Source organism: Oncorhynchus nerka, linkage group LG1 (genome assembly GCF_034236695.1).
Source record: "Oncorhynchus nerka isolate Pitt River linkage group LG1, Oner_Uvic_2.0, whole genome shotgun sequence".
Lineage (NCBI taxonomy): Eukaryota > Metazoa > Chordata > Actinopteri > Salmoniformes > Salmonidae > Oncorhynchus > Oncorhynchus nerka.
This window is the reverse complement of record NC_088396.1, coordinates 22,807,817-22,879,905: the sequence shown is the minus strand read 5'-3', so window position 1 is coordinate 22,879,905 and position 72,089 is coordinate 22,807,817. Positions and strand designations below refer to the sequence as shown.

The window sequence follows — 72,089 nt, the reverse complement described above, 5'->3', positions numbered from 1 at the left end:
CTCATCTAGCAGACCACATCTAGAAGACCTCATCTAGAAGACCACATCTAGCAGACCACATCTAGAAGACCTCATCTAGCAGACCACATCTAGAAGACCTCATCTAGCAGACCACATCTAGCAGACCACATCTAGAAGACCTCATCTAGAAGACCTCATCTAGAAGACCACATCTAGCAGACCACATCTAGAAGACCACATCTAGCAGACCACATCTAGAAGACCACATCTAGCAGACCACATCTAGCAGACCACATCTAGACCTCATCTAGAAGACCACATCTAGCAGACCACATCTAGAAGACCTCATCTAGCAGACCACATCTAGAAGACCTCATCTAGAAGACCACATCTAGCAGACCTCATCTAGACCAGACCACATCTAGAAGACCTCATCTAGCAGACCACATCTAGCAGACCACATCTAGAAGACCTCATCTAGCAGACCACATCTAGCAGACCACATCTAGAAGACCTCATCTAGCAGACCACATCTAGAAGACCTCATCTAGCAGACCACATCTAGAAGACCACATCTAGAAAACCACATCTAGCAGACCACATCTAGAAGACCTCATCTAGCAGACCACATCTAGAAGACCTCATCTAGAAGACCACATCTAGCAGACCACATCTAGAAGACCTCATCTAGCAGACCACATCTAGCAGACCACATCTAGAAGACCTCATCTAGAAGACCACATCTAGAAGACCTCATCTAGAAGACCACATCTAGCAGACCACATCTAGCAGACCGCATCTAGAAGACCACATCTAGCAGACCACATCTAGCAGACCGCATGTAGATGACCGCATCTAGAAGACCACATCTAGCAGACCACATCTAGAAGACCTCATCTAGAAGACCTCATCTAGCAGACCACATCTAGCAGACCACATCTAGAAGACCTCATCTAGAAGACCACATCTAGAAGACAACATCTAGCAGACCACATCTAGAAGACCTCATCTAGCAGACCACATCTAGCAGACCACATCTAGAAGACCACATCTAGCAGACCACATCTAGAAGACCTCATCTAGCAGACAACATCTAGCAGACCACATCTAGAAGACCTCATCTAGCAGACCACATCTAGCAGACCTCATCTAGACGACCTCATCTAGACGACCACATCTAGAAAACCACATCTAGCAGACCACATCTAGAAGACCTCATCTAGCAGACCTCATCTAGCAGACCACATCTAGAAGACCACATCTAGCAGACCACATCTAGAAGACCTCATCTAGAAGACCACATCTAGACCACATCTAGAAGACCACATCTAGAAGACCTCATCTAGCAGACCACATCTAGAAGACCTCATCTAGAAGACCACATCTAGAAGACCTCATCTAGAAGACCACATCTAGCAGACCACATCTAGAAGACCACATCATCTAGAAGACCTCATCTAGCAGACCACATCTAGCAGACCACATCTAGAAGACCTCATCTAGAAGACCACATCTAGAAGACCTCATCTAGAAGACCACATCTAGCAGACCAAATCTAGAAGACCACATCTAGCAGACCACATCTAGAAGACCTCATCTAGCAGACCCAATCTAGCAGACCACATCTAGAAGACCTCATCTAGCAGACCACATCTAGCAGACCACATCTAGAAGACCTCATCTAGCAGACCACATCTAGCAGACCACATCTAGAAGACCTCATCTAGAAGACCTCATCTAGAGACCACATCTAGCAGACCACATCTAGAAGACCACATCTAGCAGACCACATCTAGAAGACCACATCTAGCAGACCACATCTAGCAGACCACATCTAGAAGACCTCATCTAGCAGACCACATCTAGAAGACCTCATCTAGCAGACCACATCTAGCAGACCACATCTAGAAGACCTCATCTAGAAGACCACATCATCTCTAGAAGACCACATCTAGCAGACCACATCTAGAAGACCTCATCTAGACCACATCTAGCAGACCACATCTAGAAGACCTCATCTCTAGAAGACCACATCTAGCAGACCACATCTAGAAGACCTCATCTAGAAGACCACATCTAGCAGACCACATCTAGAAGACCACATCTAGCAGACCACATCTAGAAGACCTCATCTAGCAGACCACATCTAGCAGACCACATCTAGAAGACCTCATCTAGCAGACCACATCTAGCAGACCACATCTAGAAGACCTCATCTAGCAGACCACATCTAGAAGACCTCATCTAGAAAACCACATCTAGAGACCACATCTAGAAGACCTCATCTAGAAGACCACATCTAGAAGACCACATCTAGAAGACCACATCTAGCAGACCACATCTAGAAGACCTCATCTAGCAGACCACATCTAGAAGACCTCATCTAGCAGACCACATCTAGAAGACCACATCTAGAAGACCACATCTAGCAGACCACATCTAGACCTCATCTAGAAGACCACATCTAGAGACCTCATCTAGCAGACCACATCTAGAGACCTCATCTAGAAGACCTCATCTAGCAGACCACATCTAGCAGACCACATCTAGAAGACCACATCTAGCAGACCCAATCTAGCAGACCACATCTAGAAGACCTCATCTAGCAGACCACATCTAGCAGACCACATCTAGAAGACCTCATCTAGCAGACCACATCTAGCAGACCACATCTAGAAGACCTCATCTAGAAGACCTCATCTAGCAGACCACATCTAGCAGACCACATCTAGAAGACCTCATCTAGCAGACCACATCTAGCAGGCCACATCTAGAAGACCTCATCTAGCAGACCACATCTAGAAGACCTCATCTAGCAGACCACATCTACTAGACCACATCTAGAAGACCTCATCTAGAAGACCACATCTAGAAGACCTCATCTAGCAGACCACATCTAGAAGACCTCAGACCAGACCACATCTAGAAGACCTCATCTAGCAGACCACATCTAGAAGACCACATCTAGAAGACCTCATCTAGCAGACCACATCTAGAAGACCTCATCTAGCAGACCACATCTAGCAGACCACATCTAGCAGACTAGCAGACCGCATAGAAGACCTCTAGCAGACCACATCTAGAAGACCACATCTAGAAGACCTCATCTAGAAGACATCTAGCAGACCACATCTAGAAGACCTCATCTAGAAGACCACATCTAGCAGACCCACATCTAGAAGACCACATCTAGCAGACCACATCTAGAAGACCTCATCTCTAGCAGACCACATCTAGCAGACCACATCTAGAAGACCTCATCTAGAAGACCACATCTATCTAGAAGACCACATCTAGCAGACCACATCTAGAAGACCACATCTAGCAGACCACATCTAGCAGACCACATCTAGAAGACCTCATCTAGCAGACCACATCTAGAAGACCACATCTAGAAGACCACATCTAGCAGACCACATCTAGAAGACCTCATCTAGCAGACCACATCTAGAAGACCACATCTAGAAGACCACATCTAGCAGACCACATCTAGAAGACCTCATCTAGAGACCACATCTAGACCTCAGACCACATCTAGCAGACCACATCTAGAAGACCTCATCTAGAAGACCACATCTAGAAGACCACATCATCTAGAAGACCACATCTAGCAGACCACATCTAGCAGACCACATCTAGAAGACCTCATCTAGCAGACCACATCTAGCAGACCACATCTAGAACCACATCTAGACCTCATCTAGAAGACCACATCTAGCAGACCACATCTAGAAGACCACATCTAGCAGACCACATCTATCATCTAGCAGACCACATCTAGAAGACCTCATCTAGCAGACCACATCTAGCAGACCACATCTAGAAGACCTCATCTAGAAGACCACATCTAGAAGACCACATCTAGCAGACCTCATCTAGCAGACCACATCTAGAAGACCTCATCTAAAAGACCACATCTAGCAGACCACATCTAGAAGACCTCATCTAGCAGACCACATCTAGCAGACCACATCTAGAAGACATCTCATCTAGAAGACCACATCTAGAAGACCTCATCTAGAAGACCACATCTAGCAGACCACATCTAGAAGACCTCATCTAGAAGACCACATCTAGCAGACCACATCTAGACCACATCTAGCAGACCACATCTAGCAGACCTCTAGCAGACCACATCTAGAAGACCACATCTAGAAGACCACATCTAGCAGACCACATCTAGAAGACCTCATCTAGAAGACCACATCTAGCAGACCACATCTAGAAGACCTCATCTAGAAGACCTCATCTAGCAGACCACATCTAGCAGACCACATCTAGAAGACCTCATCTAGCAGACCACATCTAGCAGACCACATCTAGCAGGCCACATCTAGAAGACCTCATCTAGCAGACCACATCTAGAAGACCTCATCTAGCAGACCACATCTAGAAGACCTCTAGAAAACCTCATCTATCTAGCAGACCACATCTAGAAGACCTCATCTAGCAGACCACATCTAGAAGACCTCATCTAGAAGACCACATCTAGCAGACCACATCTAGAAGACCTCATCTAGCAGACCACATCTAGAAGACCTCATCTAGAAGACCACATCTAGAAGACCTCATCTAGAAGACCACATCTAGCAGACCACATCTAGAAGACCACATCTAGCAGACCACATCTAGAAGACCTCATCTAGCAGACCACATCTAGCAGACCACATCTAGAAGACCTCATCTAGAAGACCACATCTAGCAGACCACATCTAGAAGACCTCATCTAGCAGACCACATCTAGCAGACCACATCTAGAAGGCCTCATCTAGAAGAACACATCTAGAAGACCACATCTAGCAGACCACATCTAGAAGACCTAGCATCTAGAAGACCACATCTAGAGACCACATCTAGAAGACCACATCTAGCAGACCACATCTAGAAGACCACATCTAGCAGACCACATCTAGCAGACCACATCTAGAAGACCACATCTAGCAGACCACATCTAGAAGACCTCATCTAGCAGACCACATCTAGCAGACCACATCTAGAAGACCTCATCTAGAAGACCACATCTAGAAGACCTCATCTAGAAGACCACATCTAGCAGACCACATCTAGAAGACCTCATCTAGAAGACCTCATCTAGCAGACCACATCTAGCAGACCACATCTAGAAGGCCTCATCTAGAAGACCACATCTAGAAGACCTCATCTAGAAGACCACATCTAGCAGACCAAATCTAGAAGACCACATCTAGCAGACCACATCTAGAAGACCACATCTAGCAGACCTAATCTAGCAGACCACATCTAGAAGACCTCATCTAGCAGACCACATCTAGCAGACCACATCTAGAAGACCTCATCTAGCAGACCACATCTAGCAGACCACATCTAGAAGACCACATCTAGCAGACCTCATCTAGAAGACCTCATCTAGAAGACCTCATCTAGCAGACCACATCTAGCAGACCACATCTAGAAGACCTCATCTAGCAGACCACATCTAGCAGGCCACATCTAGAAGGTCTCATCTAGCAGACCACATCTAGAAGACCACATCTAGAAAACCACATCTAGCAGACCACATCTAGAAGACCTCATCTAGCAGACCACATCTAGAAGACCTCATCTAGAAGACCACATCTAGCAGACCACATCTAGAAGACCTCATCTAGCAGACCACATCTAGCAGACCACATCTAGAAGACCTCATCTAGAAGACCACATCTAGAAGACCTCATCTAGAAGACCACATCTAGCAGACCACATCTAGAAGACCACATCTAGCAGACCACATCTAGAAGACCTCATCTAGCAGACCACATCTAGCAGACCACATCTAGAAGACCTCATCTAGAAGACCTCATCTAGAAGACCACATCTAGCAGACCAAATCTAGAAGACCACATCTAGCAGACCACATCTAGAAGACCACATCTAGCAGACCTAATCTAGCAGACCACATCTAGAAGACCTCATCTAGCAGACCACATCTAGCAGACCACATCTAGAAGACCTCATCTAGCAGACCACATCTAGCAGACCACATCTAGAAGACCACATCTAGCAGACCTCATCTAGAAGACCTCATCTAGAAGACCTCATCTAGCAGACCACATCTAGCAGACCACATCTAGAAGACCTCATCTAGCAGACCACATCTAGCAGGCCACATCTAGAAGACCTCATCTAGCAGACCACATCTAGAAGACCTCATCTAGCAGACCACATCTAGAAGACCACATCTAGAAAACCACATCTAGCAGACCACATCTAGAAGACCTCATCTAGCAGACCACATCTAGAAGACCTCATCTAGAAGACCACATCTAGCAGACCACATCTAGAAGACCTCATCTAGCAGACCACATCTAGCAGACCACATCTAGAAGACCTCATCTAGAAGACCACATCTAGAAGACCTCATCTAGAAGACCACATCTAGCAGACCACATCTAGAAGACCTCATCTAGAAGACCACATCTAGCAGACCACATCTAGCAGACCACATCTAGAAGACCTCATCTAGAAGACCACATCTAGCAGACCACATCTAGAAGACCACATCTAGCAGACCACATCTAGCAGACCACATCTAGCAGACCCCTAGTTTGGTAAAAGCTGTTCTCACAAATTAATTCTATTCACTTATTGTCTCTATTCTCCTCTCTCTTATATTCTTTTCTCTTGCTACTCCTCTCCCTTTCTTCTATTATGTGCTTTTTTAAATATTTCCCTTTACCTCTTTCTCAGGTTCACGATCCAGATCTTTACTCCATGTGTCTCTTTTGTCCTCTCTCTCTCTCTGTTCTTCTTTTGCTCTCTGTCTCCCCTCTCTAGCCTACTACTTACGGTACACAGCAAATTGGCCAGTATTACCTAGTGGTGTAAATAACCCCAGTGTTGGTGTTAATAACCAGTGTAGAGTGTAAGAGTGTGATTGTGTCAGTTTTACTCTGTGGAGAGTAAAACAATCCCATCAAAACCACACCCATAATTATTTCCCAGCATGCTCTACTGCAGCTAGATTGCTTAGGATTGTTTTTAATGCACACTATATACACAAAGGTATGCGAACATCCCTTCAAATTAGTGGATTTGGCTATTTCAGCCACACCCGTTGCTGACAGGTGTATAAAATCGAGCACACAGCCATGCAATCTCCATAGACAAAACATTGTCAGTAGAATGGCCTTACTGAAAAGCTCAGTGACTTTCAATGTGGCACCATCATAGGATGCCACTTTTCTGAAAAGTCAGTTCAGAACATTTCTGACCGGGTAGAACTGCCCTGGTCAACTGTAAGTGCTGTTATTGTGAAGTGGAAACATCTAGGAGCAACAACAGTTCAACAGGACTGCTGAAGTGTGTATTGGGTAGAAATAGTCTGTCCTCAGTTGCAACACTTACTACCGAGATCCAAACTGCCTCTGGAAGCAACATGATCACAATAACTGTTCGTTGGGAGCTTCATGAAATGGGTTTTAGTGGCCTAGTAGCCGCACACAATCATAAGATCCCCATGCGCAATGCCAAGAATCGGCTGGAGTGTTGTAAAGCTTGCCGCCATTGAATTCTAGAGCAGTGGAAACGTGTTCTCTGGAGTGATGAATCATGCTCCACCATCTGGCAGTCCAACGGACTAATCTGGGTTTGGACTAGGCCCCTTAGTTCCAGTGAAGGGAAATCTTAATGCTACAGCATACAGTGACATTCTAGACGATTCTGTGTTGCCAACTTTGTGGCAACAGTGAGGAAGGCCCTTTCCTGTTTCGGCATGACAATGCCCCTGTGCACAGAGCCTCAACTCACCTTTGGGATGAATTGGAGCACTGACTGCGAGCAAGGCCTAATTTCCCAATATCAGTGCCTAACTTCATTAATGCTTGTGGCTGAATGGAAGCAAGTCCCTGCAGCAATGTTCCAACATCTAGTGGAAAGTCTTCCCAGAAGAGTGGAAGCTGTTATAGCAGCAAGGGGGGGCAACTCAATATTAATGCCCAGGATTTTGGAATGAGATGTTCGACAAGGTGTCCACATAGTTTTGGTAATGTAGTGAATGTGTTTTTGCATGTATATTGGTTGATTTATTAACCTTACGCTACACAAAGATAAAAAAAATACATTTTTCTAAACTAATCCAATCAGATTTATTGCACCTGTTACTGAAATGGTTGTTCCAGTTTAAATGGTTTAGGTAGATGCCATTATTAATATTCCTATCACTGACAGTCATTCTGAATGCAGGTTGCAGGTGAATGATGTTAAATCGAATTCAATTAGTGTAGATGAAGGGGAGGAGACAGGTTAACAAATTATTTTTAAGCCTTGAGACAATTGAGTCATGGATTGTGTATGTGTGCTATTCAGAGGGCTAATTGGCAAGACAAAATATGTAAGTGTCTTTGAAAGTAGTAGATGCCAGGTGCACTGGTTTTATTGTGTCAAAACCCTGCTGGGTTTTTCACACTCAACAATGTCCTGTGTGTATCAAGAATGGTCCACCACCCAAAGGACATCCAGCCAACTTGACACAACTGTGGGAAGCATTGGAGTCAACATGGGCCAGCATCCCTGTGGAACTCTGTCGTCACCTTGTAGAGTCCATGTCCCGGTTCTGAGGGCAAGAGGAGGAGCAACTCAATATTAGTATGTAATGTATTGTCATAAACAGTTTAATTTTAATGATAACATTCACCTACAGTAGAAATTCATATGGTGAAGTCCACAGGACTGAAAATCAACTAAATTCAACCACCATGTCTCTGTCACTAACAAATACAGTCACGGGTGGTAACTACAATTTAAAAAGGCACACTGGGAAATTATATTGGAGGTTAGTCTGTATAAATGTTTACAAAAGAGTATGTAGCAATCAAGACTTGTAAATATTATTGTGGTGTTCTTATACCGACACTGAGTAACCTTGTCAATAGATATGGACCTCTTGGTGTGATGGTTAAAATTCCTATAATATATATATATATATATATATATATATATATATATATATATATATATATATATATAGGTGATATTGCATAACACCATTGGTGCAAACTATTAGGAAAACCTGCTCATGCCATGATATAAACTGACCAGGTGAATCCAGATGAAAGCTATGATCCCTTATTGATGTCACATAAATCCACTTCAGTCAGTATAGATGAAGGAGAAGAGACAGGTTAACTTAAAATATGTAGAGGCGAAAGAAACTCACAGCTATTTAGGCGAGGCGCTGGCTAGTGGAGTGGAACTCTTAAAATAATAAAGGTGAGCCACACACTCTAGGAGCTCAGACGCAAAAGTATTTATGTCTACCGTTTTGACAGACAAGCTGTCTTCATCAGGGTATAATGACAAACACTGTGAGGTGACTCATTTATACAGTGTAAAAAGACACACACAGGTGTCTGTAATCATGGCCGGGTGTGGCCTGATATCATTGGTTAATTCTCATATATTAAAATAGCATACAAGAAAACATAAATTGATAGTGTACGATCATAGATACAATTTGGCTACATAAGCCTACAAACATTTACAATAGCAAAATCACAAAAATCACATAAATATGGACATAAATATTTTTGCATCTGAGCTCCCAGAGTGTGCGGCTCTCCTTTATTTGTTCAACTTAAAATATGTGCAATTCAAAGGGTGAGTGGACAAGAGAACATTTAAGTGCCTTTGAACGGGATATGGTGCTAGGTCCATGTCCCAATTAATTGAGGCAGTTCTGAGGGAACAACGGGGTTGTCACACCCTGACCTTAGAGAGACGTTTTATTTCTCTATTTGGTTAGGTCAGGGTGTGATGTGGGGTGGGCATTCTATGTTTTGTTTTCTATGTTTCTTTGTTTCTATGTTTTGGCCGGGTATGGTTCTCAATCAGGGACAGCTGTCTATTGTTGTCTCTGATTGGGAATCATACTTAGGTAGCCCTTTTTTCCCCCCTCCTTTCAGTGTGGGTAGTGACTTTGTTTAGTGAAACTATAGCCCTGTAAGCTTCATGGTTGTTTCTTTGTTTGTTGCTTTGTTGGTGACATTTTAAATAAAAGATAAATGTACGCTCACCACGCTGCACTTTGCTGCACTTCGGTCCACTTCTTTCGACGGCCGTGACAGGGGTGCTATTCAATATTTGGAAGGTTTTTCCTAATGATTTGTACACTCAGTTTACACTTTGTGTTAAAAATACTATATGAGGTGTTATTGCATGTAACACTGAAAGTGTTCATTCCCTAAGACTGACAAAGTGTAACAGCATCAGCGCTAAGCACAGTGCTAACTTAAAAGTGTGAACCCGTATAGACACTGGCCCGGTGTTATGTAATACTGTCAGTCTTGGTTTTAACACTGAAGAATTTGCTGTGTATGTAGATTCTATGTACAAATGTGACGTATCCTCCTGTTATGTATAGCCCTCACATAGATACAGACACCCACTAATGTACGCACACGGCATGGGAGAATATATATTTTTATGTAAAGCCAATGTCAGTCTGCTCCAAAGGGGGGTGGAGTTACGTTGTGTGTACGTGTATCAGGGTGTGTGTCTGTCTGCATCTGTGCGCGTGCGTGCGTGTGTGTGTGTTTGAGGTGCTCTGTGAAATGTGAAATGGCTGTTCTGAGGTAATCTATGTCTGTGCGTGTGTGTGTTTGAGGTGCTCTGTGAAATATGAAATGGCTGTTCTGAGGTAATCTATGTCTGTGCATGTGTCATCCTTTATTGGTCTCACGGTGACTTCCGTATGAATATTCTGCCTGTGGGCTCCGAGTGGACAGGGTCATGTTTGCATAAGGACGTAAATTAGGACACTAATAACAACGTTGCCGTACCAGGAACAGACAGCAGGGGGGGTTGGCTGATAGAGGAGGAGGGAAAGAGAGGGAGAGGCAGTAATGGAAGAAAAGATAGATAGGGGGAAAAAATACAGAATAGACAGAATAGAGTATTTCCCCCTAATTGTAATATGTAATATGAAGGATAGTATTGTGGGTAAACACTTAAAGTCAACCAATGAAATCCATTAGGACCTGCTATAAACATGTATGTTGTTCATTGTTTGTTTGTTTTTTTGTATTTTCAATGTTGGACATAAAACACTGTAAAATCAGCAGGAAATCAGCTCCAAGTGATTTTAATGTTGGAAATGTGTTCCCAAATATTCCCACGTATAATAGAGGCACATGCGATCGTATATAAATGTAAGTTATGTTTGAAATGATTATGTTTTAATTAAACATTATATCTGTTTGGGCTTCTTGCGGTCAATTTGCAGTCTACTAATTATTTGTTATGTTCCGGACCCCCGACCATCTGCTCAAGAAAAAATCGGTCCGTGGTTGAATCTAGTTGATGATCCCTGATGTAAAATGTTACCTTATTGTGTGTATATGACTTCACACAATTAGATATTAGGAATATTTTTGGAACTAAAAATAACGTTATTAACCAGTTCTCAAGATTTTAAAATAATGGTTCTGTCCAGAAAACAAGAGATAACTTTAGTTCCCAGTTCTGTTTCTGTTCCCCTGAAAATGAGGTTATTTTTCTTTGGTTCTCTTCCCTAAACGGTTTACAACGCCTGAACACAGCTGCTTTTCAGTAAGTGTTAAAGTAGATGTGTGTAGAATGTCCAAATCATTAGTATAGGGTATGGGGTGATATGTGGAGATGCATTAGCCCATTATGGTCTGCTGTCTGCCTGTCCCCCTCTCTGCTCCCTCTCTCAGCCCCGTCTTGCTGGCCTGCTGTCTCTCAAGGTCTCTCTCCTGGACTCTGGCTGAGCCAAGGTCACTCGCCCGACACAGGCAGGCAGCGCACAGACCTTGAGCTGCTAACTGACCGGGGAATGTGTGCTCTCCTGTTCTCTCTCTCTCCCTGAGTGTGTGTGTGTGTGTGTGTGTGTGTGTGTGTGTGTGTGTGTGTGTGTGTGTGTGTGTGTGTGTGTGTGTGTGTGTGTGTGTGTGTGTGTGTGTGTGTGTGTGTGTGTGTGTGTGTGTGTGTGTGTGTGTGTGTCCGCATTTCAATCAGACGGATACAGAGCAGCTTTGAGCGTTCCAGTGTGTTAGCTAGGGCTTCGATGCTAGGTCGCCCAGTGTATGTAATCACAAACAACCAACCTTCTCAAGGCCATCCCAACAATGAGGATAAGCATTGTGGCTTCTGAACAGATGTAAATTAATATCTAATTAGAAGGGCTGCCCTTGAAGTATATACAAATCAAATCAAATTGTATTTGTCACATACACATGGTTAGCAGATGTTAATGCGAGTGTAGCGAAATGCTTGTGCTTCTAGTTCCGACAATGCAGTAATAACCAACGAGTAATCTAACCTAACAATTCTAAAACTACTGTCTTATACACAGTGTAAGGGGATAAAGAATATGTACTTAAAGACATATGAATGAGTGATGGTACAGAACGGCATAGGCAAGATGCAATAGATGGTATAGAGTACAGTATATACTTATGAGATGAGTAATGTAGGGTATGTAAACATTTTAAAGTGGCTAGTGATACATGTATTACATCAAGATTGCAAGATGCAGTAGATGGCATAGAGTACAGTATATACATATGAGATGAGTAATGTAGGGTATGTAAACATTATATTAAGTGGCATTGTTTAAAGTAGCTAGTGATACATTTTTTACATACATTTTCCATTATTAAAGTGGCTGGAGTTGAGTCAGTATGTTGGCAGCAGCCACTCACTGTTAGTGGTGGCTGTTTGATAACAGTCTGATGGCCTTGAGATAGAACCTGTTTTTCAGTCTCTCGGTCCCCGCTTTGATGCACCTGTACTGACCTCGCCTTCTGGATGATAGTGGGGTGAACAGGCAGTGGCTCGGGTGGTTGTTGTCCTTGATGATCTTTATGGCCTTCCTGTGACATCGGGTGGTGTAGGTGTCCTGGAGGGCAGGTAGTTTTCCCCCGGTGATGCGTTGTGCAGACCTCACTACCCTCTGGAGAGCCTTACGGTTGTGGGCGGAGCAGTTTCCGTACCAGGCGGTGATACAGCCCGACAGGATGCTCTCGATTGTGCATCTGTAAAAGTTTGTGAGTGCTTTTGGTGACAAGCCAAATTTCTTCAGCCTCCTGAGGTTGAAGAGGCGCTGCTGCACCTTCTTCACCACGCTGTCTGTGTGGGTGGACCAATTCAGTTTGTCCGTGATGTGTACGCCGAGGAACTTAAAACTTACTACACTCTCCACTACTGTCCCGTCGATGTAGATAGGGGGGGTGCTCTCTCTGCTGTTTCCTGAAGTCCACGATCATCTCCTTTGTTTTGTTGACGTTGAGTGTGAGGTTATTTTCCTGACACCACACTCCAAGGGCCCTCACCTCCTCCCTGTAGACCGTCTCGTCGTTTTTGGTAATCAAGCCTACCACTGTAGTGTCATCCGCAAACTTGATGATTGAGTTGGAGGCGTGCATGGCCACGCAGTCGTTGGTGAACAGGGAGTACAGGAGAGGGCTCAGAACGCACCCTTGTGGGGCCCCAGTGTTGTACATTAACCTGAGTCCAGTCACCTTTTCTGATGTTGCTCTAACACTGTGTGTGTGTGTGTGTGTGTGTGTTGTTGTTTATGGTTTTGCCTCCATCATAACCCCTGTCCTAAAGGAATACTGGGTTAAAAAACAAAGATAGAACCAATGATACTTATAGGGTACTCCAGATGTGCTTATGGAACACTTAACAATTACCTGTAATTTGGCAGTAAGTTACTGGCTACTGAAAATAAAGTGTCTTTTTATAGTTTAATTAATTAATTAAGGTTGAAAAGGACTTGTTTACCTTACTTTCACTGCATTTTGAAATGAAGGTGGGGCACTCCCTGTTAATGCAATCTTTGGTTTCGCTTCATTACACAACTCTGCATGGTGGGGATTTTCTGGGGTTGTGTCTCTCTCTCACTATCCTTTTCTTTGGACGGACCAGGAGGCAGCAACGGTAAAAGTGGTTTGACTGTGTCTGGCGCTGTCTCTTTAGTACAGAGGACAAAGCTGGCATATCCTTGAGGCAAGTAGAGCACTGCTGACCCTGTGCAGCCAGACTTATTTGCCATTCCTTTTACCTCATCCCTCTCAAGGATACATGTTTTCTATTCTTCATCAATCCATGGGAATATAACCGTTTTTACAGTAATTTTCTTAATGGGTGCGTGCTTATTAGTAACCGGAATAAGCAATTTCATAAATACTTTGTAACGATATGCGTTGAGAGTCAGGAAGCTGGTTCAGGTAGTGGGTGTTTTAATAAAATAAACAGGACATAATACAAAACAAGAAATACTAACAGCACACAGACATGAACCACTAACAGCACACAGACATGAACCACTAACAGCACACAGACATGAACCACTAACAGCACACAGACCTGAACCACTAACAGCACACAGACCTGAACCACTAACAGCACACAGACCTGAACCACTAACAGCACACAGACCTGAACCACTAACAGCGCACAGACATGAACCACTAGCAGCACACAGACATGAACCACTAACAGCACACAGACATGAACCACTAACAGCACACAGACATGAACCACTAACAACACACAGACATGAACCACTAACAACACACAGACATGAACCACTAACAGCACACAGACATGAACCACTAACAGCACACAGACATGAACCACTAACAGCACACAGACATGAACCACTAACAGCACACACACATGAACCACTAACAGCACACAGACATGAACCACTAACAGCACACAGACATGAACCACTAACAGCACACAGACATGAACCACTAACAGCACACAGACATGAACCACTAACAGCACACAGACATGAACCACTAACAGCACACAGACATGAACCACTAACAGCACACAGACATGAACCACTAACAGCACACAGACATGAACCACTAACAGCACACAGACATGAACCACTAACAACACACAGACATGAACCACTAACAGCACACAGACATGAACCACTAACAGCACACAGACATGAACCCACTAACAGCACACAGACATGAACCACTAACAACACACAGACATGAACCACTAACAACACACAGGCATGAACCACTAACAGCACACAGGCATGAACCACTAACAACACACAGACATGAACCACTAACAGCACACAGACATGAACCACTAACAGCACACAGACATGAACCACTAACAGCACACAGACATGAACCACTAACAGCACACAGACATGAACCACTAACTGCACACAGACATGAAACCGAAACAATAACACCTGCGAAAAGAACCAAAGGAAGTGACATATACAGGGAAGGTAATCAGGGAAGTGATGGAGTCCAGGTGAGTCTGACGACGCGCAGGTGTGCGTAACGATGGTGACAGGTGTGCGCCATAACGAGCAGCCTGGTGACCTAGAGGCCGGAGAGGAAGCACATGCGACATACTTTAAGTGCAGCGTCAGGATGGTCCTCATTACACACATCAGACCAACAAATATTTTTTCACATGTTCAACATAGGAATCATTGCAAAATCTCTTGTATGATCGCTTATACTCTATTTTAGGTCCAGTCTTTGGAACTTTGGTTTTCATAGATATGGTTATTATATTATGATCACTATATCTGATGGGTGTCGGTACTTCTTTAGAGCAGATTTCTACAGGATTGGTGAACATGTTGTCAATAAAAGTGGTGATTTCATTTATTTTATACCCTGGTAGGTTGACTGATAACCTGGACCAGGTTGCAGGCTCTGGTTACAGTTTGAAGCTTTTTCTGTGGACAGCTTGAGTGGCTTAAATTTGATGAAAGACAGTCAATATTTAGGTCACCAATAAAATATACCTCTCTGTTGATATCACATATATTATCAAGAATTTCACACATAATATCCAGATACTGACCGTTAGAACTTGGTGGTCTATAGCAACTTCCCACAAGAATAGGCTTTACGTGAGGCAGGTGAACCTGTAGCCATATTACTGTACTTCAACAGTGTTTTACACAAGATCCTCTCAGAGATTTACAAGAATATGACTCAAAATATAAACAGCAATACATCCTCCATTGGCATTCCTGTCTCTTCTGTAGATGTTCTAACCATATATTGCAACTACAGTATCATCAAAGGAATTGTCTAAGTGAGTTTCAGAGATTGCCAGTATATGAATGCTTTCTGTTGCTAGAAAGTTGTTTGTTCCCTCCAGCCTCCAGTCTCCAGCCTCCAGCCTTGCTGCCGCATTGCTCCTACTTTCATTTGATCTGCCTACTGTAGTTTGCTTTGATTATTTATTGATTTAATGCTCTATTGTTTATTGAACATTTTGAATGATACATCTTTCTCAATTGCAATGTGAGTTTGTATTGACTTAAGTACAACCAAATAAAATGACCTTTGTAAGAGCTTGTGACAATCAAGAGCTGTACTGCTTAAGAGTCTGTTGACGCAACCATGCATCAGTCTAAGTAACATCATAAAAAAATGCCCATCAAAATCCATCAGTTAAAGCTCGATATCTGTCTTTTTTCATGGCGTGTGTCTATGCCAGCCTTCCGCATCTGCGGTGGAAGGCGGAAGGTGGTCGAGCTACAGAATTTTAGAGATTGAGGTTACTGTGCATTTTCCAGTAACTTAATGGCAGTTGGTCATTGGGAAGTTCATAATCATGTCATTTTCAATAACTAACTGTCAGCTTGCTGCAAGTAGTTAATGTAAAATTCACAGTAACTTACTGTGGCTGATCTCTGTCATGCTCACTGACTTGAGGCTGTGGCACTAAAGTCAAATTGCTGCCAATCCAGAGATTGAGGCCAGATGAGGCTGGGTCTGCTCACAACAAAGAATGCTTAATCGTTATCACCCAATGTTGTAAGCTTTCCTGTAATAAGAAAATATAATTAAAGGTACAGTAAGCTACTGGCAGCTAGTTGCCAGTGAGTTAATAGCACGTAAAAAACAGCTAGTGGCTATTAAGTTACTGTGAGTTTTACAATAACCTACTGACAGCTAGTTGCCAGTGAGTTAATAGCACGTAAAAAACAGCTAGTGGCTATTAAGTTACTGTGAATTTTACAATAACCTACTGACAGCTAGTTGCCAGTGAGTTAATAGCACGTAAAAAACAGCTAGTGGCTATTAAGTTACTGTGAATTTTACAATAACCTACTGACAGCTAGTTGCCAGTGAGTTAATAGCACGTAAAAAACAGCTAGTGGCTATTAAGTTACTGTGAACAGCTAGTGGCTATTAAGTTACTGTGAATTTTACAATAACCTACTGACAGCTAGTTGCCAGTGAGTTAATAGCACGTAAAAACAGCTAGTGGCTATTAAGTTACTGTGAATTTTACAATAACCTACTGACAGCTAGTTGCCAGTGAGTTAATAGCACGTAAAAAACAGCTAGTGGCTATTAAGTTACTGTGAATTTTACAATAACCTACTGACAGCTAGTTGCCAGTGAGTTAATAGCACGTAAAAAACAGCTAGTGGCTATTAAGTTACTGTGAATTTTACAATAACCTACTGACAGCTGGTTCCTAATTCAATAACGCAATATTCACCACAACTTCAAGGCAAATAACTTACATTAAGTTACAGATTGCAAAACTAACCATGTTAAAAGACATGCTCAGCCTCTAACAACATAACCATCAGCCACATAATCATCAACCACTTAAACTGGTACAACACTTCAACTGATGTTTGGCACAAATACTCATAAATTGGACCATGCCACAAAATATGCTAATGATCCCCACTGGTACATTGCCCCCACCTACATTTCAAAGCGCAGTGATAATTGTAGCTTATGTTCAAAATATTGGATAGAAAAAGTGCAGAACTGTATTCTTGCCATTAAATCTGTGGCCAATCTCTGTCATGCCCACAGACCTGGTAGCGTAGCAGGAAGTTCAGGTCATTAGCAACCAAGATGTTGTGAGTTCAAATCTCATGTGAGAGTATAGTCTCAAGTAACCAGCATTCAGCAGCATACTGTCCTTTTACAGCAATAACACATTCATTCAGTTATAAAAATTCAGTTACTTGTTGTTGTTTACCTTACTTTCACTGCAACCAGTAGCCTGTAGTGTACCATACAATTACAGGAACTCATTTAACACTGTAGCGTTTCATGGCATAAAAGGAAAACATAGTAAAAAGGGAAAGAACAGGATGGTTCTACACAACCATCACAGCAGTAAAGGACCCTTCCTGATATGCCCCCCAATATTTTTTTACACAAAGAACCCCTCAAGAAGCACTTTGTTCTAGAGTGTATGCTGGTCCAGCATGGTCTAGCTCCGTCAAACTCAGCTCCACTGCGATTTTCATTGTTCCCTCTCATCACAACCTGATTTAGACCTGGGACACCTGGTGTGTGTAATTCATTATCAGGTAGAACAGAAAACTAGCAGGCTCCGGACCTCTTAAGGAAAGAGTTGAATACAACTGGTCTAGCTGGTCAAGCTGGTCTGCAAAACCATGCTCATCCTTATCATATTTCCCAGTATGCTCTAGTACAGTTAGATTTAAAAAATGTAAAATCAAATCAAATCAAATTGTATTAGTCACATGCGTCACAGTGAAATGCTTACTTACGAACCCCTAACCGACAGTGCAGTTTCAAAATGTATGGATAAAAATAAGAGATAAAAGTAATTAAAGAGGAGCAGTAGAAAATAACAATATATACAGGGGGGTGCCAGTATAGAGTCAATGTGCGGGGGCACAGGTTAGTTGAGGTAGTATGTACATGTAGATAGAGTTAATTAAAGTGACTATGCACAGATGACAACAGAGAGTGGCAGTGGTGTGGAGAGGAGAGGGGAGGGGGGGGGCAATGTGAATAGTCTGGGTAGCCATTTGACTAAATGTTCAGGAGTCTTATGACTTGGGGGTAGAAGCTGTTTAGAAGACTCTTGGACCTAGACTTGGTGCTCCGGTACCGCTTGCCGTGTGGTAGCAGAGAGAACAGTCTATGATTATGGTGTCTGGGAGTCTGACAATTTTCAGGGGTTTCCTCTGACACAGCCTGTTATAGAGGTCCTGGATGGCAGGAAGCTTGGCCCCAGTGATGTACTGGGCCGTTAGCACCGTCTGTAGTGCCTTGCGGTCGGAGGCCGAGCAGTTGCCATACCAGGCAATGATGCAACCAGTCAGGATGCTCTCGATGGTGCAGCTGTAAAACCTTTTGAGGATCTGAGGACCCATGACAAATCTTTTCAGTCTCCTGAGGGGAAATAGGTTTTGTCGTGTCCGCTTCACGACTGTCATGGTGTGCTTGGACCATGTTAGTTTGTTGGTGATGTGGACACCAAGGAACTTGAAGCTCTCAACCTGCTCCACTGCAGCCCCGTCGATGAAAATGGGGGCATGCTCGGTCCTCCTATTCTGTAGTCCACATTCATCTTGTTTGTCTTGATCACGTTGAGGGAGAGGTTGTTGTCCTGGCACCACACGGCCAGGTCTCTGACCTCCTCCCTATAGGCTGTCTCATTGTTGTTGGTGATCAGGCCCAACACTGTTGTGTCAATGGGCCCGTTAGGAAGTCCAGCATCCAGTTGCAGAGGGAGGTGTTTAGTCCCAGGGTCCTTAGCTTAGTGATGAGATTTGAGGGCACTATGGTGCTGAACGCTGAGCTGTAGTCAATGAATAGCATTCTCACATAGGTGTTCCTTTTGTCCAGGTGTGAAAGGGCAGTGTGGAGGTCAATAGAGATTACATCATCCGTGGATCTGTTGGGGCAGTATGCAAATTGGAGTGGTACTAGGGTTTCTGGGATGTTGATGTGAGCCATGACCAGCCTTTCAAAGCACTTCATGGCTCCAGACGTGAGTGCTACGGGTCAGTAGTCATTTAGGTAGGTTACCTTAGTGTTCTTGGACACAGGCACTATGGTGGTCTGCTTAAAACATGTTGGTATTAAAGACTCGGACAGAGAGAGGTTGAAAATGTCAGTGAAGACACTTGCTAGTTGGTCAGCGCAGTCTGCTTCAATATCTGTGTTTTTGAATATACATTGATTGATTCAGGTAGTCTCATTTCTAGCACTGGCAGTCATTCTGATTGCATATTGTAGGTGAATAAAAGTTCCAATTGTTGGATATCCCCAACCATGTTGGATTCCAATAAGATTTCAAAATCCTTTTGCAAGCCAGCACAATGTGACTTGATGCTGGTTTTGCTAGTGACCAGCATATGCCAGGCTGGTGACCAATGTCCAAAACACAGCGAAGGCTGGACACCAGCAAAAACACAACAAAGGATGGTCATCAGCGAAAACACAGTGAAGGCTGGTCACTGGTGAAAGCACAACGGCGGCTGGTTACCAGCAAAAACACAACGGCGGCTGGTCCCCAGCCTATACTGGTCTATTTCAGCAGGGACACAATAAGGTTTTCTCTCATTATACAGACTACACACACATCAACCTGACAATTAACCAGACAACATTTTATGAAGGTTTCGTTCTAGAGGAAAAAAGTGACAGCGGAGAAAGGCACAAAGCCTGCGCCAGTGACAAGAATCACAGCGGCCTTGTGTGTGATGAAATCCTGCGTCCTTGCCTCTCTCGACCTCTGTGTTAAAAGCTCTTTGTGTCCCGGAAATTACTTTATGAACCCCTGAAAGACACTCCAGAGCTCCTATTCAGCCCCGACTGATAGCTTCACTGCGCCACTGTTTCGTCAGAGCAGAAGTTTATTTCTCTTTTTGAATTGTCCTCACCTTGTCCTTCATTTTCCTTTTCAGTCCCGCTCTCCTTTTGTGGTTTCTTCTCGTTCACTGGGACATCAGACTGTCTGCTTTCTGTGAGCCAAACACAAAGTAAAGATCAAGGTTTCCTCTATGGAGGTTATTCATCAAACTTAGCATCCTGACATTTGCTTTGGTTTAGTTCATAAAACAAATGAATAAAGATTTGATGGATGCCTGATACTCTGTATGTCACTCAAGCAGAAAACCGCAAAGGTTGCTAAATCCCAATGAGTCAAATTTGACATGAGATGTATTTTTCTGGTAAAAGTCTAGTTTAAGAGCTATCAGTTAAGCATATTACAACCAGGTAAATCTGTTTTATTTACGACATAATATTTTGGTTGTTACCTGGTCAGGTAAAGACATTGCTAAAATATGTAGATTTCTTTGTGTGTTTTTGATCTCTCTGGCAATACAAGCCTACAAGTTTGAAATGCAATGGAGTGGTAGGGTTTTATGTACAAGCCCACTAGGTCTTGTAGTGTTAAAGCCTTGCATTCAGCCATCTCTACTATCCCAAACCTCAGTTGGAAAAAAACAGGCCTGTTTTTCATTCTGTCTTTCAAGGTCTCTGGAAATCAGTTTGTTTGAATATGCTCACACTGTGGGGACTGGAAGTGCGGCGTGTGTGTGTGCGTACTTTCGTGTGCGTGAGTGTGTGCGAATCATATTTACGTGTGTGTTTTTGTTTATGTCTGACCGGACTAGGTTGTTTATACTCATACCTAGGCTGATGGAGCCAGATAAAAGCAGAAATACTAAACATGTGTCTCCACGGCCTTGAGACTTCACACAGGCCTTGACTGCAGAGCTCCGCTTTGTAAACACAGTTCCCTCCAGTTGCTGTGTGTTTGGACAGGAAACATCGAAGCTGATCAAACACTGGCTCAGACGGCCACTGCTGCGCTGAGACAAAATTGTGCAAATGGTTCCTTCAAATCGAAGGAAACAGCAATGGAGTTGAGTCCCACTGATGTTCAAAGCGTAGCTGGTTTTGTTTTTAATTTTGTTCATGTGGACGTGTCAGCAGCTGTCCCTAAAATAAAACCACGGTGAGCATAGATTCTTATCTTTACATAAGTCTCAGGCTTTGTAGAGGCAGCAGAAGCATAGACACACACATACACAGGTACAACTACACACACATGTAGAATTTCACACAAACATGTACATCTACTCACACAGACATACATACAGTACCAGTCATACAGTACATACAGTACTACATTTTGGACACACCTATGAAATAACACAAAAAAAAAAGTGTTAAACAAATCAGAATATGTTTTATATTTGAGATTCTTCAAAGTAGCCGCCCTTTACTTAAATGACAGCTTTGCATACTCTTGGCATTCTCTCAACCAGCTTCTTGAGGTAGTCACCTGGAATGCATTTCAATTAACAGGTGTGCCTTGTTAAAAGTTAATTTGTGGAATTTCTTTCCTTCTTAATGCGTTTGAGCCAATCAGTTGTGTTGTGACAAGATAGAGGTGGTATACAGAAGATAGCTCTATTTGGTAAAAGACTTGCCATATTATGGCAAGAACAGCTCAAATAAGCAAAGAGAAACGACAGTCCATCATTACTTTAATAGATGAAGGTCAGTCAATACGGAACATTTCAAAAACTTTGGACGTTTCTTCAAGTGCAGTCGCAAAAACCATCAAGCGCTATGATGAAACTGGCTCTCGTGAGGACCGCCACAGGAAAGGAAGACCCAGAGTTACCTCTGCTGTAGAGGATAAGTTCATTAGAGTTACCAGCCTCAGAAATTGCAGCCCAAATGAATGCTTCACAGAGTTCAAGTAAAAGACACATCTCAACATCAACTGTTTAGAGGAGACTGAGTGAATCAGGCCTTAATGTTTGAATTGCTGCAAAGAAACCACTACTAAAGGACACCAATAAGTGTTCTGCAGCGATACGCCATCCCATCTGGTTTGTGCTTAGTGGGACTATCATTTGTTTTTCAGTGATGACCCAGAACACACCTCCAGGCTGTGTAAGGGCTTTTTATTTTTTATTTTACCTTTATTTAACTAGGCAAGTCAGTTAAGAACAAATTCTTATAAAAATAAGGAAAACCCTTGAATGAGTAGGTGTGTCCAAACGTTTGACTGGTACTGTACAGATACACACACACACACACACACACACACACACACACACACACACACACACACACACACACACACACACACACACACATATATGTAAAGTTAAACACATATACACACGCATGCACACTCACACAGGAAAGTTTTGTGTGGCCTGTACAATAGATTTAAGACTTAGTTGTGATAACATCATTGGCAGTAGACAACAGGGAGTGGAAAATAACAACCCATTAGCTGGATGGGTTCAAGGAGAGGGTTAGGACAGGACAGAGAGAGAGAGAGAGAGAGAGAGAGAGAGAGAGAGAGAGAGAGAGAGGAAACATGAGACAAAGAAATAAAAATGTGGCAGAAGGAGATTGTGCCTGCCTTCCTGCGGTGTTCTGCAGAGATACAACTCTCGGCTCCCCTCTTGTGGTTGCTTGAAAAATTACAAAAGACAGAGCACACTTCACAACTCAGCTACTGTCTATGGCGCATAAAACTACCTCAAACTTATCTAGATGGTTGTGAGATCTACCTGGACATTCAATGAAGCAATTTGAGTGTTTGCGCCAACGCTTTGACCACTCAAATGTTATATCACCACAGGACTACATTTAGTGTACGCTACTGTTATGATAATGTATTGGGCACGATCCACTGTAGTGGGATCCGTATCAGAGTAACTGACATTTGTGTGATCAACATATTTATTGATTTTTCACAGACAAAAAAAACAGATAAAAACATTAGATAGAAGGTCATGTTCTCTTCATGAAAACATGACAACAGTACAGACGTCTTCACTCTCCACCACTGCGTTTCCACCTCAATATCGATATAATATCACTGCAGCTATTTGACAGCTGTTTCGTTTCATCATAAGAGAACGGTGTGTAGGGGGAACTGAGAGGATAGACAGAGTCTGAGTGAAGGTAATACCAAAGTAGGTAAGGTAGCAACAATTTACATTTTCCATTAGGGTTAAAAACATAGCTGCTGCACACACTCCCTCCTGGTCCTTCCCTGTTCAGAGGCTGTTTTTTTAAACTAGGGGGACAGTGAAACTGTCTAGTACTGGAGGAGAGCTGAGTCAAGTTGGTTGGACCTCAGTAACAAGACGGTTTCTGAGTGCAGTTGTTTCAGGGGTCAGGGGTCAAAGGATGTCTTTAACTGGGGGGTCAGTGGTGAAGTTGAGCGGTCCCTGAGGTACTCCTAGGCCCCCAGCACCAGCAGCAGTAATAGTAGAAGTAGAAGCAGCAGCAACAGTAGCAGTAGTAACAGTAGCAGCAGTAACAGCAACAGTAGTAGTAGCAGCAGTAACAGCAGTAGTAACAGTAGCAGCAGCAGTAGCAGCAGCAGCAGTAGCAGCAGCAGCAGTAGCAGTGGGGAGCTGCAGGTCAGTTGAGATCTGGAGCAGGGGAGTACTAATCTCACTGGACTGCAGGCCGCTGGCCACCCTCAGCAGGCAGCTGAGCACCATGTCTTTGGCCCGGCCTGCTTCTAGGTGGCCCTCACGGCTCAGCTGCAACGTGATCTGATCCAGGCTGGTAAGAAGCAACTCTGAAGCCAGCAGGTGGCTGGGGAAACCCTCATTACAACCCCCTTCCCGGGCCATGCTCTCCAGCATGTACTGCTGGTACAGGTCCAGTAGCTTGTGCTCCAGGTAGCGGTTGAGCAGTGAGTTGGAGAGGGGCCCCTCACACCCCTGGAGGAGGAAGCTCTGGTCGCGGCCGCTCCCCGCCCTCCAGCGGGAGGATCCCAAGCCTGAGCCCCCCTGGAGAGGACGCAGTGGCCTGTCTTCAGAGGCCCGATCTGGGGGAGAGTCATCTGCGGCTGGGAGGACGTCACAGGAATAGAGGAAGGGGCCGTCGGCCTGGGTATCGCTGCAGGGCAGGAGCTCCCCATCGTGATCTGAAAGAGGCAGCACCTGGTCCCCCCCGATGTGGAGGTCGCTGTAGTTCTGACAGATGCTCTGGCAGGAAGAGGGCACCAGGAAAGGGACGTCGCCACCAGAACGAGCCTGCCCAGGGATCTCCATCTCTGGGGAAATGTGTCTGCCAGGATGGGGCCTCTGGGAATGCAAGGCCTGCTGTAGAGAGGAACCCTGGGGATGGATTTGGGCATTCACCCGGGAGGGCCTCTGGTCTTGGGCCACTCTAGGCAGGATGGAGTGGCCCTTTCTGCTTGGCTGGTCTGGAGAGGCCTGGAGTGTGAAGAGCGGGGCGGCTTTAACCTGCTGTGAGCCAGGCCTCACAATACTCGTGGGGGGCTCTATCACAGGGGGGAGAGGGTCCAGTCTCTCCTGGTCACTACAGTAGGTCATGCTCCATAGTATGCTCTCACACAGCATGGCTGGAAAGGAACACACATATAGAGCCGTTTGGTCAGTTTACAGCAGCTTGTGGATAAACTGTCTTTGGTCAGTTTACAGCAGATTGTCTTTGAATCCCTTTTGAATATATTTGTTTATATTTTACAATGTATTCATACACTGGGTAGAAATATGCATTTTTGTTTTGACTCCTTACCTTCAAATTCAAACGATGCAACACGTCAAATGACGCAACACTCTTCAAGCAGTCATGCAGTCCACCAACTGTTGCTCTGAGTTGGATGTGTGCTCCTCTCCTCGCTCTATTCATGTCAGTGTCTTCAGGTCTATTGTACCAAGCCAGTGCAGTACCATGGAGCAGTGTGAGTGAGTGGTTGTGACAAGTGTAGTTACCATTGCTTTAAGCTTTATACAAGACCAAGAGGAAGTGAGAGGGCTGTCTTCCATATCCTCCATCATAGCATCTGTCAATGTCCTGAACATGAAACAATACAGTTTTGTTTTCCACTGAAAAAAGCACAGGGGTTTAAAAGAGGAAGGAAAGCACAGGTGAGGGGTTTAAAAGAGGAAGGAAAGATTGATTTAAGGAGAAAGAAACTTCACACTAAGCCAAACAAATATAAATTGGACTCTCCCTTTCACCTTGTCTCAAACTGACAGAAAGTGTGTGTGTGTGTGTGTGTGTGTGTGTGTGTGTGTGTGTGTGTGTGTGTGTGTGTGTGTGTGTGTGTGTGTGTGTGTGTGTGTGTGTGTGTGTGTGTGTGTGGCCCTGCCCAAGCGTCTGGTCTGTTTACAGGTGACAGAAAGGGAAGTGTGGCCTCACGCTCCAGCCTGTGGTCATGCAACCACAACTCATCATTTCCTGTTTGAAACCCAAGACTTTGGGCAGCTCAGTGTTATGCTAGAAACCAGACCCTGCATAGTCAGGTCCACTCTGACACATTGTGTAACCATAGGTGCCCATGGAGGGTTGAGCCTATCTGATAAGGGAATCAATTAATGTGTTGGGGGATCCCTCAGTCTACAATCTATATACTGTATAGTTCTATTGCGGTCATGAAAAGATTTGCAGAGTAGAGGTGGGAGGGGGGTCGTTTTCTTGTGTTCACTCTCCAGTCTAGGGCTCCTTAGTCAATAGATGAGTCAATGCAGATTGCAGATCTTCGCCTTGCGTCTGTTGGCCAGCAGAGAACCAGCGCAACAATGGTGTTCACAGGGCCTGAAACATGACACCACAGTCACCTTAATGATTTATTTGGAGGGGATATTTAGACAGATATTATGCATAGTGTAATCCGTAATTTATTAAATTAACACTGAAAGTGTGGACCTGTACAGACACTGGAACAGTGTTAAATTCACACACTGCTTATTGTAAAGCTTTATTTACCAGAGTGACTTGCCTTTCGACTGAATTGTAGTTGCCACCCACGACGGTATTTGTTAGTGACATTCGTTCATTTTCAATCCTATGGACCTCACCAAGCGTTTTCCTACTGGAGGCAAATGTTATCATTAAAGGTCCCGAACAGGCATTCTGATTCCCATGGAAAATAGCCTTTTGAGTGAATGAAATGTCACCCATAATATTTTAGGGGGATAGAAATGCTCAAAGTATTTGAAAAAACTACATGGAAGTTTGAAAAAACAGGCTGTTTTCAGTGAGCTTATATTAATGAGTTCACCTTGACTGACAGCTCTTTGAAACGCCTGTGTCAAGAAACTTGGATGCAGTGTTCTAGTAAATTCATCTATTTGGAGCAACTCAAACAACATTGCAAATGCATTAATGGTGTCAATTGTTTTTTAAAAATCCTTTTTGGGATAGGGGGCAGCATTTTCACTTTTGGATGAATAGCGTGCCCAGAGTGAACTGCCTCCTACTCTGTCCCAGATGCTAATATATGCATGTTATTATTCGTATTGGATAGAAAACACTCTGAAGTTTCTAAAACTGTTTGAATGATGTCTGTGAGTATAACAGAACCCATATGGCAGGGGAAAACCTGAGAAAAATCCAACCAGGAAGTGGGAAATCTGAGGTTTGTAGTTTTTCAAAGCTTGGCCTATCATATACACAGTGTCTATGGGATCAAGTTGCACTTCCTAAGGCTTCCACTAGATGTCAACCATCTTTGGAAACTTCTTTCAGACTTCTGCTATAAAGGAGGGGGGAGTGGGAGCTGAATGAGTCATGGGTCTGGTAGAGTGTCTCAGGCTCGTGATGCGCGGTCCCGACAGAGTTAGCTCTCGTTCCAGTGCTTTTCTTCAGACAATGGAATTCTCCTGTTGGAACCTTATTGATGATTTATGTTAAAAAAAGATCCTAAAGATTGATTCCATACATCGTTTGACTTGTTTCTATGACCTGTAACGGAACATTTCGAGTTTTTGTCTGGACGTAGTGCTCGCGCCTCATGAAGATGGATTACTGGGCTGAACACGCTAACAACAAGTGGCTATTTGGAGATAAATTATGGACTTTATGGAACGTTATGGAACAAATCAGTAATTTATGTTTGACCTGCGATTCCTGGGAGTGCCTTCTGATGAAGATCATCAAAGGTAAGTGAATATTTATAATGTTATTTCTAACTTCTGTTGACTTCCAAAATGGCAGATATTTCTTTGGCTGGATTGGGCTCTGAGCGCCGTACTCAGATTATGATTTCTCCGTAAAACAAATGTGAAATCTGGCACAGCCGTTGCATTAAGGAGAAGTCTATCTTTAATTCTGTGAATAACGCTTGTATCTTTTATCAATGTTTATTATGAGTATTTCTGTAAAGTTACCGGATGTTTTGGAATCAAAACATTACTGCACGTAACGCGTCAATGTAAACTGAGATTTTTGGAAATAAATATGCACATTATCGAACAAAACATACATGTATTGTGTAACATGATGTCCTATGAGTGTCATCTGATGAAGATCATCAAAGGTTAGTGATTAATTTCATCTATATTTCTGCTTTTTGTGACTCCTATCTTTGACTGGAAAAATGGCTGTGTTTATTTGACTTGGCTCTGACCTAACATATGTTGTGCTTTCGCTGTAAAGCGTTTTTGAAATCGGACACGATGGGTAGATTAACTAGAAGTTTATCTTTCATTTGCTGTATTGGACTTGTTAATGTGTGAAAGTTACATATTTCTAAATGATATTTTTCGCGCGCTGCCTTTTCAGCGGAATGTTTTCAAGGGGTTCCGCTAGCGGAACGCCTGCCCTAGAAAGGTTAAACATCTCCCATTTGGCTTGTCTTTTGTACTGCGGTTCACAGCAGCACTGTAGGATGTGTTGACATAACAACTGCTTCGGCGTTTTAAATGACCCTTTCTCCCTATTTGTTCCATGGCTGAAAACCTAGCTAGCCTGTAACTAGCTAACACCAGACACAGATGAAAGGGGAAACAAATACAGTGCTTTCAGAAAATATTCCTACCCCTTGACTTATTCAACATATTTTATTGTACCTTTATTTAACCAGGTAGGCCAGCAAAGCAGTGTGACAAAAAACAACACAGAGTTACACATAAATAAACGTACAGTTAAAAACACAATAGAAACATCTATGTACAGTATGTGCAAATGGAGAAGAGTAGGGAGGTAAGGCAATAAATAGACCATAGAGGTGAAATAATTACAATTTAGCATTAACACTGGAGTGATAGATGTGCAGATGATGATGTGCAAGTAGAGATACTGGGGTACAAAGAGAGCAAGAGGATAAATAACAATATAGGGATGATGTAGTTGGGTGTGCTATTTACAGACGGGCTGTGTATAGGTACAGTGATAGGTAAACTGCTCTAACAGCTGATGCTTAAAGTTAGGGACTCCCGCTTTAGTGATTTTTGCACCAGTCATTGGCACCAGAGAACTGGAAGGAAGTGTTGGCTTTGGGGATGACCAGTGAAATATACCTGCTGGAGCTCGTGCTACGGGTGGGTGTTGCTATGGTGACCAGTGATCTGAGATACCTAGAAAATACTTATAGATGACCTGGAGCCAGTGGGTTTGGCGATGAATATGTAGTGAGGGCCAGCAAACGAGAGCATACAAGTCGCAATGGTGGGTAGTATATGGGGCTTTGGTGACAAAACGGATGGCACTGTGATAGACTACATCCAGTTTGCTGAGAGAGTGTTGGAAGCTAAGGATCAAGGATCGGTAGGATAGTCAGCTTTACGAGGGTATGTTTGGCAGCATGAGTGAAGGAAGCTTTGTAGCGAAAAAGGAAGCCGATTATAGATTTCATTTTGGATTGGAAATGCTTAATGTGAGTCTAGAAGGAGAGTATAGAGTCTAACCAGAAATCTAGGTATTTGTAGTTGTCCACATATTCTAAGTCAGAACCATCCAGAGTAGGGATGCTAGTCGGGTGGGCAGGTGCGGGCAGCGATCGGTTGAAGAGCATGTATTTAGTTTTACTAGCATTTAAAAGCAGTTGGATGCCACGGAAGGAGTGTTGTATGGCATTGAAGCTCATTTGGAGGTTTGTTAACAGTGTCCAAAGAAGGGCCAGATGTATACAGAATGGTGTTGTCTGCGTAGAGGTGGACCAGAGAATCATCAGCAGCAAGAGCGACATCATTGATACATACAGAGAAAAGAATCGGCCCGAGAATTGAAGCCTGTGAAACCCCCATAGACACTGCCAGAGGTCCAGACAACATGCCCTCCGATTTGACACACTGAACTCTATCTGAGAAGTAGGTGGTGAACCAGGCAAGGCAGTCAAGCCTTGGCCAGGTCGAAAGCCTTGGCCAGGTCGATGAAGACGGCTGCACAGTACTGTCTTTTATAGATGGCGGTTATGATATCGTTTAGGACCTTGAGCGTGGCTGAGGTGCACCCATGACCAGCTCGGAAACCAGATGGCATAGTGGAGAAGGTACGGTGGGATTCAAAATGGTCGGTGATCTGTTTGCTAACTTGGCTTTCGAAGATTTTAGAAATGCAGGGCAGGATGGATATACAGTGGGGCAAAAAAGTATTTAGTCAGCCACCAGTTGTGCAAATTCTCCCACTTAAAAAGATGAGAGAGGCCTGTAATTTATATCATAGGTACACTTAAACTATGACAGACAAAATGAGAAAAATTTGGAAAATAAGTATTTGGTCACCTACAAACAAACAAGATTTCTGGCTCTCACAGACCTGTAACTTCTTCTTTAAGAGGCTCCTCTGTCCTCCACTCGTTACCTGTATTAATGGCACCTGTTTGAACTTGTTATCAGTATAAAAGACACCTGTCCACAACCTCAAACAGTCACACTCCAAACTCCACTACGGCCAAGACCAAAGAGCTGTCAAAGGACACCATAAACAAAATTGTAGACCTGCACCAGGCTGGGAAACTGAATCTGCAATAGGTAAGTAGCTTGGTTTGAAGAAATCAACTGTGGGAGCAATTATTAGGAAATGGAAGACATACAAGACCACTGATAATCTCCCTCGATCTGGGGCTCCATGCAAGATCTCACCCTGTGGGGTCAAAATTATCACAAGAACGGTGAGCAAAAATCCCAGAACCACACGGGGGGACCTAGTGAATGACCTGCAGAGAGCTGGGACCAAAGTAACAAAGCCTACCATCAGTAACACACTACACCGCCAGGGACTCAAATCCTGCAGTGCCAGACATGTCCCCCTGCTTAAGCCAGTACATGTCCAGGCCTGTCTGAAGTTTGCTAGAGAGCATTTGGATGATCCAGAAGAAGATTGGGAGAATGTCATATGGTCAGGTGAAACCAAAATATAACTTTTTGGTAAAAACTCAACTCGTCGTGTTTGGAGGACAAAGAATACTGAGTTGCATCCAAAGAACACCACTGTGAAGCATGGGGGTGGAAACATCATGCTTTGGGGCTGTTTTTCTGCGAAGGGACTAGGACGACTGATCCGTGTAAAGGAAAGAATGAATGGGGTCATGTATCGTGAGATTTTGAGTGAAAACCTCCTTCCATCAGCAAGGGCATTGAAGCTCAAACGTGGCTGGGTCTTTCAGCATGACAATGATCCCAAACACACCGCCCGGGCAACGAAGGAGTGGCCTCGTAAGAAGCATTTCAAGGTCCTGGAGTGGCCTAGTCAGTCTCCAGATCTCAACCCCATAGAAAATCTTTGGAGGGAGTTGAAAGTCTGTGTTGCCCAGCAACAGCCCCAAAACATCACTGCTCTAGAGGAGATCTGCATGGAGGACAAACAAAAGTACACAAGTACAAACACCATAGACCACGCAGCTGTCATACCGCACAGGAAGGAGATACATTCTGTCTCCTAGAGATGACTGTACTTTGGTGCAAAAAGTGCAAACCAATCCCAGAACAACAGAAAAGGACCTTGTGAAGATACTGGAGGAAACAGGTACAAAAGTATCTTTATCCACAGCAAAACAAGTATGATATCAACATAACCTGAAAGGACCATCAGCAAGGAAGAATCCACTGCTCCAAAACCACCATAAAAAAGCCAGACTACGGTTTGCAACTGCACATGGGGACAAAGATCATACCTTTTGGAGAAATGTCCTCTGGTCTGCTGAAACAAAAATAGAACTGTTTGGCCATTAATGACCATCGTTATGTTTGGAGGTTTAAAGGGGGAGGCTTGTAAGCCGAAGAACAGCATCCCAACCGTGAAGCACGAGGGTGGCAGCATCATGTTGTGGGGGTGCTTTGCTGCTGCAAGAGGGACTAGTGCACTTTACAAATAGATGGCATCATGAGGAGTACAATTATGTGGATATATTGAAGCAACATCTCAAGACATCAGTCAGGAAGTTAAAGGAAGTAAAAAATTGGTCTTCCAAATGGACAATGACGCCAAGCATACTTCCAAAGTTGTGGCAAAATGGCTTAAGGACAACAAAGTCAAGGTATTGGAGTGGCCATCACAAAGCCCTGACATCAATCCTATAGAAATTTTTGTACAGAACTGAAAAAGCATGTGCGATCAAGAAGGCCTACAAACTTGACTGAGTTACACCAGCTCTGTTAGGAGGAAAATTCCCCAACTTATTGTGGGAAGCTTGTGGAAGGCTACCCGAAATGTTTGACCCAAGTTGAACAATTTAAAAGCAATTCTACCAAATACTAATTTAGTGTCTGTAAACTTCTGACCCACTGGGAATTAAAGAAATAAAACTGAAATAAATCATTCTCTCTACTATTATTCTGACATTTCACATTCTTAAAATAAAGTGGTGATACTAACTGACCTAAGACAGGGAATTTTTACTGGGATAAAATGTCAGAAATTGTGAAAAACTGAGTTTAAATGTATTTGGATAAGGTGTATGTAACCTTCCGACTTCAACTGTATGTAACGGCATTCAGAGGTGGAAGAAGGATCGGACCAAAGCGCAGCATGGTAAGTGTTCGTGATGTAATATTTTAATGAAACGAACTGAACACTGAAAAACAAAACAATAAAGTGAACGAAGGAAAATCGGAACAGTACCGTGTGGCCCAAACACTCACACGGAAAACAAACACCCACCAACCAACAGTGAAACCCAGGCTACCCAAGTATGATTCTCAATCAGGGACAACAATTGACAGCTGCCTCTGATTGAGAACCATACTAGGCCGAACTCAAAACCCAACATAGAAAAACAAACATAGACTGCCCACCCCAACTCACGCCCTGACCATAGTAAACCATAGACAAAAACAAAGGAACTAAGGTCAGAACGTGACACTGTAAGTATTCTCAACCCTGAGTCAATACTTTGTAGAAGCACATTTAATGGTGATTACAGTGCTGAGTCATTTTGGGTAAGTCTCTGAGAGTTTTGCACACCTGGACTGTAGAATATTTGCCCGTTATTCTTTCTAAAATTCTTCAAGCTCTGTCAAGTTGATTGTGTATCATTGCTTAACAGCCATTTTCAAGTTTTGCCATAGATTTTCACGCTGAATTAAGTCAACACTGTAACTAGGCCACTCAAGAACATTCAATGTCATCTTGGTAAGCAACAGTGTAGATTTGGCCTTGTGTTTTAGGTTATTGTCCTGCTGAAAGTTGAATTAGTCTCCAAGTGTCTGTTGGAAAGCAGACTGAACCAGGTTTTCCTCTAGGATTTTGCCTGTGCTTATAGCTATATTCCGTTTATTTTTATCCCCCAAAAAAACTCTCTAGTCCTTGCCAGTAACAAGCATACCCATAACATGATGCAGCCACCACCATTCTTAAAAATTATGAAGTGTGGTACTCAGTGATGTGTTGTGTTGGATTTGCTCCAAACATAACACTTTGTATTCAGGACGAAATGTTAACTTCTTTGCCACATTATGGGGTATTGTGTGTAGATCAGTGACACAAAATCACAATTTAATCAAATGTAAATTCAGGCTGTAACCCAATAAAATGTGGAAAACTTAATGGGGTGTGAATGCTTTCTGAAGGCATGGTGAGTGACTTTTCCATAGATGAGTAGTGTGAACTTTCAATTATATTTGCTGACACCCAACAGTCAAATTCTGGCACCAGTACAGTATCTATCTAGCTATGTAAACCACGCTCCTCTGCATACTTTGATTTGGTTTCATCCAAATATCATCCAACTTCATGAAAGACATGATTTTGACTGTTCGTGTTCTTTAAAATTTAAAACTCTCAAATGTAAAACTTTAAAACTCTTTAGAACAATAAATGAAGTATATATAATGCCTTACTTTGATGGCAAAGTGCTACCCTAACACAGCTGGTGTTAGGACCCTCATTGTTTACAAGCCACAGCATATCTGCAATGACACTAGGCTGGCTTGTAAAGTGATATGTAAGTCCTATTGGAATCCAGCCAGTCATCCAGCCATCTGACAGTTGGAATTTCTATTCACCCACAACCTGCATTTAGAATGACTGTTAGGGTTAGGAATATTGTGAGGAGACGAATATATAAGGGGACCTAATATAAGGGCACAAGGCGAGACCCAGATGCAGACACGGGAGGCAGATGGTTTGAGTCTTTGATATTTATTATAATCCAAAACGGTTGGCAAGAGATTGGTCATGGACAGGCAAAAGTTCAAAACCAGTTCAGAGTCTAGGAGGTACAGAGTGGCAGGCAGAATGGTCAGGCAGGTGGGTAACAGAGTCCAGAAATAGGCACGGGTCAAAACCAGGAGGACTAGCAAAAAGAGAATAGAAAAAGCAGGAGCACAGGAAAACCACACTGGTTGACTTGAACATACAAGACACACTGGCACAGAGAGACAGGAAACACAGGGATAAATCCACTGGGGAAAATAAGCGGCACCTGGAGGGGGGTGGAGACAATCACAAGGACAGGTGAAACAGATCAGGGCGGGACACCTAAACCATTTAAACTGGAACAACCATTTCACTAATGTGTGCAATGAATCTAACTAACTGATTGGATTAGTTTAGAAAAATGTATGTGCTATATCTTTGTGTAGCATAAAATTATAAAAGCCATCAATGTGTATGCAAAAACACAGATATTAAAAACAATCCTTAAAAAAGAGCATGCTGGTTAAATCTGATAATGAACGGCATGGTTTTGATGAGAAGGTTTTAGTCTCCACAGAGACAAAACGTATATAATCACACTCTCACACTCAACACTGGCTATTAGCACCAACATTGGGGTTATTTTACACCATTTGGGTGTTAATTTTACTCTTAGAGCCTTCATTTAACTCCTGAATCAACACTAGAAATGTTACACTGAAATATGCAACACTGGACGATTTTCTGTGTATAAGCCACTGGGCAGCGGGACTACAGCACGTGCGTTTTGGTGACAATGGGAGCTTGAGGTGCCCATAAAGACATTTGACACGGGACTGCTGTTCAATAGTAATGACACAGGAGCGGGTTGAATTTCGAGGCCCGTTGCCATAGCACAACCCCCCATAACACCACAGTGATGGCCGGGAACGTTTTTTTTTAAGTGAGAGGAGTCTGAAGTTATCTTCTCTGCCAACGATACTCACGGGCAGTTTCATCCCCATGGACAAGACCAACGTTTTTCTTTTACGCGCCATGTGCTTGTTTTCTAATTGATTTCTGAGGAATACTACTTGGAAACGGTTATGGGCACCTGGATTGAACTAACATTACATGTTTTATAACTGTGAGTTACTCCACGCACAGGGGGGATGTTTAGGAAGATCAACAACGCACTCCGTCCCAACAATGGGCACAGGGCTCGTGATGGCAGTCCGCGGTCCGAGCAGGACTACCACAGCGCGTGCACCGTCAAGTTGGTGCGGAGCACCTCCATGCTCGTGGTGGGCCAGAGGAATCAGTCATCCGTCAACTCCACACTGAAGCGGAGCAAAAGTTCTGTGAATGTCGAGTCCACCACCGCCTTGTATTATTATCAGAGGCAGGAGGACCGGATATGGCTCTACTCCCAAAATCAGAACTGCCTGGAGTATTTGGAAGAGCTGGTGGCGTTGAGACGGCAGTACACGAGGAGCGTCAACAACTTCAAAAGCAACGAGATGAAGGCCACAATCTCCCCCAAGAAGAAGCCTGCACCTCCCCCACCCAACTCCAAGGACGCACAGGTAGAAAGGCTTTGTGAATCACTTAATGGCTATGACCTCACCTCATAATTATCCTTGTGTCCTAAATGAAATTGATGAACCACTGAATGCCTTCTACTAAAGAAATCAATAGACAATCATGTTCTCTCTTATTTTGCAATTTTTTTAAAGATCATGAGGACCAAACCGTCTGCCCCTCCAATCCCAAATGAGGAGGACACTCTGGACTTCTTTGATGCTGTCATCGCGAGCTGTGACCCTGAGCACACGCGCAAGCCCCATGTAGATGATGGGCACGCTGACGTTGACTTCATTGGTGAGTTGTGTTTTGGTTTGAAGTAAGATCAAATTGCCTAAACAGCGAAGACAGTGGACAGCTACCTGGTGCTGATATAGAGACAGTGGACAGATACCTGGTGCTGATCTGGAGATACACAGCAAATTCTCCAGTTTTAAATCAACACTGACAATGTTACATTTAAAACTGGGCCAGTGTCTACATGGGTCCAGACTTTTGCGTGTTAAAGGTCCCGAAGATCATTCTGATTTCCATGTAAAATAGCCTTTTGACTAACCATCCAACCTTTTTACGTGAGTAAAGTACATGTTGGATAAAAAAATGTCATGACTGGCCTGATGGAAACATAAATATTTTCTGTAAACTTTCCAAATGTCAACAAAACAAAATACGCTAGACAAGGTGGATCTTCTTGTGTCGGTAAAATGATTTATGTGAGAAATGTCAGTGAAAACGATTATATGCGCAAATATTGATATACTGTAATAACCATCACATCGAAGTAAATTTGAAGTCATGCAATGAGATATTGTGTGGTCCTCCAACTAGGACTGGTTGGGAAAGCATGCAGTTTATTAGACCACAGATGGAACAAGTTATGGTGAACATCACAGGGTGGTGAAAGTGCATGGTGATGAGCTTGATGCTCCTTTCTAATAAATATTGAGGGTCTTATTCTGGTGACATGATCACCAATGCTTGGCTGCCATTTGACAAATAAAAATAATCTCGATATTTTGTCCATAATAATTTCATCATGTAGGCTATACAATATGTGCACTGTAGCCGGTTAGAGTGCACGTGCAAAGACCAGAGTGGGCATGAGTAGAGTTGAAAATGCAATGACATTTTTTTACTTGTGTTTATTTGTGAATTTAACTGTGTACTTTTATGTGCACCTTTTATCTGCAACAAGTTAATTAGATGGAAACACATCTCTGGTGGGAAAATTCGCAAATTGTTTTAATGTAGATTTTTTTATATTCGCATGAAAATCTGTCGCCAATTGGATGGAAACCTAGCTCTAAAATATCCCCCAGAATATTTTGGGGGGATAGAAATGCTCAAAATTACAGAAAAAAAAGAGTCTACTTTCTCTCATGACTAACTACCAGGAACTTTGAAAAGACAAGCTGAGTGGGCAGGAGGTTATATTCAGGAGCTCACCTTGACTGACAGCTCTTTGGAAGGACTATGTCAAGAAATTTGTATGCAGTGAGCAGTTACATAATCTCATGCAAATTTTGTGATACACAAAGCAATTTAAACAACATTGAAATTGCATCAATGATGTCAATTTTACACCTCCTGTTTGACATCTCTTTTGCGGTTCACAGCAGCGCTGACAGATTTTAACATGACAAACGTGTCAGCATTTTATTTAAAAAAAAAATGTACCTTTATTTTACTAGGCAAGTCAGTTAAGAACAAATTCTTATTTACAATGACGGCCTAAGAACAGTGGGTTAACTGCCAGTTCAGGGGCAGAACGACAGATTTGTACCTTGTCAGCTCGGGGGTTTGAACTTGCAACCTTCCGGTTACTAGTCCAACGCTCTAACCACTACGTTCTTTAGTAAATAGCTAACACCAGATACATATGAAAGTGGAAACATATAAGAATATTTGCCATAGATGAATAGTGTAAACTTTTAATTATATTTGCTGACACCCTGCAGTCAAATTTGGTCACCAGTAGAGTAGCTATCTAGCTTTATAAACCACGCCCCTCTGCAAACACGCAGTCTCCTATATCCTCTTATCTAAATTAGGTACGAGAATATCATTTTACATTTACATTTACATACATTTAAGTCATTTAGCAGACGCTCTTATCCAGAGCGACTTACAAATTGGTGCTTTCACCTTATGACATCCAGTGGAACAGCCACTTTACAATAGTGCATCTAGGTCTTTTAAGGGGGGGGGAGTGAGAAGGATTACTTTATCCTATCCTAGGTATTCCTTAAAGAGGTGGGGTTTCAGGTGTCTCCGGAAGGTGGTGATTGACTCCGCTGTCCTGGCGTCGTGAGGGAGTTTGTTCCACCATTGGGGGGCCAGAGCAGCGAACAGTTTTGACTGGGCTGAGCCTGAGCGGGAACTGTACTTCCTCAGTGGTAGGGAGGCGAGCAGGCCAGAGGTGGATGAACGCAGTGCCCTTCTTTGGGTGTAGGGCCTGATCAGAGCCTGGAGGTACTGAGGTGCCGTTCCCCTCACAGCTCCGTAGGCAAGCACCATGGTCTTGTAGCGGATGCGAGCTTCAACTGGAAGCCAGTGGAGAGAGCGGAGGAGCGGGGTGACGTGAGAGAACTTGGGAAGGTTGAACACCAGACGGGCTGCGGCGTTCTGGATGAGTTGTAGGGGGTTTAATGGCACAGGCAGGGAGCCCAGCCAACAGCGAGTTGCAGTAATCCAGACGGGAGATGACAAGTGCCTGGATTAGGACCTGCGCCGCTTCCTGTGTGAGGCAGGGTCGTACTCTGCGGATGTTGTAGAGCATGAACCTACAGGAACGGGCCACCGCCTTGATGTTAGTTGAGAACGACAGGGTGTTGTCCAGGATCACGCCAAGGTTCTTAGCGCTCTGGGAGGAGGACACGATGGAGTTGTCAACCGTGATGGCGAGATCATGGAATGGGCAGTCCTTCCCCGGGAGGAAGAGCAGCTCCGTCTTGCCGAGGTTCAGCTTGAGGTGGTGATCCGTCATCCACACTGATATGTCTGCCAGACATGCAGAGATGCGATTCGCAACCTGGTCATCAGAGGGGGGAAAGGAGAAGATTAATTGTGTATCGTCTGCATAGCAATGATAGGAGAGACAATGTGAGGTTATGACAGAGCCAAGTGACTTGGTGTATAGCGAGAATAGGAGAGGGCCTAGAACAGAGCCCTGGGGGACACCAGTGGTGAGAGCGCGTGGTGAGGAGACAGATTCTCGCCACGCCACCTGGTAGGAGCGACCTGTCAGGTAGGACGCAATCCAAGCATGGGCCGCGCCGGAGATGCCCAACTCGGAGAGGGTGGAGAGGAGGATCTGATGGTTCACAGTATCGAAGGCAGCCGATAGGTCTAGAAGGATGAGAGCAGAGGAGAGAGAGTTAGCTTTAGCAGTGCGGAGTGCCTCCGTGATACAGAGAAGAGCAGTCTCAGTTGAATGACTAGTCTTGAAACCTGACTGATTTGGATCAAGAAGGTCATTCTGAGAGAGATAGCGGGAGAGCTGGCCAAGGACGGCACGTTCAAGAGTTTTGGAGAGAAAAGAAAGAAGGGATACTGGTCTGTAGTTGTTGACATCGGAGGGATCGAGTGTAGGTTTTTTCAGAAGGGGTGCAACTCTCGCTCTCTTGAAGACGGGAGGGACGTAGCCAGCGGTCAGGGATGAGTTGATGAGCGAGGTGAGGTAAGGGAGAAGGTCACCGGAGATGGTCTGGAGAAGAGAGGAGGGGATAGGGTCAAGCGGGCAGGTTGTTGGGCGGCCGGCCGTCACAAGACGCGAGATGTCATCTGGAGAGAGAGGGGAGAAAGAGGTCAGAACACAGGGTAGGGCAGTGTGAGCAGAACCAGCGGTGTCGTTTGATTTAGCAAACGAGGATCGGATGTCGTCGACCTTCTTTTCAAAATGGTTGACGAAGTCATCTGCAGAGAGGGAGGAGGGGGGAGGAGGATTCAAGAGGGAGGAGAAGGTGGCAAAGAGCTTCCTAGGGTTAGAGGCAGATGCTTGGAATTTAGAGTGGTAGAAAGTGGCTTTAGCAGCAGAGACAGAGGAGGAAAATGTAGAGAGGAGGGAGTGAAAGGATGCCAGGTCCGCAGGGGGGCGAGTTTTCCTCCATTTCCGCTCGGCTGCCCGGAGCCCTGTTCTGTGAGCTCGCAATGAGTCGTCGAGCCACGGAGCGGGAGGGGAGGACCGAGCCGGCCTGGAGGATAGGGGACATAGAGAGTCAAAGGATGCAGAAAGGGAGGAGAGGAGGGTTGAGGAGGCAGAATCAGGAGATAGGTTGGAGAAGGTTTGAGCAGAGGGAAGAGATGATAGGATGGAAGAGGAGAGAGTAGCGGGGGAGAGAGAGCGAAGGTTGGGACGGCGCGATACCATCCGAGTAGGGGCAGTGTGGGAAGTGTTGGATGAGAGCGAGAGGGAAAAGGATACAAGGTAGTGGTCGGAGACTTGGAGGGGAGTTGCAATGAGGTTAGTGGAAGAACAGCATCTAGTAAAGATGAGGTCGAGCGTATTGCCTGCCTTGTGAGTAGGGGGGGAAGGTGAGAGGGTGAGGTCAAAAGAGGAGAGGAGTGGAAAGAAGGAGGCAGAGAGGAATGAGTCAAAGGTAGACGTGGGGAGGTTAAAGTCGCCCAGAACTGTGAGAGGTGAGCCGTCCTCAGGAAAGGAGCTTATCAAGGCATCAAGCTCATTGATGAACTCTCCGAGGGAACCTGGAGGGCGATAAATGATAAGGATGTTAAGCTTGAAAGGGCTGGTAACTGTGACAGCATGGAATTCAAAGGAGGCGATAGGCAGATGGGTAAGGGGAGAAAGAGAGAATGACCACTTGGGAAAGATGAGGATCCCGGTGCCACCACCCCGCTGACCAGAAGCTCTCGGGGTGTGCGAGAGCACGTGGGCGGACGAAGAGAGAGCAGTAGAAGTAGCGGTGTTGTCTGTGGTGATCCATGTTTCCGTCAGTGCCAAGAAGTCGAGGGACTGGAGGGAGGCATAGGCTGAGATGAACTCTGCCTTGTTGGCCGCAGATCGGCAGTTCCAGAGGCTACCGGAGACCTGGAACTCCACGTGGGTCGTGCGCGCTGGGACCACCAGATTAGGGTGGCCGCGGCCATGCGGTGTGGAGCGTTTGTATGGTCTGTGCAGAGAGGAGAGAACAGGGATAGACAGACACATAGTTGACAGGCTAGAGAAGAGGCTACGCTAATGCAGAGGAGATTGGAATGACAAGTGGACTACACGTCTCGAATGTTCAGAAAGTTAAGCTTACGTAGCAAGAATCTAATTGACTAAAATTATTAAAATGATACAGTACTGCTGAGGTAGGCTAGCTGCGTTGTTGACACTACCCTAATCAAGTCGTTCCGTTGAGTGTGAAGTTTCTACAATGCTGCTATTCGGGGGCTAGCTGGCTAGCTAGCAGTGTTGGTTACGTTACGTTGCGTTAGGAGAACGACAATAGCTGGCTAGCTAACCTAGAAAATCGCTCTAGACTACACAATTATCTTTGAAACAAAGACGGCTATGTAGCTAGCTATGTAGCTAGCTACGATCAAACAAATCACACCGTTGGGACTGTAATGAAATGAAATGAAAATGTGATACTACCTGTGGAGCGAAGCGGAATGCGACCGGAATGCGAAAGTTCTATTCCAATGTTACCATTGGTGTATTAAAATGAGAGTTAGGTGATGTCACCTTGTCCTCTTAATAATCCCGCCTCCTGAAATCAAGTGTTTGACATGGGGGAAGGGATCAGTAACTTTATGCTCAAACTTTATCGATGTCGGCACAACATACAAAAAACAGAGCCCCAATATAATTTCCCAGTGTGCCTTGCCTTTTTGAGTGACTTGTAGAGTTACCACCAATGACTGTATTTGTTAGTGACAGAGACATGGTTGTTGAATTCCTTCAAATCTGGTCCTGTGGACTTCATAAAGTGAGTTTTTGCTGTAGGCAAATGTAACAGAGCCATTATGCACTCACGGGGCATGGCGAGGACATCTGCGTGCCCCCGACCAGGCTGCGGCCAAGAAGAGTCGGTGAGGCACATGCTCTGGGAGTGCAGAGCTGCCAGGGACCTGTGGATGGAAGCAGGCCCCCTGATCACCCCGTGTCTGCCAGCAGGGGAGGACCTAACACCTCAGCTCGTGCTGTATGGGGTGGGCCGAAGGCCTATTCCATCGAAGGCCTTCACCAAGTTCTGGCCCACCCTCACGTGCTTGAAGGAAGCACTGTGGTCCTCCTGCAACCTGCTGGTAGGGAAAAGTGTAGAGACCACCCCCAGGCAGTGGCCATGGTAGCCACGGAAGCCCTGGGGTGGTACAGAAGGAAGGGGGCAATGGGTCCCCTACAACACCCTAGGTCCCGGCAGCCACGGACTGACAGTGCTGCGGTGCCTAGAGGAGGGATCTCCTCTGGGCCCCGAAGGACGGACGGTAATTTATTCAGAGGAGCAGGATGAGGCGGGTTTGATAAGGACTCACCCCGCTCCTGTACAATGGACCGAAGACAGCCTTTTAACAAAGTGACTTTTTAACATGTTTTTCATGTCTTAAAAATGTTTTACCTTTGTTAGATCATTAGTACATATTTTAAATGGCTTTTACAGATTTGATGTTTACAAGGATGTACTTTTTAACAAATTTAAATGTAACTTTCAAATGCTGTGTTTTATGCTTTGTTGCAGTTTTATGTGACATGATGTAAAAAATGTATGGGCTGTTTTTAAAAGAAATGTGTTAAAACTTTTCCAAAAGAAAACAATTCAAATAAAACTGTTAATGACAATATCTTACATATATCATAAGGCCTTCCTTACTTTATTGGCAATATTTTACCCCAACACAATGGTGTTAAGAACCTACTGGTTTACAAATCACAATATACTGACTTTCAAAGTGATATATAATTCCTATTGGAATCCAGCCTGAGTTAAGACACCCAACAGTTACACTGTTTATTCACACACAACCTGCAGTCAGAAAGATGTTAAAGGTTAGGAACTTTGATGAAAGAGACTACCTTAACTATTTAATTAACGTGTGCAATAAATCTAACTAATTGATTGGATTAGTTTAGAAAAATGTATGTTATGTATCTTTGTTTGGCATAAAATTAATCAATCAATGTACATGCAAAACCACACATATTAAAAACAATCCCCTCCAAAAAATCTAGATCCAGTAGAGCATGCTGGGAAATAAGATAATGATGGGCGTGGTTTTGATGAGAATGTTTTAGTCTCTGCAGAGTAAAACTGACACAATCACAGTCAACAATGGTTATTGACACCAACACTGGGGATTTTTTAGAGTTAATTTAACTCCTAAATCAACACTAGAAATGTAACACTGAAAAATCAACACTAGGTGTAGTGAAGCCCTAGCTACCTGGTGCTGATCTAGAGACAGCGAACAGCTTGTTGCAGTCTCAGAGTAATTGTAACCGTAATAGATCACAAACTACCCTTTAGTGTTTTTTTCTCACCCCATGTACAATTTGGATGGGCATTTTGAGAACTGACGTGAACCCATCTCTCTCTTCATCAGTGGCCACCAGCACCAGTGAGCACGACCTCCACTCCAACTGGGTCATGAGGGTTCCACGGTGTCCCACAGATGAGTCCAAGCTGAAGAAGCCGGCCTCAACCAGCAAAAGCAGCAGCACGGCCAAGAAGAACAGCGAAAACGGGACGACGAGCAGCCGACGACACCTACAGAGAAACCCCATCCACCTGCCCAAAGTGGTGGAGAGCGCTTTCCAGACACTGCGCTTCAAGCCGAAACTCAAAAAAAAATAGTGGGAACTTGCTTGTCCTGAGTTTCATAACAAGTACAAGGAGTCAACTTGGGGAGGTCCCGCGACATGCAAGCATTCAGCTGGTGAGGAATTGGCAGGGAAACCACAAAATAACCATGGATAGTAATATAGGAAGTGAGAGAGAGAAGTAGGCCTAGAGGAAGTGAGAACTGAGAGAAAGTGGCAGCCAATGATTATGGTATTGTGTTGGTGTGGACAGGCATAGCATGTGACATTGTTCGCTATGCCACCAGCCTGATAAATTATCCAGTCTGCTGTGGCCCGTGGGACTGATGGGACGGTAACCCGATCCACAAAGGACCATGCGTAACTTGGACAGCGTAATTACCAACAAACACTCTCATTACTTAGTTACTGTGACTAAACAGACCACCTACTCCACCTGACATCACAATCAGTCAAGTCTTTTAACTGAACAATGCAACTGTCCATTTTCTTTTGCAAGTCTTTTTATTACACATTTAGACTCAGCTTATTATATCCAGGTTCACCTGTCGCATCAGTCTCCCTAGACTCCATGATCAACATCACTGTATGAAATGTAAGATGTTCACCATGTGCCTCAGATTGAATCATTGAAATTATTCTTAAACATTAACCAAGGTACTGCAAATGGCACTGCTTATTTAGTTTTATACTGTAGTGGGCTACCATTGTACTGTAACAATATAATTTATCCTGTTAAGTCTATATTATTTATGTACATTAAAATGGGTCACCATGGCACTTTTTCCATGACTTGTGGACTTGTGTGTTGTTGAAAAGGTTGTACTTCATTGCAGGAGACGACAGGCTGAACTCATGCTGGTTATCGACACAATAATATGAGAGCACAGAAGGGATTTTTTATTTAGCTAGGCAAGTAAGTTAAGAACAAAGTCTTATTTACAATGACGACCTACCAGGGGGCAAAACGACATACTTGAACCTTGTCAGCTCGAGGAGTCAATCCAGCAACCTTTCGGTTACTGGCCCAAAGCTCTAACCTCTAGGCTACCTGGAAGCACAGTTTAAACATAATTTACATACTCCCCCAAACCTTGAAGTAATAGCTATTCATGTTCTTGTTTTTTATCCTCTTATTCTCACAACTAGTGTGAATCAACCCCGTTTCTCAAGGCAAGTTCAAATCACCTTGCTACAGATCTGTTTCCCTCAAAAATACAATTTTCTTTTCTTTATTACTAAAAGCACAAATGTGCAAACAAACACACACAAGGTACACTGAGTGTAAATAACATTAGGAACACCTTCCTAATATTGAGTTGACACCCCCCTTTTCCCTCAGAACTGCTTCAATTCGTCGGGGCATGAACCCCACAAGGTGTCGAAAGCATTTCACAGGGATGCTGGCCCATGTTGACTCCAACGCTTCCCACAGTTGTGTCAACTTGGCTGGATGTTCTTTGGATGGTGGACCATTCTTGACACACACAGGAAACTGTTGAGCATGAAAAACCCAGCAGCATGGCAGTTCTTGACACACTCAAACCAGTACGCCTGGCAATTACTACCATACTCCATTGAAAGGCACTTCAATAGTTTGTCTTGCACATTCACCCTCTGAATGGCACACAGACAATGCATGGCTCAATGGTCACAAGGCTTAAAAATCCTTCTTTAACCTGTCTCCTCCCCTTTATCTACACTGATTGAAGTAGATTTAACAAGTGACATCAATAAGGGATCATAGCTTTCACCTGGTCAGTCTATGTCATGGGAAGAGCAGGTGTTCCTAATGTTTTGTACACTCAGTGTATCCACGCACACCAACATACACATACAAATTTTGATGCACCATCCTAACATTCAGTTGTTCTGCTTTGCCCTTGGGGCTGAAGAAGGCAGACATGCTTTTCATGCCTGTTTTGTCCACCTTGGCCAGGATCTTCTGTGCCGCACTCATCTTCTAGGGCGGCTGGAGGAGGAGAAAAGATGTATTCAATAGTATTGCTCATCGGCCTTGAGTGAAGACGGCTGAAACATAATTACACATCATCATGACAGAATATACAATGTTACTTGGACCTTCGTCTGGATTTGAAGGCCTCTGCATTGCATTGCTTTAAACTGCACTCACGTGAACTTCAGCAAGGATCCTCCCCCATATATATATATATATATATAATACTCTCATGGGTCCATTCATGCAGGCTGCACCTAATCTCCCTCACTTTGCGGGCGAAATCGGAGCTGTTGAATATGGTGTTGTCCTCTCCCGCCTCCACTGATTTGTCAGACAGCTTTCACTTCTGCCGAATGAGGATGGGATGTATAGAGTGAGACCTGCTTTCCATCACTCTAAACGCCAACCACAAATCACACCACAGACACACGTTTACAAGTTACCGTGGCAATACCGTGAGTATCACAAACTGACCAACCACATCCACCAACAATAGGCATAAGAACACACTAATCTACCTGTACACTGCTACCATCTGGTGAATCTCAAGAGAAAATCACAGTGGAAAAGCCAGACCCTACAATAGTTTATATGTCAAATCAAATATTTATCCCGCTTTGGTTCCTAATACATGCAGAAAAGGAACGATGTCCCCAAATAAATAGAAAACTAGGAAAACAATAGGTCAGTATATACAGTAGGCCTAACTACACAGTGTGATGACACAAGTAGCCTACACAGAGAAGCTGAATAAAATACCTTTGAATGATGCTCCACTTTCTTAGTGCTTGAGAGCTCAGGTAACCTGTCAGGAGGAAGGTGAAAGGTGACTGACCAACAGACTGTTAAACACTAATAATGCTGCTTAATGCATTACCTTCACAAGTATCACTGTCTTAATAGCACAATGTCACTTTCATCACCAGTACATTTCCAGTCAAAAGTGCTGACCTGGGCCCTGCAATTGTCTTCAAACTGTGGGGGATGTGTCTTGAGAAATCTAACTGCCACGAGTTATTTGATTTCGGTCTCCAAAACCGCACACTCATCTTCAGTTTTTTGGGGGTGGTTAACGTGTATTTCAGATGACTCAGTGACACTTACGATGAAGCGACATGAACATTTGATTTTAGATTGTGCTTGTACATACTGTAGATGCTTGAGGAGAGCTTTTCTCAGGTCTTCACTGATGTCCGCAGATGTCAGACCACGGGCATACTGCAGGTAGTCCTCTGTGTTACAATGAAGAGAGGGCATAAGAGGGTTAATACCACAGCATCCCTTTATACACTTCATTATGGAATGACATCCATCCTATTGATATCACAGGAAACTGGGTTGACAGTCTGAGCTTTAAATATAAAATGAATGTGAAACAGAAAATGCAACAGGTAAGGCTCTTGAGGCAATGTTTGGTGTGGAAAGCTCCTGATCTCTAAAGTGGGTTTGGTGCCATCCTCTGGTTAATTTGATGTTTGCAGGCCAGGGAGAACATGGCACAGGTCTGCGGTATTAGACCAGGCCCTGAGAGTGACTCACCTTCCTGGGTCTCTGACTCCTTCTAGACTATGACGTATGTCATGGACTTCACCCTTTCTCCCACTGAGATGTGAGTCTTTCCGAGGGCCTTCACTGTCCTCTCAGCCTAGAACAGCAGGTACACAGCAAAACCAGCACACTGTTAACACTGTTAAATCTACTGGAGAGCAGCAATTCTGAACTCCTGATTCAACTAATCAAGGATTTGATGATTAGATTAATCCGGTGTGTTATTCCTGGGCTAGAACAAAAGCCTGCACAACCTGGAGGTTGCCAGGATCAGATTGCTTCAGGATGTACTATAGAGCATGAAAAACCCTGCTTATGCAGCTCATAGATTGATCAATGGGTACCTTCTTTATACGTATAACACCTGAGACCCCTCAACATTACACTTTTATAATGTGTTCATGTGCAGCTCATCTTTAGAAAATCTCAAACAATTTCAAGGGTGCTGCAGTCTCGGAATTACCTGATATACTAATTAAATCTATTAATGTGCACTTCAGTCTGACATAGAAGTGAGAAATTAATTATTGGGTTTAGGGGTCTACAGTTGATTGTTTCTGAGGAGCACATTAACTTTCAACATTAGTTTGTGTGGGCTGAACAGTGACCTCTGACCTTTTTCCTCGGCCACGTGGTGCAGGGAGGCTAGGGAGTGCGTGCAGCTCAGCAGCCTGGTGCATGCTGGGAAGTCCTCGTCCATCACCATCTGGTACACAGACTGGAACTTTGCCTGCACCAGAATGGTATCACAAAGAGAGGAAGACAGTGATGACATCACAAAAAGAAGGGCAGAAATTACCTTGCAAAGAGAGACAGAATGATATGACATCACAATAACCAGACAGAGATCGAAGCACAGAGGACAGAGATGACATAACAAAGAAAATAAGAAAAATGAATGACAAAAAAAATCTGGATAAAGATAGAGTCACAGAGGGCAGAGGTAAGGTCACAAAGAAAATAATGAAATGACAGAAAAAGGACAGGGGATGTAGCAAAGAAAGAAAGAGACAATGTATGACATCACAAAGGGATGACAAGAGAGATCACAAAGCGAGAAAGACTGACTAAGATGAGATCAAAAAAGGGGAAACATAAAGTTGAAGTCGGAAGATTACATACACTTAGCTTGGAGTCATTAAAACTCATTTTTCAACCACTCCACACATTTCTTGTGAACAAACTATAGTTTTGGCAAGTCGGTTAGGACATCAGCTTTGTGCATGACACAAGTAATTTTTCCAACAATTGTTTACAGACAGATTATTTCACTAATAATTCACTGTATCATAATTCCAGTGGGTCAGAAGTTTACATACACTAAATTGGCTGTGCCTTTAAACAGCTTGGAAAATTCCAGGAAATTAGAAATTTAGAAGCTTCTGAAAGGCTAATTGACATCATTTGAGTCAATTGGAGGTGTACCTGTGGATGTATTTCAAGGCCTACCTTCAAACTCAGTGCCTCTTTGCTTGACATTATGGGCAAATCAAAAGAAATCAGCCAAGACCTCAGAAATGTTTTTTTAGACCTCCACAAGTCTGGTTTATCCTTGGGAGAAATTTCCAAACGCCTGAAGGTACCAAGTTCATCTGTACAAACAAAAGTATGTCAGTATAAACACCATGGGTGCCACACAGCCATCATACTGCTCAGGAAGGAGACACGTTCTGTCTCCTAGAGATGAACGTACTTTGCTGCAAAAAGTGCAAATCAATCCCAGAACAACAGCAAAGGACCTTGTGAAGATGCTGGAGGAAACAGGTACAAAAGTATCTATATCCACAGTAAAACGATTCCTATTTCGACATAACCTGAAAGGCCGCTCAGCGAGCCACTGCTCCGAAACCGCCATTAAACAGCCAGACTCCGGTATGCAAATGCACATGGGGACAAATATCATACTTTTTGGGGAAATGTCCTCTGGTCTGATGAAACAAAAATAGAACTGCTTGGCCATAATGACCATCGTTATGTTTGGAGGAAAAGGGGGAGGCTTGCAAGTCGAAGAACACCATCTCAACCGTGAAGCACAGGGGTGGCAGCATCATGTTATAGGGGTGCTTTGCTGCAGGGGGGACTGATGCACTTCACAAAATAGATGGCATCATAAGGAGGACAATTATGTGGATATATTGAAGCAACATCTCAAGACATCAGTCAGGAAGTTAAAGCTTGGTCGCAAATGGGTCTTCCAAATGGACAATGACCCCAAGCATACTTCCAAAGTTACGGCAAAGTGGCTTAAGGACAACAAACTCAATGTATTGGAGTGGCCATCACAAAGCCCTGACCTCAATCCCATAGAAACTTTGTGGGCAAAACTGAAAACGTGTGTGCGAGCAAGGAGGCCTACAAACCTGACTCCGTTACACCAGCTTTGTCATCGAGGAATGGGCAAAAGTCCCCCAAATTATTGTGGGAAGCTTGTGGAAGGCTACCCGAAACGTTTGACCCAAGTTGAACAATTTAAAGGCAATGCTACCAAATACTAATTGAGTGTATGTAAACTTCTGACCCACTGGGAATTTGATTAAATAAATAAAAGCTGAAATCATTCTCTGCTATTATTCTGACATTTCACTCTCTTAAAAATAAAGTGGTGATCCTAACTGACCTAAGACAGGGAATTTTTACTAGAATTAAAGTCAGGAATTGTGAAAAACTGAGTTTAAATGTATTTGGCTAAGGTGCATGTAAACTTCCGACTGTAAATACGCAATAAGCACACTTTAATTTCAAAAATATGTATTGACATATGGGCCTTACCACTTTACTTTGATCAAGTAGGGCAACAGAAGGTAGAAGGGATCTATTGGAGTTAAGTACGGTAGTCTACCATCTGTTCAAATAAAAACATTTGGATCTTCAACCCCATTATTTACACCTTGTACTAAACCCATTAAGCTTACCTATCATTAGCCAAGTAAATCTCACTCCACTATGCTGATCACGCCAACGGAGTGGAGTGGAGACGAGTATGTGGCGAGAAAGACCAGAGTGGTGCAGCGGTCTAAGGCACTGCATCTCAGTGCAAGAGGTGTCACTACAGTCCCTGGTTTGAATCCAGGCTGTATCACATCCGGCCGTGATTTGGGAGTCTCATAGGACGACGCACAATTGGCCCAGCATCGTCCAGGTTTGGCTGGGGTAGGCCGTCAATGTAAATAAGAATTTGTTCTTAACTGTCTTGCCTAGTTAAATAAAAGTTCAAATAAACATTTCAAAACATGTGGACTGTATTACCAACTACATCATGTCGCCAAAGGTGGATACTTGTAAAAACGTGTTCTTAAACCCTTACCGTGTGGCTATGTTTGTCCTCCGTGGCTGCGCATCTTTCTTTGTTGGCTGAAATCTATACTTTTTAATGAAATGTTAATCAAATACAACCACTGACTGTTTCCTCATGTCAACTGGGGGGGTCTAACGTTTTATTTATTGTCAGTCTATGAAAGTAGTTTGGCACGAATACAGGCAAACTGAAGTGTGTGGCAAATATTACAGTATGATTTGTTAAAGTGTTTAGTTAAATGCACATGCAGTTAGTATCTACTACATTTGATCTAGTTACATTTGTATCCACAGTGGGACGTTGCATGACGTCATCTTAAAGGCACATACTACAATAACAGAAATAGGCCTCCATCTATACTGAAAAACAAATATAAACGCAACATGTAAAATGTTGGTTTCATGAGCTGAAATAAAAGATCTCCGAAATTTTCAGTACTCACAAAAAGCTTATTTCTCAAATTTTGTGCAAATTTGTTTACATCCTGGTTAGTGGGCATTTCTCCTTTGCCAAAATAATCCATCCACCTGACAGGTGTGGCATATCAAGAAACTGCATGATCATTACACAGGTACACCTTCTACTGGGGACAATAAAAGGCCACTCTAAAATGTGCAGTTTTGTCACATAACACAATGCCACAGATGTATCAAGTTTTGTGGGAGCTTGCAATTGGCATGCTGACTGCAGGAATGTCCACCAGAGCTGTTGCCAGATAATTGAATGTTCATTTCTCTACCATAAGCCCCCTCCAATATCATTTTAGAGAATTTGGCAGTATGTCCAACCGGCCTCACAACCGCAGACCACGTGCAAACACGTTTTAAGTACTTAGCGATTTACTGACGTTGAGGGAGAGGTTGTTGTTCCGGTCCCACACTGCCATGTCACTGACCTCCTCCCTGTAGGCTGTTTCATCGTCACTGGTGATCAGGCCTACCATCGTTGTGTCGTCAGCAAACTTGATGATGGTGTTGGAGTTGTGTGTGACCTCTCAGTTGTGGGTGAACAGGGAGTACAGGAGGGGACTAAGCACACAACCCTGTGGGCCCCCCTGTGTTGAGGGTCAGCATGGCAGAAAGAGGCACTGAGTTTCAAGGTAGGCCTTGAAATACATCCACAGGAACAACTCCAATTGACTCAAATTATGTCAATTAACCTATCAGAAGCTTCTAAAGCCATGACATAAATTTCTGGAATTTTCCAAGCTGTTTAAAGGCACAGTCAAGTTAGTGTATGTAAACGTCTGACACACTGGAATTGTGATACAGTGAATTATTAGTGAAATAGTCTGTAAACAATTGTTGGAAAAATGATCTGTGTCATGCACAAAGTTGATGTCCTAACCGACTTGCCAAAGCTATAGTTTGTTAACAAGAAATTTGTGGAGTGGTTGAAAAACGAGTTTAGTTTGAACGTTCGCAGTCTTCCTAAAAATCATTACCACCTTGTTCATTGTCTGTCTTCTCTGTCATGAATTTTCCATTGTTGCTCTTTCAGAAACAATGCTTTGTTACATGTCTCCTTATAATGCTCTTCACCACTGTAGAACATCAAGAATTGGAGGAGGAGTGTATTTTTGTTCATAAACATTTTCAATTCTTTGTAAGAAAAAAAACCTCACATCTGATAACATTAATGTTGAATCTGTAGTCAAGGAAATTCACAAATTCTGGTAGTTTCATTGATATCCTTGCATCAGCCTTGGATTTGATTAATCATGAAGATCAAATGTGTTTTCTATTGGGTGATTACAACATACTGTAAATGTATTTAAATGTGAGAACCACTCACTGACATCAGATTTTTTGTATCCCCTCGTCTGTAAGCCCACAAGACTGATCAATTCATCTGACACCCTTATTGATAATATTTGTACAAATCATTTGAATAATGTGTCTAATACAGGTATACTTTATACTGACATTTCTCATCACTTTCCAATTTCCCACTTCTCTTTGGCAGCTGGAAATGAAATAATTGGAATGATTAATAGCATTAAATGTAGAATATTTAACAAAGGTTATTTTGAGCCCTTTAAGATGTTGATTTGTGATATTTAATGGGAAAATGTTTATAGTCAGGCCGATGTGGAGTCTGCTTACCAGACTTTTCATTCATCTTTCAATTCTATATTTCACCTCTGCTTTCTTTCCTTTAGTTAAACCATGTAAGAGAGCAGCAGAAGTGTTCTGGAAACCTTAGTTTACAACGGGTCCAGTGGTGATTTTAAGCAAGTAAATCTTGCTGAGGAAAACTCCCCCAATATTTTTTAGACACATGCCAGCAAAGCCACTACACAACACAACCCTAAACAATACATGAATTGCACTATAACGATGACAAGCAGTACCCACAAACTGTTACAGGCTGACTACACCGCTCGCGTTGCAAAATAAAATAATTCTTCAATTATTGCACCCACACTTCATGTGCGCGCCAACTAGCGTCTGCTTCACCAAGGGCTAAAATAGAAGTCAGTTCTATTTCTGACGCAGATTGCGCTGCAAGTCCTGCCTCTCCCATCACCTCATTGGTTTATAGAAGTGAGCAAGTGCAAGCTAGCTAGCTAAATTGACATAAAGTTTCATGCTTTTCGACCTAACCCCAATTATTTGTTTTGATATTTTAACCTGCGTGTCTTGATCGCGTTTGGTGTGGGGGGACAAAATACATTTATGCACAATGGCGCACGCGCTCAGCCAGTTTGGATTCCGTGTTAGGGCCTACATAAAGCTGGCCCAACAGCAGAGCTTTCTTTCCAGCACAATGGAGTGAATCCTTACCACCACTACACTTGGCTATCAGTGGAGCCTAGTCTGGCAGCGAAACAATTCATTCAGCCTCGTTTACTGCCTTTTTTTTAAACATAGCTGATATGGCTTGCTTAAACCAATGTGGTTTCTACTGACAATTGAGATGTACAAACTATGGCATAAAGGAACGATGAGTGAATAAGAGACAATCCGTAATTTCGATTAAGACATGAGCGTGCTAATATGGACGTAGTCAATATCACTGTTCAGCACTTTTGAAATGTACAGCGTCAGCATGCAGAACATGGGCTACTCTTAAAGTATTTTCCCTTTAGACCAAGTCAAAACCGTAGGATAAATAAAGGGGGCATTTCATGACATTTCTCTTAAAACAGGTTATAGGCTACATTTGCACCACCGAGTCAGAACAGTAACGCGAGGTGAAAATAGACCAAATAATTAGGGTGAGGCACATGGGCTACTAACATACACTTAGTATTACTTTCTTAGCTACAGTATACATATCTCACTGGCATATTACATCATTTATGCAGCAGCATATAAGAAATTTTTTGGACTCACCTTGTTGTGATGTGCTCACTTGAACAGGAAGGTGGTGGGCAAAGTTTATCATCAAAGAAAGAGAAAGATTTACAATTCCGATTTGGATGACCGTTCAAAACAAATGATGCCAGTCTGAGCTCGTATATATTCTCGATTTACCAGTTGCCATGCTTGTGGTTAGCCACTGTCACCAAACCACTCAATGTTGAATTTGTGATTTCCAACTTGTTGTGTTATGTTATGGCCAATGGTCGATGAGCACCGATACGTTTTATCTATAATTTATCTTCATTATTTCTCTTCATATGACAAGGATTGAAAAGGATTTGCCAGTAGATTGTCGACTTGATTCTTGATGATGACTGCTAGTTAAGATTTTGAAAGTGAGGTGTTTACATGGTCAGTCCAATCAAAGATACTGTACATATAACGTGATTTGACGTTATTTTATCTGTGGCCAATGACCTTGAGCCTTCTTGGAAGGGCTCTACTAATTTAACTTTATGGCAGGATGCAGAGGGCTAAAATTTACGATGTCTACACTTACTAAGGACTGATGATGTAGTGGTGATGTAGTTTCCCCATGCGTGACAGAACACTGAGCCAATCACGGCACAACACTCCTATTTTCTGCTGGCTTGCCCCACATCACAGAAAGCACTGAGCTAAGCTGAAACACCTGCATTTTGGAGCTGCCTTACTCAAGAAAACAAAAAAGAGGCCATGTTTGTATGCAGCTTTATTAACTCAATAATATATATTTTTTTTTACATTGTTTGCAAACCGATATGTGACTTGTATTAATGCCAAAATAACATGCAAAACAGGCAAACTTTTATTTTTTTTGTTTCCTTTTTTGCTAAGAATGTGGGCCTGCCCCACCTGCCCTGAATGACGGGTCGCCACTGAACGGGTCTCAAAAAATCCTCTGTTAAAAAAATAAGTTGTATTAAAAGTTTCTCACAAATCCCTCTCCCCTGAATTCCGCAAATTCCAAAAAGTATAAGAACAAATTTACTCACCTACTTCGGATATCCTCCAAAAATATATTACAAAAAAATTACAAGAATTCTTAAATAATATAAAATCAACTTGGAAAATCATCAATCATCTGTTGAATAAGAAAAAGGCTGAATGACACAAATATTAAAATCCACAAAGTTTGCTGCTTCAGTGTCTTTAGATATTTTTTGTCAGATGTTACTATGGAATACTGAAGTATAATTACAAGCATTTCATAATATTCAAAGTTTTTTTTGCCAATTACATGAAGTGGATGCAAAGAGTCAATATTTGCAGTGTTGAACCTTCTTTTTCAAGACCTCTGCAATCCGCCCTGGCATGCTGTCAATTAACTTCTGGGCCACATCCTGACTGATGGAAGCCCATTCTTGCATAATCAATGCTTGGAGTTTGTCAGAATGTGTAGTTTTTCTTTGTCCACCCGCCTCTTGAGGATTGACCATAAATTCTCAATGGGATTAAGGTCTGGGGAGTTTCCTCGCCATGGACTCAAAATATCGATGTTTTGTTCCCCGGGCCACTTAGTTATCACTTTTGCCTTATGGCAAGGTGCTCCATCATGCTGGAAAAAGGCATTGTTCGTCATCAAACTGTTCCTGGATGGTTGGGAGAAGTTGCTCTCGGAGGATGTGTTGGTACCATTCTTTATTCATGGCTGTGTTCTTAGGCAAAATTGTGAGTGAGCCCACTCCCTTGGCTGAGAAGCAACCCCACACATGAATGCTCAGGATGCTTTACTGTTGGCATGACACAAAACTGATGGTAGCGCTCACCTTGTCTTTTCCGGACAAGCTTTTTCCCGGATGCCCCAAACAATCGGAAAGGGGATTCATCAGAGAAAATGACTTTACCCCAGTCCTCAGCAGTCCAATCCCTGTACCTTTTTCAGAATATCAGTCTGTCCCTGATGTTTTTCCTGGAGAGAAGGGGCTTCTTTGCTGCACTGCTTGACACCAGGCCGTCCTCCAAAAGTCTTTGCCTCACTGTGTGTGCAGATGCACTCACACCTGCCTGCTGCCATTCCTGAGCAAGCTCTGTACTGGTGGTGCCCTGATCCCGCAGCTGAATACACTTTAGGAGACACTCCTGGCGCTTGCTAGACTTTCTTGGGCACCCTGAAGCATTCTTCACAACAATTGAACCGCTCTCCTTGAAGTTCTTGATGATCCGATAAATGGTTGATTTAGGTGCAATCTTACTGGCAGCAATATCCTTGCCTGTGAAGTCCTTTTTGTGCAAAGCAATGATGACGGCACGTGTTTCCTTGCAGGTAACCATGGTTGACAGAGGAAGAACAATGATTCCAAGCACCACCCTCCTTTTGAAGCTTCCAGTCTGTTATGTGAACTCAATCAGCATGACAGAGTGATCTCCAGCCTTGTCCTCGTCAACACTCGTCAACACTCACACCTGTGTTAACGAGAGAATCACTGACATGATGTCAGCTGGTCCTTTTGTGGCAGGGCTGAAATGCAGTTGTCACGCCCTGACCTTAGATATCTGTTTTCTATATATTTTGGTTAGGTCAGGGTGTGACTAGGGTGGGTACTCTAGGGTTTTTGTATGTCTAGGGTTTTTGTAGGTCTAGGGTTTTTGTAAATCTAGGGTTTTTGTAGGTCTAGGGGTTTTTGTATATCCATGTTGGCCTGATATGGTTCCCAATCAGAGACAGCTGTTTATTATTGTCTCTGATTGGGGATCATATTTAGGCAGGCATTTTTCCCACTTTCTGGTGTGGGATCTTGACTATGTGTAGTTGCCTGTCAGCACTATATTGTATTGTATAGCGTCATGTTTAGTTTGTTATTTTGTTAGTTTGTTTGGTGTTCATTCTTTTAATAAAGAGAATGTATGCATTCCACGCTGCACCTTGGTCCGATCCTTGCAACAAACATGACAGCAGTGGAAATGTTCTTTGGGGATTCAGTTAATTTGCATGGAAAAGAGTGACTTTGCAATTAATTGCAATTCATCTGATCACTCTTCATAACATTCTGGAGTATATGCAAATTGCCATCATACAAACTGAAGCAGCAGACTGTGAAAATGTACATTTGTGTCATTCTCAAAACGTTTGGCCACGACTGTACAATTATTCCATCACAATGTATTGTTGTAAATAAGACCTATCTTGATGTTATTTTATGTGAATTTATTAACTTTTTGTGAGTGTGGGTTCCTCTCTGTGAATGAAAATTGAGAAAACGAATGGAAGTCCCTTGGATTACATTGAGGGACATTTCCCTTCTCTGATTCAGTTTGATCCAACTGATGTAATGGTGATGGAGGTCATCGGTAACTTAAAGATATCAGCAGCAGGTCATGATGAGATTGGTGCCTCTTTGGTGAAATCAGTGTCTTCCTTGATTACTGAGCCTCTTACAGTATACATGTATCTTCACCAAATCTATGCCAATTAAAGACTAGAAAATTGGCAAGGGGATCCTAGATATTTTACAAATTATTGCCCAATATCTGTACTTCCATGTTTTTCTAAAAACAGAGAAAAATTGTTGAATAAGAGAATGTTGAAACATTTAAATCAACACTGTATTCTATATGAGCACCAACATGGTTTTCGTAAAAACTACTCCACAGATATGGCTCTTTTGGAACTTGTGGATAAAATCTTTACAGCCCTTAACAATGATGAATACACTCTCTGCATCTTTTTTAGATTTATCCAAAGCCTTTGACACGGTTGATCAAGAAATATTACTTTCTAATTGCGTTTTTACGGTTTTCATGATTATACGTACACTACATGACCAAAATTATGGACACCTGCTCGTCGAGCATCTCTTTCCAAAATCATGGCCATTAATATGGAGTTGCTCCCCCCTTTGCTGCTATAACAATCTCCACTCTTCTGGGAAGGCTTTCCACTAGATGTTGGAACATTGCTGCGGGGACTTGCTTTCATTCAGCCACAAGAGCATTAGTGAGGTCGGGCACTGGATGTTGGGTGATTAGGTCTGGCTGACAGTCGGCGTTCCAATTCATCCCAACGGTGTTCAATGGGGTTGAAATGTTTGCAAATGTATTGAAAATATACAACAGAAATACCTTATTTACATAACTATTCAGACCCTTTGCTATAAGACTGGAAATTGAGTTCAGGTGCATCCTGTTTTCATTGATCATCCTTGAGATGTTTATACAACTTGAATGGAGTCCACCTGTGGTAAATTCAATTGATTGGACATGATTTGGAAAGGCATACACCTGTCTATATAAGGTCCCACAGTTGACAGTGCGTGTTGAGCAAAAACCAAGCCATAAGGTCGAAGGAATTGTCCGTAGAGCTCCGAGACAGGATTGTGTCGAAGCACAGAACTGGGGAAAGGTACCAAAAAATGTCTACAGCATTGAAGGTCCCCAAGAAAACAGTGGTCTCCTTCGTTCTTAAATGGAAGAAGTTTGAAACCACCAAGATTCTTCCTAGAGCTGGCCGCCCGGCCAAACTGAGCAATCGGGGGAGAAGGTCCTTTGTCAGGGAGGTGAACAAGAACCCAATGGTCACTCTGACAGGGCTCCAGAATTCTTCTGGGGAGATGGGAGAACCTTCCATAAGGACAACCATCTCTGCAGCACTCCACCAATCAGGCCTTTATGGTAGAGTGGCCAGAAGGAAGCCACTCCTGAGTAAAAGGCACATGACAGCCCACTTGAAGTTGGCCAAAAGGCACCTAAAGGACTCTCAGACCATGCGAAACAAGATTATTAGGTCTGATGAAACCAAGATTGAACTCTTTGGTCTGATTGCCAAGCGTCATGTCTGGAGGAAACTTAGCCCTATCCATACGGTGAAGTATGGTGGTGGCAGCATCATGCTGTGGGGATTTCTTTCAGCAGCAAGGACTGAGAGACTAGTCGGGATCGATGGAAAGATGAATGGAGCAAAGTACAGAGAGATCCTTGATAAAAAACCTTCTCTAGAGCGCTCAGGACCTCCGACTGGGGTAAATGTTCACCTTCCAACAGTACAATGACCGTAAGCACACAGCCAAGACAACATCATTGAGTGACCCAGCCAGAGCCTGGACATGAACCTGATCGAAGATTTTTTTTCTTACCTTTATTTTACTAGGCAAGTCAGTTAAGAACAAATTCTTATTTTCAATGACAGCCTAGGAACAGTGGGTTAACTGCCTGTTCAGGGGCAGAATGACAGATTTTGTACCTTGTCAGCTCGGGGATTTGAACTTGCAACCTTTCGGTTATTAGTCCAATGCTCTAACCACTAGCCTAGTGGAGACCTCTAAATAGCTGTGCAGCCATGCTCCCCATCCAACCTGAAGGACCTTTAGAGGATCTGCAGAGAATAATGTGGAAATCTCCCCAAATACAGGTGTACCAAGCTTGTAGCGTCATTCCCAAGAAGACTTGAGGCTGTAATCACTGCCAAAGGTGCCTCAACAAAATCCTCAGTAAAGGGTCTGAATACATACGTAAATGGGATATTTAAAAAAAAATTTAACCTGTTTTGCTATGTAGATTGATGAGGGGGGAAAACGATTTAATCCATTTTAGAATAAGGCTGTAACAAAATGTGGAAAAAGTCAAGCGATCTGAATACTTTCTGATTGCACTATATAGTGTATCGCTAGCTTAAACTGACTGATTTTGATGGGATTTTTTTAAAGCTTATATTGATGCACAGGTGTGTCCATAGACTCTTGATGATTAAAATCCTGACTAAAATCCCTAATTAATAAAAATGAGACACATTTCGTCGTGGGACTTGTTGTAGCAGTTGCACACTGATGTCACTAGATGGCGTCAGAAAATCATGAAGATAGGGCCTGGAGGCTGGAACTGCTTTAAAGGGACAATTGGCAGTTGCTACATACATTTTTTTACTTGAAATTGAAATGAATTATATGTACATATTAATTATTGAAGAATATAACTTGTAAATGCCTCATGAGCTTACTTTAACTGTCGTACCACCATCAGAACCCAAAATATAAGCTTGTTTTACTCCAATGTTTGTAAACAAATTTTGATATCATAGATGGTCAGTCCTTGCATTCCTAGCTCTGTCCATGAATTTGACAGTGATTGCATTTCACCATCCCTCAGCTTTTTACAGGAACAGAGGCGCTTTGTTATCGTTTCAACTGCTGATTGGCCCTTTAAGAAATGTGTGTATCGTTATATAAAGGACATAACTTTGAATCAGTCAACACAGACATGCTGTAAGGCAATTGTTCTTCATTACTTTAAAGTTATCCTACCTCTTACAATTCTACCAGTAGTTCTTCTGGACCTTTATTACTTCATTTTGGACTCCTCGGCCCTCAAAAGATGACATCTGCACATGCACTCACATTGAGAGAGAGAAAGAGAGAGAGAGAGAATACATGGATGTCTCATACATTAGATGTATCTCCCAGTGGGATTCATGTGAGTCACTTGTTTTTTGTTCCTTCACCGTTCAGTCTGATAAATAAGCCTGTGTGTTTCCTCCTCAGTTTGTTTATCCCAGCTGGCGTACTGCCTCTCTTTAGAACAGCTGGTCTCTCTTATGTTCATCCTTATCAGCCAGTTCCTGAGGATAAAGTGTTGCCTCTGTTTGGCTCTGTGACTTGAAGATGATATCATGCTTGAACACTCATATAGGGAGATGGAGAAAAAAGTAAAGACAGAGTAAATCATTGTGTGTGTGTGTGTGTGTGTGTGTGTGTGTGTGTGTGTGTGTGTGTGTGTGTGTGTGTGTGTGTGTGTGTGTGTGTGTGTGTGTGTGTGTGTGTGTGTGTGTGTGACAGTATAACTTTAGACCGTCCCCTCGACCATACCCGGGCGCCTACCAGGGACCCTCTGCACACACCATGAACAGTCACCCACAAAGCATCGTTGCCCATCGCTCCAGAAAAGCCACGGCCCTTGCAGAGCAAGGGGAACCACTACTTCAAGGTCTCAGAGCAAGTGACGTCACCGATTGAAAACCTACATTTACATTTTACATTTAAGTCATTTAGCAGACGCTCTTATCCAGAGCGACTTACAAATTGGTGCGTTCACCTTATGACATCCAGTGGAACAGCCACTTTACAATAGTGCATCTAAATCTTTTAAGGGGGGTGAGAAGGATTACTTTATCCTATCCTAGGTATTCCTTAAAGAGGTGGGGTTTCAGGTGTCTCCGGAAGGTGGTGATTGACTCCGCTGTCCTGGCGTCGTGAGGGAGTTTGTTCCACCATTGGGGGGCCAGAGCAGCGAACAGTTTTGACTGGGCTGAGCGGGAACTGTACTTCCTCAGTGGTAGGGAGGCGAGCAGGCCAGAGGTGGATGAACGCAGTGCCCTTGTTTGGGTGTAGGGCCTGATCAGAGCCTGGAGGTACTGAGGTGCCGTTCCCCTCACAGCTCCGTAGGCAAGCACCATGGTCTTGTAGCGGATGCGAGCTTCAACTGGAAGCCAGTGGAGGGAGCGGAGGAGCGGGGTGACGTGAGAGAACTTGGGAAGGTTGAACACCAGACGGGCTGCGGCGTTCTGGATGAGTTGTAGGGGTTTAATGGCACAGGCAGGGAGCCCAGCCAACAGCGAGTTGCAGTAATCCAGACGGGAGATGACAAGTGCCTGGATTAGGACCTGCGCCGCTTCCTGTGTGAGGCAGGGTCGTACTCTGCGGATGTTGTAGAGCATGAACCTACAGGAACGGGCCACCGCCTTGATGTTAGTTGAGAACGACAGGGTGTTGTCCAGGATCACGCCAAGGTTCTTAGCGCTCTGGGAGGAGGACACAATGGAGTTGTCAACCGTGATGGCGAGATCATGGAACGGGCAGTCCTTCCCCGGGAGGAAGAACAGCTCCGTCTTGCCGAGGTTCAGCTTGAGGTGGTGATCCTTCATCCACACTGATATGTCTGCCAGACATGCAGAGATGCGATTCGCCACCTGGTCGTCAGAAGGGGGAAAGGAGAAGATTAATTGTGTGTCGTCTGCATAGCAATGATAGGAGAGACCATGTGAGGTTATGACAGAGCCAAGTGACTTGGTGTATAGCGAGAATAGGAGAGGGCCTAGAACAGAGCCCTGGGGACACCAGTGGTGAGAGCACGTGGTGAGGAGACAGATTCTCGCCACGCCACCTGGTAGGAGCGACCTGTCAGGTAGGACGCAATCCAAGCGTGGGCCGCGCCGGAGATGCCCAACTCGGAGAGGGTGGAGAGGAGGATCTGATGGTTCACAGTATCGAAGGCAGCCGATAGGTCTAGAAGGATGAGAGCAGAGGAGAGAGAGTTAGCTTTAGCAGTGCGGAGCGCCTCCGTGATACAGAGAAGAGCAGTCTCAGTTGAATGACTAGTCTTGAAACCTGACTGATTTGGATCAAGAAGGTCATTCTGAGAGAGATAGCGGGAGAGCTGGCCAAGGACGGCACGTTCAAGAGTTTTGGAGAGAAAAGAAAGAAGGGATACTGGTCTGTAGTTGTTGACATCGGAGGGATCGAGTGTAGGTTTTTTCAGAAGGGTGCAACTCTCGCTCTCTTGAAGACGGAAGGGACGTAGCCAGCGGTCAGGGATGAGTTGATGAGCGAGGTGAGGTAAGGGAGAAGGTCTCCGGAAATGGTCTGGAGAAGAGAGGAGGGGATAGGGTCAAGCGGGCAGGTTGTTGGGCGGCCGGCCGTCACAAGACGCGAGATTTCATCTGGAGAGAGAGGGGAGAAAGAGGTCAGAGCACAGGGTAGGGCAGTGTGAGCAGAACCAGCGGTGTCGTTTGACTTAGCAAACGAGGATCGGATGTCATCAACCTTCTTTTCAAAATGGTTGACAAAGTAATCTGCAGAGAGGGAGGAGGGGGAGGGGAGGAGGATTCAGGAGGGAGGAGAAGGTGGCAAAGAGCTTCCTAGGGTTAGAGGCAGATGCTTGGAATTTAGAGTGGTAGAAAGTGGCTTTAGCAGCAGAGACAGAAGAGGAAAATGTAGAGAGGAGGGAGTGAAAGGATGCCAGGTCCGCAGGGAGGCGAGTTTTCCTCCCTTTCCGCTCGGCTGCCCGGAGCCCTGTTCTGTGAGCTCGCAATGAGTCGTCGAGCCACGGAGCGGGAGGGGAGGACCGAGCCGGCCTGGAGGATAGGGGACATAGAGAGTCAAAGGATGCAGAAAGGGAGGAGAGGAGGGTTGAGGAGGCAGAATCAGGAGATAGGTTGGAGAAGGTTTGAGCAGAGGGAAGAGATGATAGGATGGAAGAGGAGAGAGTAGCGGGGAGAGAGAGCGAAGGTTGGGACGGAGCGATACCATCCGAGTAGGGGCAGTGTGGGAAGTGTTGGATGAGAGCGAGAGGGAAAAGGATACAAGGTAGTGGTCGGAGACTTGGAGGGGAGTTGCAATGAGGTTAGTGGAAGAACAGCATCTAGTAAAGATGAGGTCGAGCGTATTGCCTGCCTTGTGAGTAGGGGGGGAAGGTGAGAGGGTGAGGTCAAAAGAGGAGAGGAGTGGAAAGAAGGAGGCAGAGAGGAATGAGTCAAAGGTAGACGTGGGGAGGTTAAAGTCGCCCAGAACTGTGAGAGGTGAGCCGTCCTCAGGAAAGGAGCTTATCAAGGCATCAAGCTCATTGATGAACTCTCCGAGGGGACCTGGAGGGCGATAAATGATAAGGATGTTAAGCTTGAAAGGGCTGGTAACTGTGACAGCATGGAATTCAAAGGAGGCGATAGACAGATGGGTAAGGGGAGAAAGAGAGAATGACCACTTGGGAGAGATGAGGATCCCAGGGCCACCACCACGCTGACCAGAAGCTCTCGGGTGTGCGAGAACACGTGGGCGGACGAAGAGAGAGCAGTAGGAGTAGCAGTGTTATCTGTGGCTGAGATGAACTCTGCCTTGTTGGCCGCAGATCGGCAGTTCCAGAGGCTACCGGAGACCTGGAACTCCACGTGGGTCGTGCACGCTGGGACCACCAGATTAGGGTGGCCGCGGCCACGCGGTGTGGAGCGTTTGTATGGTCTGTGCAGAGAGGAGAGAACAGGGATAGACAGACACATAGTTGACAGGCTACAGAAGAGGCTACGCTAATGCAAAGGAGATTGGAATGACAAGTGGACTACACGTCTCGAATGTTCAGAAAGTTAAGCTTACGTAGCAAGAATCTTATTGACTAAAATGATTAAAATGATACAGTACTGCTGAAGTAGGCTAGCTGGCAGTGGCTGCGTTGTTGACTTTGTAGGCTAGCTGGCAGTGGCTGCGTTGTTGACACTACACTAATCAAGTCGTTCCGTTGAGTGTGATAGTTTCTACAGTGCTGCTATTCGGGGGCTAGCTGGCTAGCTAGCAGTGTTGATTACGTTACGTTGCGTTAAAAGAACGACAATAACTGGCTAGCTAACCTAGAAAATCGCTCTAGACTACACAATTATCTTTGATACAAAGACGGCTATGTAGCTAGCTATGTAGCTAGCTACGATCAAACAAATCAAACCGTTGTACTGTAATGAAATGAAATGAAAATGTGATACTACCTGTGGAGCGAAGCGGAATGCGACCGGGTTGTTGAGTGAGGAAGTTCTATTCGGTAGACGTTGGCTAGCTGTTGGCTAGCTAGCAGTGTCTCCTACGTTAAGGACGACAAATAGCTGGCTAGCTAACCTCGGTAAATTAAGATAGTCACTCTAAGACTACACACTCTAAACTGCACAATTATCTTGGATACGAAGACAGCAAAGACAACTATGTAGCTAGCTAACACTACACTAATCAAGTCGTTCAGTTGAGTGTAATAGTTTTTACAGTGCTGCTATTCGGTAGACGGTGGACGTTAGCTAGCTGGCTAGCTGGCTAGCTGCTGGGCAGATAGCAGTGTAGACTACGTTAGGACGACGAAATACGATAATTACGCAATTATCTTTGATACAACGACGGCTATGTAGCTAGCTAAGAAGAAATTGCTAAGATTAGACAAATCAAACCGTTGTGCTATAGTGAAATGTAATGAAATGTATACTACCTGCGGACCGAAAACCTACCACAGCAACCAGTGATCCGGGTCAACAGCATCAATGTAACAGTATGACTTTAGACCGTCCCCTCGCCCATACCCGGGGGCGAACCAGGGACCCTCTGCACACATCAACAACAGTCACCCACGAAGCATCGTTACCCATCGCTCCACAAAAGCCGCGGAGCAAGGGGAACCACTACTTCAAGGTCTCAGAGCAAGTGACGTCACCGATTGAAACGCTATTTAGCGGCGCACCGCTAACTAAGCTAGCCGTTTCACATCCGTTACACGTGTGTTCATGTACAATATATGTGTGTACTTTTGATCAAGTGCTTACTTAGCACATTTGTGTTTACTAGTTTGTCTCAGCTTAGCTAAAGTGCGGGTGCCTCTGGCATGTTTCTAAGGCTCCTGTGTCATGTTGATCTCTCTGTCCTAGATGCACTCATAGTACAGCCCATTAACGAGACTCTAATTAGCTTATTTTGCTAACAAGGAGGGGAGGGAAGGGCTGTGTATACCGGGTGACCAGTGGAGCTTTGAAGCACCACCATTGTGTCTATGGGGCGGAATGCAGCGCACTGAAAACCTACCACAGCTAGGCGTACATCTGAGCCAAGGAGCTAGATATGGCTCAATTTCCTCGTCTCCATCTGTCTCTCTGGCTTTTTCTTTCCTTCCATTGTGTTATTTGTCTCACTGATCCTCTCTTCATCTAGTTCTCAATGTGGCCCATCAGGATTTCACAACTTTCCCTCTGATTTCCCATCTTTTTTGTTTGTTCTTTCTCTGCAGCTCTGCGTCCCTCTCACCTGAGGCATCTGGGCCAATTACGGTGAATTGAATGGCACGCACAGTAGGAGAGAGTGGGGTAGGTTGAGCCATTTTTCAATTCAGCATCACTCCATCAAGGGAAATATAGTATTGTTTCTAAGAAAGATATCTACATATAAATTATTTCAGGATGTTGTGTATTCCTGGAAATATGTACAACATTACAGTTTTAAAAACAAAGCTTGTCCAAAACTTACCCTTGGTATTGGGTAAGATGAGCCACCTACAGATTTCTGTACTGAATGAAATATTACCACTACATTTTTAAAACTATGTCTATCTTTATTTCCCAAACACAATTGAACACAATCACAATCGCTTTTAAGATAGGCCTTTTGTTACCTCATATCCCAGCGATTAATGCCTTGCATTACGCCTAGGAAGAAAACACTTCAGTTTGCTCAACTTGCCATTGGCTCAACTTACCCCATGGCCATTGATGACTTACTGATGACATCCAACCAGAACCTGAACAAGAGCAGGCCAAACTATCCCTCTCAGCACTGCCTAGACTGCGACAAAATGCAAACGCCTTCCATTTGAGTTATGTTATAATTCTTTGATGACTTACTGCAAGGCAAACATTTGGACTATATTAGCCCGCACAGTTACAAGGATGCACTTTTATGCTAGGTTTAAGACCTCATATTGAAACTTATAGAGACTCCAACTATTTTATTTTTTATATAACCTTAATTTAACTTTATTTAACCAACTGATGTATAGAGCAATCTTAAAATGATCTAATTTTCTTTAGAACCAACCATCATGAAACCTCTCTCACAATAAATTCATTTGACTTGGTGAAAATCCGTTTTTTGGACCTAACTTACTTACCACTTTTTCCATGTTGTTTCTTCCTTCACTTACTCCATGAAATGATGACCTCTTCCTAAATATTTGGTCAAGTGACTCATTTTGTGTATGGTGTCCTAGATAAAAGGGTGGCTCGACTTATTCCACTCACCCTACTGCACTTAAATCCATGCTAAATATAGTAATAATACCCCTCTGTTCTGCCCTGGACATAACATACTGTGGCATTAAACCCTCACACAAAACCACATTAGCCCTTTGATTGTAATTCTATTGATGTGTTGATGGATTATGGTCTGTGACAGACATAGAGATCTAGGGTGAAATATGTGGATTACATGTTTTATGGCCCAGAGAGATGCACATTAAGCAGAGCTGGGTTCAAATAGTATTTGTTGTCTTTCAAATATTTGTAGCATTTGATTCCGCCTGCCTGGAGAGAAGGCTGGGCAGGTGTTCTTCCATGGGTTCCATTGCGCAAGGCGAGCTCAGTCCAGCGCAGCTAAAGTATTTGAAATAAAATAGGAATTGAACCGAGGTCTGATATGGAGGTGGGATATTGAGCAGCCAGACAGACAAAACAGTGAATGAAAGCATTCTTTCAGTAGGTCCAAAAGACAGTTATTGGGTCCGGGGGGGGTTCTCTCTTAGTGAGAACAATAACAGCCTTTCTGACTGAGGATGGCACCAGAGGACGATAGACAGCAGAGGTCTCTGTCTTCCACATGCACACAAGAACAAAGTGGCTCTAAATTTAGATCTGGTTCGGGGTTAGAGTGGGCCCAGACGACTAGTGTGGGCTACTCCCCTCTTCCTCAAACCTCTACTCTCTCCTTCAACCGTACAGCTACAAAGAAGCACAATGTCATGGAAACACTCTTTCTTACTTACTCACTTTCTTTCTGTTTTATTTTCTTTCTTTCTCACTCTATCCCTTCTTTGGGCTAGTGGTGGGGGGTGGGGGACCACACCCCAGTGAACCGCTCATCTCCATAAGTCCTGCGTCCCAGTTCCATTCAGAGCCCAGCGAAGCATTACTCAGATGAGTTCTTTATTGCTCTGGTTACAGTTAATGCCTCGGACCTCCCTGGAGTTGTCCTCCTCAATCATACCAAGTAGAGGGGGCTGCTGCATCTGTCCACAGCCCCCCACCCCACCCTCCCCACTACTGGCCTTCTGTGGTCTGTCTACTGGCCCTACCATGAGGCGTTTGGGGAAGGAGGGAGAGTTTGGGCAGGATGTGGTCTGAAGAGGGTAGACAGCGTTTACCCCTGGGGTTCATACTACTGTCATACAGGAAGCTATGTGGCCTCCTGTAAAGTCTAACAGTTTGTCTCAAATGGGAAACACATCTCTGGTCAAAAGTAGTACACTATTTAGGGAATATATAAGTGTGTGTGTTTATTTAATGCTCAGCTATAAAAGATTCTGAAGTAGGTTGTGTATCCCTTCATGAATGTTTTATGTGCCTCTCTCTCTCACACACACACACACACACACACACACACACACACACACACACACGTGGAGAATTCCCCCTTGGCAGCAGAAACCTCTGAGTCACCATCCGGGTTTCCCTTCCTTTCTCTTCCAAATATAGGAGGGAGTAGGAAGGAAGAGCAGGAAGCGGAAGGCGGAGTGGAATCCCTTTGTGATGTCAGAACATTCTAACAGCAGGATTAAAACGACCTCACGATCCCACTGCCTGTAAAGACACACCACACCGGAGGAAAGAATTCCTGGCAATCATAATGGCATTCCCTGTAGTATAGCACTAATGTCTAAACTCTCTACTGGACACACACAAACACACACATACACCTCCCCTTCCCTTTTGGTCTTTGCACCAGAAAAAATACCTCTTCCCGTAAAATATCTTGACATTTTTCCCTCCTGTTGTCCCTCCAGACGTTGACCAGTTATTCCCAGCATCACTCTTTCTATGGGAGAGCAAAGGACAAATGGTATTACTTCACATCCTTATTGGAGTTTGTCTGTCCGTCCATCCATCAGTCTTCTTCTCTCCCGCGTTAATTGTGTGAAGGTGGAACAGGTCTGGGTTCATAATATTCTGTATGTTATAATGAGTAGTTTGATGACAGTTGCATAACCATTGACCATGACTTCCAACACTTTGAGGCCCTCAAAGAGTGTTGTCTACCCCATAAATGGGCTCCGCCGCTTGGGTAAATCCTCACAGATAGCCCCCATGCCCTGGCCCCTTTTTCCCTCCTCTCCTCTTCTCTCTGTCCTGCCATATAAATGTCCCGCATCACAGAGTACAGCAACCCCCCATCACTGCTATTCCCAACCCTAATTACTGTTTACCAGGAATGAGGTCCACACACATGCTCTCTCTCTCCCTAGCTCTCTCTCTCACACACATGCACACACATGCACACACACACACACAACTTGCTGGTCTCTGAGTAACTGTGGATCTGATGTAGTAATTACATCTGTGGACCACTAGACTGCCATGACCCACAGACGGCTCCAAGTCTTTCTGCTGGCAGAAATTAGAGACTGTTCAGCAAACGCACTGAGATGTAATTAAAACAAACACTCATCAAGCGGAAATGTGTGGACATGTGTGTGTTTATTTATGAGAGCCCAGGCCGCTAGGGCACCAGTGTCGTCTTTGGTCTCCAAGGTCAGATGTGTAGCACGACAGTGGTGCTAGAGCTTAGAGGTAGTACAGTAGTAGAAGTTGTTCACGAAAGTTCAATCAGGAAAGCTGGTCTGAATGCTCATTTAACTTCAAGTCAGCATAACATAATTCACTTTGTTTCCTATTATACAGGCATAGTGGGAATGAATGCAAACGTATCATCATCAGCATAGTGTCTTGCTTCTTCTCCTCTTTCCTATTAGCCACAAGTAGAATGTTATTTACCTTATAGCCTATAAGCACGGCACAATAATGGACATTCCTCATGATTGCTGTTCAACCACTCTTGAAATGATCACCTTCCTCTCTCTCAACCAATGGGTGTAAATCTTGGGATGTATTTATATGTCCTCTCACTTGCTGTTTTTCAGCAGCAGTTGTTGACCGTGTTGTTTAAGTAATGTCAAACGAAATCTCCCAAATCAATCTACACCCCACTCCCAGCAGGCGATCCAGGTGATTCCTCCACGACTAGGTTTCCCTGAGTAGAAGTAGAGAATTGCCATTAGGCAAGTGGACCATTTTCCAATGCTCAACTTCTGGGAATCCTGGATGAGAAGGGAATTCACAGTGGTTCCAGGCATTTCCAGCATGAGCTCCTCACAACTGGCTACGAATGTACTCGGCTCATTTCTGCACTCTCAGACAACGGTATTCCTTTCTCAAGAGAAGAGGACGTTTTTCCCCAGAGGGGAGAAAAGGCTCAAGAAATCGGCATCACCAGCGAAGGGGAAATTCCAAAACGTGGGACTATGGGCGTCTCCGACCAGGCTGGTCCTTCCGCCTCTCCCCATGCCACTCTTCAGCCACCTCCACCACATCCATCCAGGCCCTTCTCGAGCTGCCGCAACCAACGACCCGGAGCTGACAGGAATCTATTGTGGTAGCGTTTAGTATTTACCGCAATATTTTGCTCCATGTTTACCACCAGGAGAAGAGAGCTTGATAAATTACACCTCTAAGATTTGCGGCTGTGGTTTGCCATCATTCCACGTTGATATATAATATAATTCATGTCAGCCTTCAGATCTGTTCAGATTTTTCGTAAATGCTCCTTTTTATGGATAGTCTCTCGAGGCTATGAACTGGGAACATTTAACCATATGGGCTTTCTTTACATCCATGATTCATATTCCCTATCATGAATGTAATGTAATCATGATTGATTATTAGCCTACTCAGAACTTCTTTAATAAAACTTCTAGAAGAATACATGTTGTGCTTCCCGCACTCTCACCAGTAGTACTAACTTCCTGTTTTGCAATGCCTGAAGTAAATGCCAATAACAATTAACGGTGCGCACTCTAGTGTCAAGGGGGGCAAAATCAACAACATTACAATACATTTTTTACTATGGCTGTTTGCTAAACAACATGTTGTCTTGTGTCATAAACTTTCTTTCGCAGGGAGTTATTTCCGATATAGCTGTCCTCTGCATGGACAAGGGTGCATATCTGCTGCTGGTAGTGGCTCCCAAGTATAATTCATGATAAGCCTATTTATTTGACAATATTCACCTTAACTCATGGTCACTTCATTCTTAAGTTCTGCACACAATGCATAGGCATAGTCATTTTAATATAACCTCCATTGTAACGGCTATCGTGCCTGCACAAATCAATACAATCAAATGTTATTTTTGTATGTATAGGATGGATGCGGTGTAAGCATCACAGTTAAATGAAATGCTTATTGTGGCAATCGTATTCACTCATCGAGCTGTGGCAATTTTTATCATGTTATGTTGATCTAGCAGGAATCTACTACATGTCTAGGATTTATGTTTCAGGTGTGTAGTCCACGGGCCTACTGTAGCCCACGGGCCTATTCTTTCCCCCTAATGTGTGGTGCTGTTTCCTCTCCTCTTGCTTTCGCTCTCTTCTCTCTATTAGAGCTCTGCTACCCTACCCAAGCCTGACGGGCCCAGACACTATACACCTGGTTAAGGGCCGGGTAGAGCCTGTTTTTTAAAATCAATAACTAGGGTATGAGCAGGGCTCGGGTATCACTGAATTGATCACTAACAATTTTGAAGCTGAGCCATTTTCTCGTGCTCTGCTGCGCAGTAAAGCGATGATTAAGACCATAACATGGTGTCAAAGGTGCTTCAACCTCGTCAAATATAATACAGGAGAGATTATTTAACAGAAAATAATGTTCCTTGAGTTTTGTCAGAGTTTAGACAAAACGTAGCTAACAGTTAACTGCTCTCTCATGTCTCGTCACTGAGCAGAACAGCCCCAGCGGAGACAGGGTTATGGATACACACGGACTCAGAGCCAACATGAGCAGAGCGCATGCAAATGTGAGCTGTGCACAGGGAACGAGTGACAGACAGAGAGGAGCAGCTAATGGATTTAGAGAAGTTATTTTGGGTTTCGGGCAGAGCAATCGGGCCTGGGTATGGTAGCGCCTGAACATTGCAGGCATGGGTAGGGCTAGGGCTTAAAATTCATGCCCGTACAGGGCTCTACTCTCTATGAATTCTATTAGAATGTTGGAACGCCATATAACACAGGCTCGTCTTTCATGGCCGTGCCCCGCCATGTTAACTCCAATCCACTGTTCTACACAGGCTGATTGCTGCCGTACTGTTCACAGCTAAACTCAGCTAAAAAATAAACATCCTCTCAACTGTCAACTGCGTTTATTGTCAGCAAACTTAACATGTGTAAATATTTGTATGAACACAACAAGATTCAACAACTGAGACATAAGCTAAACAAGTTCCATGTGACTAACAGAATGGAATAATGTGTCCCTGAACAAAGGGCCGGTCCAAATCAAAAGTAACAGTCAGTATCTGGTGTGGCCACCAGCTGCATTAAGTACTGCAGTGCATCTCCTCCTCGTGGACTGCACCAGATTTGCCAGTTCTGGCTGTGAGATGTTACCCCACTCTTCCACGAAGGCACCTGCAAGTTCCCAGACATTTCAGGGGGGAATGGCCCTAGCCCTCACCCTCCGATCCAACAGGTCCCAGACATGCTCAATGGGATTGAGATCCGGGCTCGTCACTGGCCATGGCAGAACACTGACATTCCTGTCTTGCAGGAAATCACGCACAGAACGAGCAGTATGGCTGGTGGCATTTTCATGCTGGAGGGTCAGGTCAGGATGAGCCTACAGGAAGGGTACCACATGAGGGAGGAGGACGAGTCGCAAAACAGCGTCTCGTCAGTGAAGAGCACTTTTTGCCAGTCCTGTCTGGTCCAGCGGCGGTGGGTTTGTGCCCATAGGCAACATTGTTGCCGGTGATGTCTGGTGAGGACCTGCCTTTCAACAGGCCTAGAA

General features: G+C 43.9%; 2 protein-coding genes and 1 pseudogene across 2 annotated transcripts; 1 reads left to right on the top strand and 2 right to left on the bottom strand.

Moving 5' to 3' along the window:
* Positions 1-22,647: 22,647 nt before the first annotated feature.
* LOC115130949 (TLR adapter interacting with SLC15A4 on the lysosome) lies at positions 22,648-25,474 on the bottom strand. The gene is made up of 2 exons (XM_029662550.2): positions 25,281-25,474; positions 22,648-25,104 (listed from the first exon to the last, which is right to left on the bottom strand). Exon 2 carries the CDS (start codon positions 25,100-25,102, stop codon positions 23,906-23,908), a length of 1,197 nt encoding a protein of 398 aa, XP_029518410.2. The 5' UTR covers positions 25,103-25,104; positions 25,281-25,474; the 3' UTR covers positions 22,648-23,905.
* Positions 25,475-34,534: 9,060 nt separating this feature from the next.
* On the top strand, positions 34,535-44,181 carry LOC115130940 (uncharacterized protein C13orf42). Its single transcript, XM_029662538.2, has 3 exons — positions 34,535-35,629; positions 35,780-35,924; positions 43,173-44,181. Exons 1-3 carry the CDS (start codon positions 35,216-35,218, stop codon positions 43,421-43,423), a joined length of 810 nt encoding a protein of 269 aa, XP_029518398.1. The 5' UTR covers positions 34,535-35,215; the 3' UTR covers positions 43,424-44,181.
* A 952-nt stretch (positions 44,182-45,133) lies between these two features.
* Positions 45,134-51,135, bottom strand: LOC115143349 (ribonuclease H2 subunit B-like; annotated as a pseudogene).
* Positions 51,136-72,089: the final 20,954 nt, after the last annotated feature.

Coding starts and splice junctions, on each gene's coding strand:
- LOC115130949 (XM_029662550.2), bottom strand. CDS start 25,102: ATGCTGTGTGAGAGCATACTATGGAGCATGACCTACTGTAGTGACCAG.
- LOC115130940 (XM_029662538.2), top strand. CDS start 35,216: ATGTTTAGGAAGATCAACAACGCACTCCGTCCCAACAATGGGCACAGG. Junction 35,630..35,779: donor CCAACTCCAAGGACGCACAG/GTAGAAAGGCTT, acceptor ATTTTTTTAAAG/ATCATGAGGACCAAACCGTC. Junction 35,925..43,172: donor CGCTGACGTTGACTTCATTG/GTGAGTTGTGTT, acceptor TCTCTTCATCAG/TGGCCACCAGCACCAGTGAG.